Source organism: Scardinius erythrophthalmus (genome assembly GCF_964197995.2).
Source record: "Scardinius erythrophthalmus genome assembly, chromosome: 23".
In the NCBI taxonomy this organism is placed as follows: Eukaryota; Metazoa; Chordata; class Actinopteri; order Cypriniformes; family Leuciscidae; genus Scardinius; species Scardinius erythrophthalmus.
Window position 1 is genome coordinate 4,364,064 of NC_138243.1, and position 72,089 is coordinate 4,436,152.

Sequence of the window (72,089 nt, forward strand, 5' to 3'; positions counted from 1 at the left end):
TTCTTGCTGAAGTTCAAACGTGCTGCGTAACACAAGAATGAACCTCATTGGTCCTTGCAGAAGCTCAAACGTGCTGCGTAACACGAGAATGAACCTCATTGGTCCTTGCTGTAGTTCAAACGTGCTGCGTAACTCGAGAATGAACCTCAGTGGTCCTTGCTGAAGCTCAAACGTGCTGCGTAACTCGAGAATGAACCTCATTGGTTCTTGCTGAAGCTCCAACGTGCTGCGTAACTCAAGAATGAACCTCATTGGTTCATTCCTCATCGTTGAGGTTCCTCATCATTGGTTCATTCCATTGGTTCGAACCTCATCAAACGTGCCGCGTAACTCGAGAATGGACCTCATTGGTCCTTGCTGAAGCTCAAACGTGCTGCGTAACTCGAGAATGAACCTCATTGGTTCTTGCTGAAGCTCCAACGTGCTGCGTAACTCGAGAATGAACCTCATTGGTTCATTCCTCATCGTTGAGGTTCCTCATCATTGGTTCATTCCATTGGTTCGAACCTCATCAAACGTGCTGCGTAACTCGAGAATGGACCTCATTGGTCCTTGCTGAAGCTCAAACGTGCTGCGTAACTCGAGAATGAACCTCATTGGTTCTTGCTGAAGCTTTCTTGCTGAAGCTCCAACGTGCTGCGTAACTCGAGAATGAACCTCATTGGTTCTTGCTGAAGCTCCAACGTGCTGAGTAACTCGAGAATGAACCTCATTGGTTCTTGCTGAAGCTTTCTTGTTGAAGCTCAAACGTGCTGCGTAACTCGAGAATGGACCTCATTGGTTCTTGCTGAAGTTCAAACGTGCTGCGTAACACAAGAATGAACCTCATTGGTCCTCTCAGAAGCTCAAACGTGCTGCGTAACACGAGAATGAACCTCATTGGTCCTTGCAGAAGCTCAAACGTGCTGCGTAACACAAGAATGAACCTCATTGGTCCTTGCAGAAGCTCAAACGTGCTGCGTAACACGAGAATGAACCTCATTGGTTCTTGCTGAAGCTCAAACGTGCTGCGTAACACGAGAATGAACCTCATTGGTTCTTGCTGAAGCTCAAACGTGCTGCGTAACACGAGAATGAACCTCATTGGTTCTTGCTGAAGCTCAAACGTGCTGCGTAACACGAGAATGAACCTCATTGGTTCTTGCTGAAGCTCAAACGTGCTGCGTAACACGAGAATGAACCTCATTGGTTCTTGCTGAAGTTCAAACGTGCTGCGTAACACGAGAATGAACCTCATTGGTTCTTGCTGAAGCTCCAACGTGCTGCGTAACTCGAGAATGAACCTCATTGGTTCTTGCTGAAGCTCCAACGTGCTGCGTAACTCGAGAATGAACCTCATTGGTTCATTCCTCATCATTGAGGTTCTTCATCATTGGTTCATTCCATAGGTTCGAACCTCATCAAACGCGCCGCGTAACTCGAGAATGAACCTCATTGGTCCTTGCTGAAGCTCAAACGTGCTGCGTAACTCGAGAATGAACCTCATTGGTTCTTGCTGAAGCTCCGACGTGCTGCGTAACTCGAGAATGAACCTCATTGGTTCTTGCTGAAGCTCCAACGTGCTGCATAACTCGAGTATGAACTCGAATGCTGAAGTTCAAACGTGCTGCGTAACTCGAGAATGAACCTCATTGGTTCTTGCTGAAGCTCCAACGTGCTGCGTAACTCGAGAATGAACCTCATTGGTTCATTCCTCATCGTTGAGGTTCCTCATCATTGGTTCATTCCATTAGTTCGAACCTCATCAAACGTGCCGCGTAACTCGAGAATGGACCTCATTGGTTCATGCTGAAGCTCAAACGTGCTGCGTAACTTAAGAATGAACCTCATTGGTTCTTGCTGAAGCTCAAACTTGCTGCGTAACTCTAGAATGAACCTCATTGGTTCTTGCTGAAGTTCAAACGTGCTGCGTAACTCGAGAATGAACCTCATTGGTTCTTGCTGAAGCTCCAACGTGCTGCGTAACTCGAGAATGAACCTCATTGGTTCTTGCTGAAGCTTTCTTGCTGAAGCTCCAACGTGCTGCGTAACTCGAGAATGAACCTCATTGGTTCTTGCTGAAGCTCCAACGTGCTGAGTAACTCGAGAATGAACCTCATTGGTTCTTGCTGAAGCTTTCTTGTTGAAGCTCAAACGTGCTGCGTAACTCGAGAATGAACCTCATTGGTTCTTGTTGAAGCTCAAACGTGCTGCGTAACTCGAGAATGAACGTCATTGGTTCTTGCTGAAGCTCCAACGTGCTGCGTAACTCGAGATTGAACCTCATTGGTTCTTGCTGAAGCTTTCTTGCTGAAGCTCCAACGTGCTGCGTAACTCGAGAATGAACCTCATTGGTTCTTGCTGAAGCTCCAACGTGCTGAGTAACTCGAGAATGAACCTCATTGGTTCTTGCTGAAGCTTTCTTGTTGAAGCTCAAACGTGCTGCATAACTCGAGAATGAACCTCATTGGTTCTTGTTGAACCTCAAACGTGCTGCGTAACACGAGAATAAATCTCATTGGTCCTTGCTGAAGCTCAAACATGTTGCGTAACTCAAGAATGAACCTCATTGGTTCTTGCTGAAGCTCCAACGTGCTGCGTAACTCGAGAATGAACCTCTTTGGTTCTTGCTGAAGTTCAAACGTGCTGCGTAACTCGAGAATGAACCTCATTGGTTCTTGCTGAAGTTCAAACGTGCAGAGTAACACGAGAATGAACCTCATTGGTTCTTGCTGAAGCTCAAACGTGCAGAGTAACACGAGAATGAACCTCATTGGTTCTTGCTGAAGCTCAAACGTGCAGAGTAACACGAGAATGAACCTCATTGGTTCTTGCAGAAGCTCAAACGTGCTGCGTAACACAAGAATGAACCTCATTGGTTCTTGCTGACGTTCAAACGTGCTGCGTAACACGAGAATGAACCTCATTGGTTCTTGCTGAAGTTCAAACGTGCTGCGTAACACAAGAATGAACCTCATTGGTTCTTGCAGAAGCTCAAACGTGCAGAGTAACACGAGAATGGACCTCTGGTTCTTGCTGAAGCTCAAACGTGCTGCGTAACACGAGAATGAACCTCATTGGTTCTTGCTGAAGTTCAAACGTGCTACGTAACACGAGAATGAACCTCATTGGTTCTTGCTGAAGCTCAAACGTGCTGCGTAACACGAGAATGAACCTCATTGGTTCTTGCTGAAGCTCAAACGTGCTACGTAACACGAGAATGAACCTCATTGGTTCTTGCTGAAGCTCAAACGTGCTGCGTAACACGAGAATGAACCTCATTGGTTCTTGCTGAAGCTCAAACGTGCTACGTAACACGAGAATGAACCTCATTGGTTCTTGCTGAAGCTCAAACGTGCTGCGTAACACGAGAATGAACCTCATTGGTTCTTGCTGAAGTTCAAACGTGCTGCGTAACACGAGAATGAACCTCATTGGTTCTTGCTGAAGTTCAAACGTGCTGCGTAACACAAGAATGAACCTCATTGGTCCTCTCAGAAGCTCAAACGTGCTGCGTAACACGAGAATGAACCTCATTGGTCCTTGCAGAAGCTCAAACGTGCTGCGTAACACAAGAATGAACCTCATTGGTCCTTGCAGAAGCTCAAACGTGCTGCGTAACACGAGAATGAACCTCATTGGTTCTTGCTGAAGCTCAAACGTGCTGCGTAACACGAGAATGAACCTCATTGGTTCTTGCTGAAGCTCAAACGTGCTGCGTAACACGAGAATGAACCTCATTGGTTCTTGCTGAAGCTCAAACGTGCTGCGTAACACGAGAATGAACCTCATTGGTTCTTGCTGAAGCTCAAACGTGCTGCGTAACACGAGAATGAACCTCATTGGTTCTTGCTGAAGTTCAAACGTGCTGCGTAACACGAGAATGAACCTCATTGGTTCTTGCTGAAGCTCCAACGTGCTGCGTAACTCGAGAATGAACCTCATTGGTTCTTGCTGAAGCTCCAACGTGCTGCGTAACTCGAGAATGAACCTCATTGGTTCATTCCTTATCATTGAGGTTCTTCATCATTGGTTCATTCCATAGGTTCGAACCTCATCAAACGCGCCGCGTAACTCGAGAATGAACCTCATTGGTCCTTGCTGAAGCTCAAACGTGCTGCGTAACTCGAGAATGAACCTCATTGGTTCTTGCTGAAGCTCCAACGTGCTGCGTAACTCGAGAATGAACCTCATTGGTTCTTGCTGAAGCTCCAACGTGCTGCATAACTCGAGTATGAACTCGAATGCTGAAGTTCAAACGTGCTGCGTAACTCGAGAATGAACCTCATTGGTTCTTGCTGCAGCTCCAACGTGCTGCGTAACTCGAAAATGAACCTCATTGGTTCATTCCTCATCGTTGAGGTTCCTCATCATTGGTTCATTCCATTAGTTCGAACCTCAACAAACGTGCCGCGTAACTCGAGAATGGACCTCATTGGTTCATGCTGAAGCTCAAACGTGCTGCGTAACTTAAGAATGAACCTCATTGGTTCTTGCTGAAGCTCAAACTTGCTGCGTAACTCTAGAATGAACCTCATTGGTTCTTGCTGAAGTTCAAACGTGCTGCGTAACTCGAGAATGAACCTCATTGGTTCTTGCTGAAGCTCCAACGTGCTGCGTAACTCGAGAATGAACCTCATTGGTTCTTGCTGAAGCTTTCTTGCTGAAGCTCCAAAGTGCTGCGTAACTCGAGAATGAACCTCATTGGTTCTTGCTGAAGCTCCAACGTGCTGAGTAACTCGAGAATGAACCTCATTGGTTCTTGCTGAAGCTTTCTTGTTGAAGCTCAAACGTGCTGCGTAACTCGAGAATGAACCTCATTGGTTCTTGTTGAAGCTCAAACGTGCTGCGTAACTCGAGAATGAACGTCATTGGTTCTTGCTGAAGCTCCAACGTGCTGCGTAACTCGAGAATGAACCTCATTGGTTCTTGCTGAAGCTTTCTTGCTGAAGCTCCAACGTGCTGCGTAACTCGAGAATGAACCTCATTGGTTCTTGCTGAAGCTCCAACGTGCTGAGTAACTCGAGAATGAACCTCATTGGTTCTTGCTGAAGCTTTCTTGTTGAAGCTCAAACGTGCTGCGTAACTCGAGAATGAACCTCATTGGTTCTTGTTGAACCTCAAACGTGCTGCGTAACACGAGAATAAATCTCATTGGTCCTTGCTGAAGCTCAAACATGTTGCGTAACTCAAGAATGAACCTCATTGGTTCTTGCTGAAGCTCCAACGTGCTGCGTAACTCGAGAATGAACCTCTTTGGTTCTTGCTGAAGTTCAAACGTGCTGCGTAACTCGAGAATGAACCTCATTGGTTCTTGCTGAAGTTCAAACGTGCAGAGTAACACGAGAATGAACCTCATTGGTTCTTGCTGAAGCTCAAACGTGCAGAGTAACACGAGAATGAACCTCATTGGTTCTTGCTGAAGCTCAAACGTGCAGAGTAACACGAGAATGAACCTCATTGGTTCTTGCAGAAGCTCAAACGTGCTGCGTAACACAAGAATGAACCTCATTGGTTCTTGCTGACGTTCAAACGTGCTGCGTAACACGAGAATGAACCTCATTGGTTCTTGCTGAAGTTCAAACGTGCTGCGTAACACAAGAATGAACCTCATTGATCCTTGCAGAAGCTCAAACGTGCTGCGTAACACGAGAATGAACCTCATTGGTTCTTGCTGAAGTTCAAACGTGCTGCGTAACACAAGAATGAACCTCATTGGTTCTTGCAGAAGCTCAAACGTGCAGAGTAACACGAGAATGAACCTCATTGGTTCTTGCTGAAGCTCAAACGTGCAGAGTAACACGAGAATGAACCTCATTGGTTCTTGCAGAAGCTCAAACGTGCTGCGTAACACAAGAATGAACCTCATTGGTTCTTGCTGACGTTCAAACGTGCTGCGTAACACGAGAATGAACCTCATTGGTTCTTGCTGAAGTTCAAACGTGCTGCGTAACACAAGAATGAACCTCAATGATCCTTGCAGAAGCTCAAACGTGCTGCGTAACACGAGAATGAACCTCATTGGTTCTTGCTGAAGTTCAAACGTGCTGCGTAACACAAGAATGAACCTCATTGGTTGTTGCTGAAGCTCAAACGTGCTGCGTAACACAAGAATGAACCTCATTGGTTCTTGCTGAAGTTCAAACGTGCTGCGTAACACAAGAATGAACCTCATTGATCCTTGCAGAAGCTCAAACGTGCTGCGTAACACGAGAATGAACCTCATTGGTTCTTGCTGAAGTTCAAACGTGCTGCGTAACACAAGAATGAACCTCATTGGTTGTTGCTGAAGCTCAAACGTGCTGCGTAACACAAGAATGAACCTCATTGGTCCTTGCAGAAGCTCAAACGTGCTGCGTAACACGAGAATGAACCTCATTGGTCCTTGCTGAAGTTCAAACGTGCTGCGTAACACAAGAATGAACCTCATTGGTTCTTGCAGAAGCTCAAACGTGCAGAGTAACACGAGAATGAACCTCATTGTTTCTTGCTGAAGTTCAAACGTGCTGCGTAACACAAGAATGAACCTCATTGGTTCTTGCAGAAGCTCAAACGTGCAGAGTAACACGAGAATGAACCTCATTGGTTCTTGCTGAAGCTCAAACGTGCTGCGTAACACAAGAATGAACCTCATTGGTTCTTGCTGACGTTCAAACGTGCTGCGTAACACAAGAATGAACCTCATTGGTTCTTGCAGAAGCTCAAACGTGCAGAGTAACACGAGAATGAACCTCATTGTTTCTTGCTGAAGTTCAAACGTGCTGCGTAACACAAGAATGAACCTCATTGGTTCTTGCTGACGTTCAAACGTGCTGCGTAACACGAGAATGAACCTCATTGGTTCTTGCAGAAGCTCAAACGTGCAGAGTAACACGAGAATGAACCTCATTGTTTCTTGCTGAAGTTCAAACGTGCTGCGTAACACAAGAATGAACCTCATTGGTTCTTGCAGAAGCTCAAACGTGCAGAGTAACACGAGAATGAACCTCATTGGTTCTTGCAGAAGCTCAAACGTGCTGCGTAACACAAGAATGAACCTCATTGGTTCTTGCTGACGTTCAAACGTGCTGCGTAACACGAGAATGAACCTCATTGGTTCTTGCTGAAGTTCAAACGTGCTGCGTAACACAAGAATGAACCTCATTGATCCTTGCAGAAGCTCAAACGTGCTGCGTAACACGAGAATGAACCTCATTGGTTCTTGCTGAAGTTCAAACGTGCTGCGTAACACAAGAATGAACCTCATTGGTTGTTGCAGAAGCTCAAACGTGCTGCGTAACACGAGAATGAACCTCATTGGTTCTTGCTGAAGTTCAAACGTGCTGCGTAACACAAGAATGAACCTCATTGGTTGTTGTAGAAGCTCAAACGTGCTGCGTAACACAAGAATGAACCTCATTGGTCCTTGCAGAAGCTCAAACGTGCTGCGTAACACGAGAATGAACCTCATTGGTCCTTGCTGAAGTTCAAACGTGCCGCGTAACTCGAGAATGAACCTCATTGGTCCTTGCTGAAGCTCAAACGTGCTGCGTAACTCGAGAATGAACCTCATTGGTTCTTGCTGAAGCTCCAACGTGCTGCGTAACTCGAGAATGAACCTCATTGGTTCATTCCTCATCGTTGAGGTTCCTCATCATTGGTTCATTCCATTGGTTCGAACCTCATCAAACGTGCCGCGTAACTCGAGAATGGACCTCATTGGTTTTTGCTGAAGCTCCAACGTGCTGCATAACTCGAGAATGAACCTCATTGGTTCATTCCTCATCGTTGAGGTTCCTCATCATTGGTTCATTCCATTGGTTCGAACCTCATCAAACGTGCCGCGTAACTCGAGAATGGACCTCATTGGTTCTTGCTGAAGCTCAAACGTGCTGCGTAACTCGAGAATGAACCTCATTGGTTTTTGCTGAAGCTCCAACGTGCTGCATAACTCGAGAATGAACCTCATTGGTTCATTCCTGATCGTTGAGGTTCCTCATCATTGGTTCATTCCATTGGTTCGAACCTCATCAAACGTGCCGCGTAACTCGAGAATGAACCTCATTGGCCCTTGCTGAAGCTCAAACATGCTGCGTAACTCGAGAATGGACCTCATTGGTTCTTGTTGAACCTCAAACGTGCTGTGTAACACGAGAATAAATCTCATTGGTCCTTGCTGAAGCTCAAACGTGTTGCGTAACTCAAGAATGAACCTCATTGGTTCTTGCTGAAGCTCAAACGTGCTGCGTAACTCTAGAATGAACCTCATTGGTCCTTGCTGAAGCTCCAACGTGCGGCGTAACTCGAGAATGAACCTTATTGGTTCTTGCTGAAGTTCAAACGTGCTGCGTAACTCGAGAATGAACCTCATTGGTTCTTGCTGAAGTTCAAACGTGCAGCGTAACACGAGAATGAACCTCATTGGTTCTTGCTGAAGTTCAAACGTGCTGCGTAACACAAGAATGAACCTCATTGGTTCTTGCTGAAGTTCAAATGTGCTACGTAACACGAGAATGAACCTCATTGGTTCTTGCTGAAGCTCAAACGTGCTGCGTAACACGAGAATGAACCTCATTGATTCTTGCTGAAGTTCAAACGTGCTACGTAACACGAGAATGAACCTCATTGGTTCTTGCTGAAGCTCAAACGTGCTGCGTAACACGAGAATGAACCTCATTGGTTCTTGCTGAATATCAAACGTGCTGCGTAACACAAGAATGAACCTCATTGGTTCTTGCTGAAGTTCAAACGGGCTGCGTAACACGAGAATGAACCTCATTGGTTCTTGCTGAAGTTCAAACGTGCTGCGTAACACGAGAATGAACCTCATTGGTTCTTGCTGAATATCAAACGTGCTGCGTAACACAAGAATGAACCTCATTGGTTCTTGCTGAAGTTCAAACGTGCTGCGTAACATGAGAATGAACCTCATTGGTTCTTGCTGAAGTTCAAACGTGCTGCGTAACACGAGAATGAACCTCATTGGTTCTTGCTGAAGTTCAAACGTGCTGCGTAACACAAGAATGAACCTCATTGGTCCTTGCAGAAGGTCAAACGTGTTGCGTAACACGAGAATGAACCTCATTGGTTCTTGCTGAAGTTCAAACGTGCTGCGTAACACAAGAATGAACCTCATTGGTCCTTGCAGAAGCTCAAACGTGCTGCGTAACACGAGAATGAACCTCATTGGTTCTTGCTGAAGCTCAAACGTGCTGCGTAACACGAGAATGAACCTCATTGGTTCTTACTGAAGCTCAAACGTGCTGCGTAACTCCAGAATGAACCTCATTGGTTCTCACATATGGGGGAAGATCAAGCAAGTATACTGGAGCTAACTAATGTGCGTGTTGAATGTTTTTAAGTGAATAAAAGCCTAAATTAAATTTGTTCATCATATAAAGTGATTGTGTCTCTTCAGAAATTTGGACAACTGCTCAATTCATATGGATTAGTTTTATGATCTGTTTATTAACTTTTTGAAGTGTCAAAGTTGTAGTTGCATAGCTGTCAACAGAGAGCAAATCACTCCGCTCCAGTTTTTGAGGATGAAATAAGTAAATATAGCATTCTGACATTTAAAAGCCATTATTTTAACATTTAGTTTGCCTATGCTGCACATTAACAGACTGTTGTTATTTGTCATTTATGAACAATTACAGAACATGATCAAACTTATAACTTTTTATTTATATACATCTTTTTTAAACTCAGTATAATTGTACCATTTAACTTTGTCTATATTTAGCATGAAATACCTCCAGATAATGTTTCTCTATGTCTGTCATTATTCTGTTTGCTCTTTCTGTTGTTTCCCCCCACTTCAAAACTTATATTATGCACTCATTTTTATTATAAATACATAATAAAACTTTTATTAGCACTGCAAAAACTGGGAAAGCAACTAACATGCATACACACACTGGCCCTCATTTATCAAAAGTGCGTACACCAAATTTCCAGCGTACACCGGGCGTACACCCAAAACCACGGTGACTTTGAGATTTATCAATATGGACTTTGGCGTACGGCACGCTCAAATCCTACACCTGCTCAGGAGGTGGTGTACGCACGTTTTGAGTGCGGGAATGCGCAGAAAAACAATTCCTAACACCACAAAACGCACTGACAAACTAAAAGATATGATATATTATGACCCACTGTAAAAAAAAAAAAAAAAACATAGTAATTATAAACTTCAATGTTTATTTTTGTGCAACATGGACTTCAATGTTTAATTTGTGTGACTTTACCAAATCATTTGAATTGTAGGCATATGTATTCCTTAAGTTGCGAGCCTGTGCGCTTTACCTGACGTTTCAAGCCTTGTTTATACTTTCGCCTGGCTCCGCAGCGCGAGTCTCCGCAGACTGCGCGCGCACCTCCCCAAACGGACGAGGCGTTTATACTCGACGCGCTCGCCGTTTTACTATTCTTTGAAACAATGGTTAGGCCAGGGTTAGGCCCGGCAGGTATGCACGGATTGGGTTTAGTAATGAAAGGCTTTCAATGACCAAAAAAATAATTCAGACTGACAAAATAATAAAAATGCCATTCTTCTTCTTTTAAATAATAATAATAATACAAATAATAATAACGACATTCTTCTTCTAAATAACAATAAGCGTCATTAATAATAAAAATCTAGAAATCAATTTTGTTTCTTTCCACTTCCCTGGTTTCGCTTTCTCTTTCTCAAAGAAGTTTCTCTTTAATTTGCCGTCTTCCGTGTGTCCATGGCGTAAAATGAGGGCGTGGGGGGAGCGGAGACTTGAATATATAGGGGCGTGTTATTCTAATGACGATCGATTTCAGCCGCGGCATTTATCAAGGGCAGGTATTGCGTACACCAGAATTTCAAAGGTACGCACAGCTTCATAAATCAGGCGATGAGAGGAGTGTAAGCATAATCTTACGCCAATATATACGCCCGTTTCTACGCAAGATTGATAAATGAGGGCCACTGTGTGTATAGTATTTGTTCAGTAATTCAAAAGTTGGGGAATGGGTGTATTTAATTCTGAACAGGTACATTTTATCAAAATGAACGCACATACAAAATTGAAAGCAATGTTTGTCCACGTTTTATGTTAGTTTTTAACCCATCCCAACTGGGGTAGGTTATAGGTTGTAATGTCATTCCTAATTTACACAGTTTAAGGATACATTGTAGATTTTAAATTAACTTTAATTTGTTGCAAATTTCTTCTGAAGGAGGCTCTCAAATATCACACAAAGAACCTGCAAATTCACTTTATAAAAAAGTGTGTTGGATAAACACTCCATCCAGGAGGGCTGTTGTCTTGCAATATTCAATCCCCTTTGCAGAATTATATTGACCCCAAAACAACTATTTTGGCTTTTTAAAACTTTTTTCTGGTGGTGGTGATGGTGATGATGATGGTGATGCGAGTTTTTTCGTCTTTCTCTGTCCAGTAGAGTAAGATTTTCTATGAACCTCGTCCCATTTTCCCTCAAAAAAGCCAAGATTGCTGCCTTCCCTTTTGCATCACTTACTATGCACAAGACAAACTGTATCATTTGCCAACTTTATCCTGTTTTTCCCAATTTGTGAGTCTGTGAACTTATACAGTATTGTTTCAAGTTTAAATATGTTGACAGCCTCTGTGATGACTGACTGTCCATGTGATGCTTCCCTGCATCTGGCCCAGGGTGCTGGGATAAGCACATGTGGTTTGGAGGATGGATGGATGGATGGATGGAGTGCATCTTTGATATATTAGATTAAATGATAAATCATTCACATTTCAAATTGCCTTTAGACTTGCTGAATGAAAAAAAAAAGTAATGTACAGGTGTCACAATAATGTTACGACACGAGTCTCTGCTATATTTCTCTTGTTTTCCCTTTCTTTTTTATTTTTGAGCACAGTCAGTTGCCAATTGGATGGGTGCAGTTACTGATTACTTCTAACACCTGAGGACTCTTGCTATTGAAGAGCTGCTGGTGGCCTTGCCTTGGCCTGCCCCAGGAAACCTGTTTTTGAGGGTTTTGGTGCTTGTTTTTCTTTTCTTTTGTAAAGGATGGTGAGTTATTGTTTGTCTAGTTAAAATAGAATAGAGATAAAGCATAGGTAAGTAAGCTGTCCCAGAAGTTCCCTTTCAATATCAGTCTCTCAAAACAGTTTCTTCCTAAAAATACTGAAGCGTGTTTGGAATAACGTGGTTATGACCAATGCAAATTGGGTGGGATCGCTCTCTATATAAGGTTACATTTCTACAAGGTGATATAACATTTCCTCAGAATTTTTCTCCTTCACACAATGCAAGTCAGAATTTTGCAACGGCCAGAGCCGTGCCCATGCAGAAGCCGTCCTCGAGGGATCAAGCTTATCGCAGAAGACACTCAACTCTTCAAGAAACAAACCCAGCTTCTCATGTTCCCCTTATGGTAGTGAAGCTGCAAGCCAAGAGTGAAGATTACAGTGGGGGGTTCATATGCCGGCACAGGTCCCGTAGATCCCACCCCCTATTAGACCTGAAAAATTTAAGCACCTAATTCTTAGCACTGTTCTTATTTTATTATTAACTGTTCGCTTGTATTCAATAATGTTCTACATGATATTCTTTCACAGTCTATGGACTCCCTAAAGTACCGTTGGCCACCCCATGTAAGTCTAGTTCCACCACTGGATCCAGCCCCAGTTTGCGTACCTGAACGCCATTGCGATGTAACTTTATTCCAATTTCTACATTTTCCAATACTTCAGTTTTTCTAGGAGAACGGTGTTTCCCCATAGTGCCAGGGAACAGAGGTTACATCAGTTACAGGTTTTTATCGTGTGTTAAGAAAGTTTTAACTCCGTTGGAGTTGTAGTTTAGCTGACCAGTCATTTAAGCTTTGTATATGTTTATATATTCCTTGTTTGTCTTTGTTACTATTTGCTTCCAATAATTATTATTTTTTGCCCTGTCCATTGCAACATGTTTTTATTTTTCTGAACTGCCTTTTAGTCCCTAATCTGGGTCGTAACATTAGAAAATACACTTTGCGGTGTTGAACACTTCTGGAGAACTGCAACTCAGATATTATATAAATATTAGGATCTTGGGAATAATCCTCCAGCCATTTATTCATGTGATCCTTAAACATCTGAAACATAAAAAAAATGAAGTGATAGTTAAAAATAATGTGGGTTAATGACTGTGTGAATTGTAATACCACATTCCAGCTCATTAGACTGAATTGTTTGTCAGCGGAAATCTTCGTCCTCATGGAATTTCATTTGTAATTAACATGACAGAAGTTACTCATTAAAATTTCTCTCAGAAGAGCTTTTATAAAGAGGATTACAATGCAGGTCATGCTTTGTAACAGCTTCATATCCACGTAAAATATTTTATTTTGCTTCATATATTGCACTTAATGGCATATGAGAATGGGTCATCCTGTAAAAGATAGAAGGGAATTATAAATAGTTTTAAGCACACCAAAAGTACTTATTTCATGTATTTCTGTTGAACATGATGAGCATTTTGAGCTTAAGTGTGCAATCTGTGGATAATACTGTACATGCGGTAATTGAGTGTCTGTGATACATTCTGTTTATCAAGAAATGTCCATCCAATAAATGACCATCCATCCATCATCCTCCAAACAGCTTGTCGGGTCACTGGAGTCCTTCTTGTTGTGAGGTGACACATGACTGTTTCCCACTGAGCCTCCGGATAGAAACACTTGCCAAAGTCGAATCCAGTCTTTCAGTTCGTCATGACCAAGAAAACCCTGGTAACTTCCTCACAAATCACTCAGAAAGAAGGGAAATGTATACAGACACAAATCCACCCACTGAAATTACATTGACAATATAAAACAACAAGTTTATCTGCCTATGGGTCAATGACATGACGTGCATATTTTTGTATCCAAGTGCATTATTTCTTTTTAAAATAATTGTATAAATTCATGACATGTATCACTTTATTTTATAAAACATATTTAGTTTGAAATAATTTCCAGTAGCCTACATTCAAATAATTGTAACGATGACTGATTCGGTTGAGTAGTTGAATCCATATGTGGTGTTTTATTAAATTATGTTTTTATTAACAAAGTTCGGGAGGAGCACGTTCAGATAATTAACACGAGTGGAGAGCACTCAGCAATCAACGATAAGAGGTGTATATATATTCAGCAGTCTCACCTCAATTCATTGACAGTTTAGCAGCATCTCTCCACACTTCTAGTCCTAACCATTTACATACGGGGGGTTCTGGGTTCGGGCCGAACTCCGAGCTCGGACCCCTCCCCCCGGACAGCACGCCAAATACGTTATTAAACTTCACTCCCTCTAATTGTTTGTAAGTGTGAACTCGTGAAACACAGGAACAACTCGATTGCGCAGTCCCAGGGGCGATGAGGGGATATTAACAGCTTCGCTAGTCTCAGGACTCTCAGTGCTTGTGGTTAAACAGGGGAGCTGTAGGTTGAGTTGGAGGCAATGAGAATAACAATGTGGAGACCATTGTGTGAGCTCCTTGGAATTCCAAGAAATCTGTGGATCGTGAATAGTTAGCCATGGGTTTCCTAGAACCACCGGATGCTGGGGCGTTGCTGATACAAGGAGATGGAATCTGAGTGGAATAGGCCATATCCTATCTTGACCATAACAGGAACAGTTTGATGAGTAATTCCCACTCCAATAGGTTGATTATTAATGATGGCAGTTATATTAAGAGGTGGTATGCAAAGGATGACAGGGATATTGAGTTCATAGGCCAGTTCATGATGGATTAAATTTACAGCAGAGCCAGAGTCAACAAGCGCTGGAACACACTGAGAATAATTAGCATAGGTAAGTGTGAGGAGAAGAGTAAAACACTTAGTCAAAATTGTAGCAAAAGATGTACTCACCTTAGTCTGGGTGGGTTTGTTAGGGCTGGGCATGAACGACACTGACCTGGTTGGCCACAACAGAAGCATAGGCGGTTCACTCAACGTCGTTAGCGTTCCTCCACAGACACTTTGGTGAACACACACATGGGTTCAGCTGGTTCTTGAATATTCGTAGCAGGGGGAAAAGTTGAGCTTGCAAACTTACTTGTTGGGTTATTGTTGGGTCAGTGACATCATGAATGAACATTTAGTGGAATCTTCAGGCTGGTTATCAAAATAGATGGTGCACTGATGCAAAAACAAATCTACATTTTTCAGCTGTGCCATCAAATTTGTCAGGTAAAGAGAACCTTACCGTATCAGGCCTAGATGATGGGAGAGTCTGAATGTAGCCTGTGAGATGTCCGTTAGCAGCTCGTAGAGTGGAAAGTTGGTTTTGAAAATCCTTGATCATTTCGGTTTGGTAAGCAAATGCGGCCTGTAGTTGTGATAACTCCGCTGGATTCTGGTCAGGTGAAGTATTCTGTAACGACTCGGTTGAGTAGTTGAATCCATATGTGGTCTTTTATTAAACACAGTAGCAACAACAAAATAAGATTCAAGACAGGAAGCGTGGTCAGCAAACTTGCACAGGGTCGGTAACAATAGCGGCAGTCCAAACAGCAAACTGATCCGAGTCCGTAATCCAATAACCCTGGTCAAGAACAGGCAGAGAAACATTAACGTGGCAAACAAACAAGGTATCAGAAACGCTCGGTAAAGACAGGGTAAACTGGCCATACTTAGCAACATGATACACAAACAACAAGGTTTATAACAGGTAGGAACTGGAAGTGATGCAAGAAGAACCAGCAGTGTTCAGTACTCAGGAGATGGCTCCCTCTGGCGGTTGGAGGAATGGATGCAGATGTTACAATAATAAATATATTTTAATGTTTGGGTATCTTAAACCCCCAAAATGCCAGGTGGTGCAACCGTCCAAACACATGAACCGACTACGAAAACACCAAACACGACTTTGGTAACACCAGTTAACATGAACTAACAATAAACAATTTGAAAATTACAGCATTTATTAATCTTAGTTGATGTTAATCTCAACAATTACTATTTTCATATGAACACATTTATATAAATATATAGTTTTAAAGTTATTGAGATAAATGAAAAACTGTTGTCCAGCAATTTGTGTGTTCTCAAATGTCAGGGTGGCACAACTGCAAACATGCCTCTTATATTATAAATCAACAAGGTAATAACAGTAAAGATGATAATGCTGGAGCTCGACTGATCCTTGTGGCCGAGTGAAAAGGTTTGTTGATCTCTCTCAAATACTGTAAAAATAGCTACAATCCAGGTTTGTACACTTTCCATGTCAGGTGGTACAACCAATCTAAAACTTGGACATTGCTATTTTATCATAAACTTCTTTGTTATATTTAAAAATTCTGTGTATAAACTTGCTAGTATAGACAAGAGCTAATACAGGCATCCAAGTAGAAGCCTGTTCGATGTAAAATTGGTTGCAAAAGTCAGGTGGCGCAACCAGGAAGTCAGTGGTGCAACTGTAATGAATGTAAATAAAAAATAATTAAGCTAAGATTGTCTTTTATTATTTTATTTATTTTAATTGTTCTGAAATGTTACTTTCAAGTTAAATATGTTTAAAACTTTCAAGTATTTTCATGATAATAATTGTTTGTAATTTTAGATACCACTAGCGTGGTAAAAAAAAAATATTTTTATAGGTTACATTTTACATTTACATTTTATAGGTGTTTAGGTCTTTATCTACTATGTACTCACAAAAAAATATATAGTTAGGTACGATGTACTTGTTGATGATGTATTGTAAAACAATGCTATTGCTGCTACTGAGGAGGGATGCGGGTAAGGTCAGGACAGGATTGGTGGTGTGGGTCAGTAATTAAACAATTTAATAATCAAGTAAAAAGGAGATTATACCTGTATGATATTACACTGTACCCACATTGGACCAGCGGATTGGAAAACGGATGGATGACTCAGCTGTGTGTGCGACTCTCACAGTGCATTGTGGGTATTCTCTAGCCATTGAGTGTATATCAGTTGTACACTCGTTATTGTGGTGCATTGTGGGATTGAATGAGTGCTCTAGATAATGTCCACTATGGTTTTGAACACCACTACAAATGGCTGTCCCCTCAAATAGTGTCCTTTTTAAGGGTGTAGGGGCGATTTCAGACACAGTCCTGTTCTTGGAGTCTCTCCTAACGAGTTGAATCGGTTGTTTTTGATTAGTAAGAGTTGGGAAACTGCTCATTGACGTTGTAAAAAACACCCTTTTGGAAGCTGTATTTGTAAGAGTTTGTATGTTATTCCTGTGTGAGCAGCGATGCATCCTCTCTCTCATGGGTCAGCTCTGTCTTTCTGGCAGTCAATCAATCTTCTGTGCTTCGCTCAGTTTTGACTCCTGCCTGTGCAGAGGTTCACAGTTTGACTTGCTTGCTTGGTCTATCCGCCCTCTCTGGTTACCAATTTAGACTGTTTGTTGGACTTTCCCTTTGGTATTACTCCTCGATTCACTCTTTTTTGTCTGTTTTTGCCTATCCTGCAAATCCCTGTCAGAATCGAGACTGAGTTCTTGATGTGCCTTGCTAGAATTTTAGTTTTTCCTGCAAAAGCGTCAATCTTATGTGATATCATCTGTCTGCATGACATATTTAAGAACGGCTTCCCTCAATAGGGTGTTTTCATTCCTAGTTTATTTGAGGACTTTAAGCGGTCTCTGCCCAAATCGTCAGTTCCCCAAATGCTCTTAGACCCCCTAAAGCCTTCTACAAACTGTATGATTTCAGCAATTCTATAAGATTATTACAGATCACACTGTTTGACATGGATCTAATAAACTTGGGTACGACATGTATGTAGACTTTACGATGATGACATCTAATTGACTTGTAGGCTACAACGCAAGTTATTATAGAAGAATAAACCGTCATCAGCATCAGCACAGTTTCTCTGGGTCTCGTCTACAATCGACGTCCCCTATCTCTCACTTCCTAAACCTAACTAACTTGTTGCACAGCAATAATAAACAGAGAAGACTTCAGCAAATGTCCTTTAAATGCTTTAATCACGGCCGGGAGAGTTTCCCGAGCAGTTCTTAGAGAATCTCCCCCAAGAAGAAGCATGGCCGGAGGATCTCAGACAAATTTCAGGGAGAATCCCACCAGCAAACACGAACACAACAGTTTTTATAAAATAGGAGCATGGGCGAAAAGGACATGATACATTACATAATTTCCCTACAATTTGATTGGTTCTTCATATGCAAAGCCTTCTGTTTCTAGGTAGAAGTACACTCTGTTTTAATGATTATTTCATAATCACAAGTTTTAAAGTTTAGACATGAGTTAAATTTCTAGTTTCATTTCCCATATTTATTTTTACACTCACACAACCAATGTCATGAGTTTTCACCAAAGGGGAAACATACATTTAAAATTCAAAAGCATATGAATGTTGTTCCTGCAAGAAAAACAAATGTTAGTTATAATTAATTAAAAAAATCCATCACAGCCTCCATGGTATTTAAGTTTTGGCACCATGTCGCATTGATCAATACACCATTTCATGTTGCATTTTTATTGGCTAGTCAGTAGACGTAAGTCGTTGCAGCAAACACACTGATCATGATAAATCTCGGACACTGCCAGAAAATTATCGCAGGCTACCTGACAACGACCGTCTTTGAACCTTTCTCACTGGACGACGTAGGATCTTTCGTCTGGGATGGCCAAAAAGTATACAGTATACTGGGCATAAAAGGAGCCTCAAATGAAAGCTGTCTGAGTTCAGTTTGTCTATGGGTCCATTTATGATTCAAATGAGCTTCGTTCTGGCAGAAGTTGATTGAGGTTTGCCATTAATTGCTGCCATCTTCTGTCATTTGTCAAAAAATAGACTTTTTTTTACAATGGATGGTTGACTTGGTAATATTTGGAGAGAGTTGCATTAAACTATCCTCAACATATAAGTTCTTTTGATCGTGTGGAGGTGATTTGTAGCTTCTATCCTTCAACAGAAACCTGGGGTCCGAGTTCTTGAGGTGTTGTGGAGTGAACAATAAGTGGTCTGAGGCCGCTGGTTACCTTTCTGGTTAACTTTAACCAAACTGGGTTTGGATCATTTAAAGTGTACTATATGTGACACCACACTTAAAGTGGAAAACAAATGAGCCTTGAGTAAGGATCTAGCACCTTGACTGTTTAGTCATGAACACACATTTCCCAACCCTGGTCCTAATCAAACAGACCTGATTCAACTCATCAGTTCGTTACTAGAGTCTGAAAGACCTGAGCTGGGTGTGTCGGATGAGGAAACATTCAAGTTCCTCCTTTCTGGTTTCTCAAAGAATTGAACAAGGCATCATTTACTCTTTTTGACGTCGCTAAATCTTTGGAACTGATGACTAATAAGAAGTTCATGTTTGGTTGGAAACCAGTAAACTTTTCCCCCCCATCCACTGAGAAAAAAAAAATTCACATCCTTGTTGACCGTTCTTATACCCTTTACTGGTAAAGGATCACCATTCTTGAACAAAAAAGTTTTTATTGTAGACAAAGGTATATTGCACTTATAACAATTGTACATTGGTGGATAATTCTAAATGCTTTCTGTCCTTTCTTTAATTTCCTTTCAGCACAAACTCAGTAAACAATGTTAATAGGGTTTAGAAGTAGAGGCTTGTTGCAGTGTTACTCATTTAATGCTTTTCACGCTACTGATTAGAAGAGAAGGAAAGAGGAGAAAAAAGTTTTAAAGCACTCCTTTGGGAAAGTGACATTTCAATTTTGACTGCTCCCGTTTGACTCTGGTTTTACACTGGATGAAATCCAGTGCAATAATTAGTTTTGATGGTCCACTTTAGACATTCTACTAACTATAAGTAACTTTGTAACTACATGTCAACTAACTCTTAGTAGACTGTTAGTAAACTGTCAGGTTATAAGTTGACGTAGTTGCAAAGTTAGTCAGTACTAGAATGTCTAAAGTGGACCATTGAAATAAAGTGTCAACTAATAATTTAATTAAAATTCAGATATAAGTTAGTAAAATGGGTGCTTGTTTTTTTCATTGAGATAAAAAAAAATGGTATGCTGGACTTCCATGTGAAAAGACAAATACAGCAAAGCAAATTGAAGCATATTACCAAATCTGTGATTTACTCTAACATATCGCTGATCATCCAAGTGCCATCTGCATGTTGTAAAATACAACTGTGTAAAGAGTTTGAAAAAGTATTGATAAAAGCACCAAAAAAAGAGACAATACAAGTAATATTTTCAGATAAAAAAAATTGCGCCATGCTAATCCACAATCAAAAGAAGAAATTCTTATTTTGTTAGTTTGTTTTAAATACTTGAGCCTTTAAACTTTAGACTGCAAATTTAGGACAAAATTTTGGAGCAAATTAAATCTGAAAAAGAGCCTTTAAAAGAATTAGCTACTCAGTTTGTTGCTCATTCACACTGAACTTTGATCAAGGAAGGAGGGAGAGATGAGGTTTATGAGAGAGAGAGATTTGGTTACACTCTAACTCTGAGAGAGAGAGAGAGAGAGAGAGAGAGAGAGAGAGAGAGAGAGAGAGAGAGAGAGAGAGAGAGAGAGAGAGAGAGAGAGAGAGAGAGAGAGAGAGAGAGAGAGAGAGAGAGAGAGAGAGAGAGAGAGAGAGAGAGAGAGAGAGAGAGAGAGAGAGAGAGAGAGAGAGAGATGTCCTGGCACCTTGAGCAGCTTGAGCGCTGTGATTGGTTTATTGTGTGAAGCCCGGCCCCAGTCCCAGGCTCCTGTGAGTCCCTCCAGCACAGGCTGAGACCGGTTCTGTGTGTGAGTGAGACTGGACCTGTGAGGTTAACATGCTGCTGCTTATGCTCCTCATCCTTCATCTTCATCTTCAGGCGCCCGTCACTGCATCTTCATCCTCCTCTGAGGAAGACGGGAGCAGCGAGAGGGATGATGGGGAACACAGTAAAGGTGAGTATATCTACTTTTTAGCAAAGTTCTGCGGTCTTTATTGAAAAGTCAGTGAAGTAAATAAAAACTCTAGAAGAGCTAAAACAATGTCAATCAAAAAAGCTTGACCTTTTAATATTTAATTAGTTTAAAGTGTAGTCAAATAGTCATAGTCAAGTTGATTGCAGAAAAATGATGCATACGAAGCCACAGAAGTAGCAATTATTACTGAGAAAAACTATTCATGCTAAATTAGCAAAAACCGCAAATTATGGAAGTGAGATAATGAATGTTTTCTCCTGCTGACTTCATCATGACTGTTGACTTTGGGTGGTTACTGGCTTTCATCCATGTGTATGATCATCCATCTCTTTGATTTTAACACAACAGGTGCATTCTGGGATATGATATAAAATTTCACCTTCATGAGTAATTATCACCTCAACACCAGCATGAACACATAACCAATATTATCTTTAGCAGATTTGATGTAAATTGTACCTGGAGATATTTATTGCTTTGTTAACCTGCCGATTATCAAGGGAAGGGTGTGTATTTACTATGGCTTGTTGCCAGTTAATGTTTGATTATTGTTAGCTTATTGTGAAATAGCTCATGAAGCAAGATGTCATTGATAATGAGTGAATGGAAAAATGAAAAGTGATAATTCAGCAAACAGGAAAGTCCTTCTTCCATGATCACATTGATACAGTAAGTCAGAACACTGCAAATATTTAAATTCCTCCATAAAATCAAAGATGCAGTTAGCAGTAATGAATGAAGACAGAAAGACATAAATCCTGCATGAAACTCTTAAAGCTAACCTTTCTTGCTATGAGTTTAGTGAGTGCCAGTGTGTGAGACATTCATCACATATTCCTGGATGGTTTGTGGTTTCTTGTGGTTGGAGAGCGTTTGGTCTACGTGCCGCTCTGAGAGTACCAGCGTCTCCAACTCATCGCTTCCCATACAGACATTCTGACACAAACCTGACAGACTAGAACAATCCAAAATAAGTGGGATATTTTTGAGTTTGATCCGGTTCAAAAGTGTCTACCTGCTGGATAATCCCTGTCAGGGCAAGTGTGCGTATGTGAGTGAGAAAGAATGTCTGGTCACATGAATGAAATCTCCACCGTATTAAATCTGCGTCAGTGGTCCAGGAGGGAGTCGGGAATACAGAAACTGCTGTACATAGAAATGGGGAAAAACAAACAAATGAAGATGCCACATGAATAATTAAGAATCTAAATGACAAACTCAGATTTCCTGTGCTACAGTTGTGAAAGCACTGCTGAAACTTATAAAGCTCCATAGAAATAAAGTTTGTGCCTGAATTGCATCAAATCTACTAAAAGTCAGCATTAAATGGAAGCTGCAATAGTCTTTTCTCCTCTATTGTGCCGTATATATCCGAGTGAAACGCTTCTGGAACAAGATCAGATGTGGGCGGGGCTTGAATTTGTCTGTGGGGAATTGATTGGATGATTGGATGGTTGTGGTTTGCTATTGGTGGATCTCATGTGAGTGACAGGTTGTTGCTCCGCCCTCGTCATCAGAGAAGAGAAGAGAGGAAGTTATTCTGATTCGAGATTACCAGGAACATGAATTTAAATCAATAATTATGTGCACTGATAAATCATTTATATGATTTGTCAATTTTGATTTCATGGTGACTTTAATTTGCCAGTTTCAAAATGAATCACTAAATGGCAAACATGGGCAGTTAAGATATTGAATGCGATGCGAGAGTGATGTTGTTCTGGATATCAGCATCACGTCGGGTGGTTTGTCTCAGTGTTGGGCATTTAATGCACACATAGCCACGGATTTGCCTTTACGTAAAGCTCACAGGAGTTTGATCTAGTTCTGACCACAAAAATGACCACAAAACACACTTCACATAAAGTCATCATTATGACTTAAACTCTATGATGAGCTGATGAGCAATCTTTCACACTGACTCACACACTGGCCATGAGTGTTTCCACATCTGTGTGTTTGCAGAATGAGCATCTGATTCTCGAATCCTTTTCTTGCCGTGGCCTGAGCGTTGAATTTGTTTAATGCATATCAGGTTCGGCGGTCATCTTAGCGTCAGGCGTCTGTCCTGCAGCACATAATGCTCACATTGACTGCGCCGAATGAAGGAGGGTTTGTGTGAGTGCGCTGATGTGTGTGAATAAGGAAAAGATACTGTCTTTCTCAGTCCTGCTCAGAATGACCAAACCTGTTCTCACAGGCCTGGATTGCTATTATTGCTATAATTGTCCAAGGACTACTAATTTCTAGAAGTGCATTAGAATATTACAGTAATAGCTGATATTATTGCTGTTTCTCATAGTAAGTCATCAGGGGTAAAAGCAGCAAAGCTAGTTCTTCTGAGTCTTCTTCATGTATTTGCAGTGACCAGAGTTATTAGGAAAGAGCCTTATTAACGGTTATTAAAATAATTTTGATTGTATTTCAAGATGAACACTTACTGGACTGAAGCAACTCAGGTTTGCTTGATTATCCAGGAACCATTTTATAGAAAAATCATGAGCAACAAATATGATCATCAGGCTTTTGAGGAAGGTTTATTTGTTCATCTCTCAATCATCGCTGTATTGCATTGCATTATATGTTTTAAAACTACAGAGCTTTGATTATTAAACTAAGCATTGAAATATCATCTTACTAAGACATATTATTGGCAGATATAGAGTGACGAGTCTGATGACTGATATTTATATGCATTAAGTATCTGCTGTACTGTTATAAAGATATTATTGATGTACATTACTAGCATCAGAATGTCCTCATGTCTTTGGTCATGTAAATATCAGCATCTACAGCAAACTGCATATTTTTATCTGCATAGTTTTCCTCTGAAAGTTATTTTTTTTATTATGAGCTCCATATTCTCACTATATCATAAAAGTCTGATGTATAAAATATGAGTTTCAACAAAAAACACATATGCAATTTTTAAAAGAGGTTTTTATAAAATATTTAGTCCAAAGATTCATTAAAAAGGTCAATTTCAAAAACTTTGATTTGTCTGACTTTTTTTATATGTCAGGCTTTACAGGGTTAAACATATTAATGGATATTTTGATGACAGCTAATTAAAATGAATCCTACTATACAGTCAACACTATTAATTAAAAGCATTATAATTCTGCAACCCTGATCAAGGAAGTTAAAATTTAGCATGTATAGACTATAAGTTTCACATATTTGATATACACATGCTCTGTTTGGCTCTGTTTAAAGAGTCTACAAGAAGCATATTTAATATTTAGTATTTAAAATTTAATGAATGAATTTACGCATGTGTTTTTCACCTACACTCCGCTCTAGTGTTGTTGGTTATTATTTTTACTTGATAGTGCTAGTAGTGCTACTATGACTTATTTCCAGTGATGAAAAATGTGTGCAAAAATGACTAGCTATACCAGCAAATAAGACAAAAATGATTACACACACACACACACACACACACACACACACACACACACACACACACACACACACACACACACACACACACACATTTTTCCAGTCAAGTCTTTCTTTCCTGATATGATCTCTTTCCATTCTTCACAGGTTCTTCTCATCAGAACAAGTGGGGTTACCATGGTAAATATATACTATTACTGCCCACAATAACTTTGTTTCCTTTCCTTTTCCTTTAAATAGCTTTCATGAGTTTTCCTTATGGTTTTGCCATAATTAACTGAATTTCAAACTTACTAGCAGACAGTCTTACTAGTTACAGTACTTTAATGAGTCATGGAATCGTAATTTATATTATTTGGTTTAGATTTTTTAGCACCTATTTCATTGTATAAAAGACTAGATTTTTCGTACAAATAAATTTCATAACAAATGAAAAATGTATTAGTCAAATCAGGTCAACATGGAATCAAGGTAAGCAAGGTGTTCAGGCTAAGCTTGCAGTAGCTACTCAAGTTCTTAGCAATATATTATGCCAATACTTTATTGTTTGCTGCTTTTATTCATGCTTGCACTTTCAGTTATTTATCAGTTGTTCAGTTGGTTTAATGTTTGTAGACCTATTTGTTGAACATAGCAGGATTTAGTCTGGTAGCATTCTGCCACTTTATTCACTTGGGAATGAAATGTGCTTGTTTATTATAGAGCTCTTCATGGCCCTGTCACCCTCCTGTATCGCTCATAAAGCAAACCAAAGAGCAATATCCCATAGTCAGTGTTTTATACTAAACTAGATGTACCGCATTGCGGTACAAAATATGACCGCCGCTCAGGCCTGCACTGGCTTTCCACAAAAATAAATGACGTGGAGTAATTTGGCTGTATTGCGTGTTTATGTATATACCTAAAAAAAGTAATAGTATGTGCATGTCTGTCTGTGTGTGTGTGTGTGTGTGTGTGTGTGTGTGTGTGTGTGTGTGTGTGTGTGTGTGTGTGTGTGTATGTGTGTGTGTGTTTGTGTATGTGTGTGTCTGTGTGTGTGTGTGTGTGTGTGTGTGTGTCTGTGCGTGTATGTATGTGTGCGTACATGTGTGCACGTGTGTGTTTGTGTGTGTGTGTCTGTGCATGTGGATTTGTATGTGTGTGTATGGGTGTGTGTCTGTGCGTGTGGATGTCAGTGTGTGTGCATGCTTGCGTTTCTTTGTATTCCTGCATGTGTGTGTGTGACAGTATCATCCTAAACCAGCAACCCTTCGCTCAACAGCACCATCTACAGGCCGATGAGTGTACAGTCACTAAATGTGCACATAAATGAATTTATTTTATACCCCCCCATGGATGAAATTCTACAAAACTTAGCAGAGGATACCCCCAGAGGATGTCAAGTTAATCATACACATGAAATATGGTGCAGTTCTGAACATCTCCACTGAAGATAGGGGCGATTAAAGCAGAATAATATTGCATTTTCATTTTTTATGGGAGGGGCGCAAATCACAAATGAGTGATTATGGGCTAGGTTGATGTGGGCCCTTAAGCAACATACCATAAAAATTTCTTCATCCTCGTTGCCACGGTTCAGGTAGTTATTTAGGAAAAACTGCATTTTTTTGGGTTTGGGGGGGCCCAGCGCGGGGGGGGAGTGGCCCCCGGGGACCAAACGAAATTTTTCCGTAGAAGTCTAGTGGGGCTACATGCCCACCAAATTTCATGTTCCCCGGTGCTTCGGTGTCCCTGGTATCGTTGACGAAAAATTTACGGGGGCCCCAGCTCAGGGGGGGAAGTGGCCCCCGGGGACCAAACGAAATTTTTCCGTAAAAGTCTAGTAGACCAACATACCATAAAAATTTCTTCATCCTCGGTGCCACGGTTCAGGTAGTTATTTAGGAAAAACTGCATTTTTTTGGGTTTGGGGGGGCCCAGCGCGGGGGGGGAGTGGCCCCCGGGGACCAAACGAAATTTTTCCTTAGAAGTCTAGTGGGGCTACATGCCCACCAAATTTCATGTTCCCCGGTGCTTCAGTGTCCCTGGTATCGTTGACAAAAAATTTACGGGGGCCCCAGCGCGGGGGGGGGGGAAGTGGCCCCCGGGGACCAAACGAAATTTTTCCCTAAAAGTCTAGTAGACCAACATACCATAAAAATTTCTTCATCCTCGGTGCCACGGTTCAGGTAGTTATTTAGGAAAAACTGCATTTTTCTGGGTTTGGGGGGCCCAGCCCGGGGGGGGAGTGGCCCCCGGGGACCAAACGAAATTTTTCCTTAGAAGTCTAGTGGGGCTAAATGCCCACCAAATTTCATGTTCCCCGGTGCTTCGGTGTCCCTGGTATCGTTGACGAAAAATTTACGGGGGCCCCAGCGCGGGGGGGGAAGTGGCCCCCGGGGACCAAACGAAATTTTTCTGTAAAAGTCTAGTAGACCAACATACCATAAAAATTTCTTCATCCTCGGTGCCACGGTTCAGGTAGTTATTTAGGAAAAACTGCATTTTTTGGGTTTGGGGGGGCCCAGCGCGGGGGGGGAGTGGCCCCCGGGGACCAAACGAAATTTTTCCTTAGAAGTCTAGTGGGGCTACATGCCCACCAAATTTCATGTTCCCAGGTGCTTCGGTGTCCCTGGTATCGTTGACGAAAAATTTACAGGGGCCCCAGCGCGGGGGGGGAAGTGGCCCCCGGGGACCAAATGAAATTTTTCCGTAAAAGTCTAGTAGACCAACATACCATAAAAATTTCTTCATCCTCGGTGCCACGGTTCAGGTAGTTATTTAGGAAAAACTGCATTTTTTGGGGTTTGGGGGGGCCCAGCGCGGGGGGGGAGTGGCCCCCGGGGACCAAACGAAATTTTTCCTTAGAAGTCTAGTGGGGCTACATGCCCACCAAATTTCATGTTCCCCGGTGCTTCGGTGTCCCTGGTATCGTTGACGAAAAATTTACAGGGGCCCCAGCGCGGGGGGGGAAGTGGCCCCCGGGGACCAAATGAAATTTTTCCGTAAAAGTCTAGTAGACCAACATACCATAAAAATTTCTTCATCCTCGGTGCCACGGTTCAGGTAGTTATTTAGGAAAAACTGCATTTTTTGGGGTTTGGGGGGGAGTGGCCCCCGGGGACCAAACGAAATTTTTCCTTAGAAGTCTAGTGGGGCTACATGCCCACCAAATTTCATGTTCCCCGGTGCTTCGGTGTCCCTGGTATCGTTGACGAAAAATTCAGTAAGGTGACGGAAAAAAAAAAAAAAAAAACTTTGACAATCCCTATATCATAATGAACCACATGAATGAGAACCTTAAAGGATTAGTTTACTTCAGAATTAAAATTTCCTGATGATTTACTCTCCCCCACGCCATCCGAGATGTTCATGTCTTTCTTTCTTCAGTGGAAAAGAAATGAAGGTTTTTGAGGAAAACATTCCAGGATGTTTCTCCATATAGTGACTTCAATGGGGTCCAAGGGTTGAAGGTTGAAATGTGAGTTTCAGTGCAGCTTCAAAGTCTCGACACGATCCAGCCAAGGAATAAGAGTCTCATATAGACAAACCAGCGGACATTTTCTAAAAAAAACATTTATATACTTTTTAACCATAAATGCTCGTCTTTGCAAAGAAATTCAACTGTGTCCTGAAGAAGCTTTATCTATAGTGCTTTTTTGTATTTAGTCCAATACATTTGAAGAATACTGCTGTCATTAGGCTCTGAACTTTGAAATGAAGTGATATTGTTCAGGCTGTTATTAATGATTTTCATCGCCTCAGATCAGGACAGTTGGCCATCTGCGTTTGAGCACTGCAATGGAAAGTCTCAGTCTCCAGTCAACATAGACACTCGTAAGGTTCTCTACGACCCCAGACTCCCTGCCATTACACTGGAGGGTTACGATCTCACCGGCTCCCCCGCTCTCACACTCATCAACAATGGACACACATGTAAGTCAAGGCCCCGTCACTCCAAACGCAAGAGTTTCAGCACGGACAAATGTCACATATTCACACCAGAACAAAACGTCTCTGGAATTAAAAACAGGGACGTTTTAGTTCAGCTGTCAATATATCAATGAAATAAAAATGAGCACAATTCCAGTTTTGCCGATCGTAAGGCCATTGTTAGTTGGCACAGGTTTAATTTTTTCTTTAATATCTCCTGTGGAACAAACATTAAGATAATGAAACAGTGTGTTATAAGTATGTTTCTGCTCAACAAACAATAATTTTATATTAAAGGCAGGGTAGGTAGGATTTTTCTACAAAAAAACATTCCAATTTTGTTTAAACTGTCTTTATATACCAATACATAATTAAAATGTAAGTACTCTGAAAAATAGAGTATAAAAATCGAGTGTCTGTAGACCTCTCACGACTGTTGTAAACACAGCTCATTATTTCCATTCACTCCACCCCTCCCTTCTGAGCTCCTTCCAAAGCCACGCCCCCAAAACACATGGACGTGCGACGCCAAACGCTCAGGCTCAGCTGGAAGACGCATTTATTTACCTGAGACGAGCGGAGAGGAAGGAGCGCAGTGCAGGCAGGCAGGCAGCGACATCATGTCAGAATCACATGTAATAAAATAAGTAACTTTATCACTATGAATATAAACAAATAAGATGGCTTTTAGTACTCACTATCAAGCTAGCATATCGATACTGGTAAAGTTTAAAATATACTTTGTTTGATTCGGTAACGAGCTATATTTATAAGGCAAAGCTAACAGGTTGCATTGATACACGTTTTTCCATGTCAGCTACACTGTGATGAAGGTGAATTTCGTGTAAGATTCATAACATATACAGTGTTTTGCATGTAAGAGTTTCCATGATGAAAACATTGTTGACTCTGATGAGGACTAACGTTACACTCCGGTGACAAGTACCGCTTCGTCGGTTCGAGGACAGGTCCGGGGTCGAGGGCGAAGCAGAGGAGGTCGTTCAAGAGTGCGGCCAACCAGGGTCCGAGGAAGTAGTTTTTGCCTTGTTTGCCTTCGCTGACTGCATATGCAGGTGCTTTGAATTTTGAATGCTCTTTCTTTGCCATAATTTTACTCTTCGTAGGTTCCGTGCCTCTCTTGCACTCCTCAAATCAAACGGGTGCGCGCGCATATGGGCAGATCTAGCAACAGGGGTGGTAGCCATGGTTGCGAGAGTGACAGTCGCCCAAACCAATCAAGTGTTTCGTCCCGATTTTTATACTCTCTTTTTCAGAGCACTTGGTATATAAAGACAGTTTAAACAAATTTGAAAAAAAGTTTTTTACAAAAATCCTACCTACCCTACCTTTAAGTAACCTAAATTTTAAACACGATATTGCAAGTTACTTTGTGTATTTTTGCTTCACCAAAACTTGTTTAAAATGAAGTCAATGCAATTGTTAAAAACAAAAAAAAGATTTTTTTTTTGAAAAAAGACTTCATATAAAGTGTGACACTTTTGCCCTCGGTTGAAACCAGACTATTCTTCTGAATTGTTTCACTTCTTTGTATTGCTTTTGGTGTGAAAAGTCCACCATTTCGGTGGCATATGTTGACTGTCTGAATGTGAAATGCGTGTTGTTCTGTCCCTCTGCCAGTAAAGCTGAGTCTGCCGAGCAGCATGCGCATCATGAGCGGATTTGATCAGGTGTACGTCGCAGCCCAGCTTCACTTCCACTGGGGAACCACAGAGGTCCCGGGTTCAGAGCACACCGTAGATAACGTACATTTCCCTGCTGAGGTGAGCAGAGATGGAGGCCGTCTAATGGTCTCTGTAAAACTATAGCCGCTTTCACACACGCAGCCTTTTCTGGAAAACTACAACGACCTTTTATCGTTTAGAAATCATGTTGAGAAATCACTTCTGGCTTTTTCAGCGATGAGAAGGGATGCTCTCTCTGTGAGAACAAAGCTTACCAGTTGGAGTACTTATGAAGTCAGGACTGCTTTAGGCCAATCATAAAGTTCCCATATGGATATACGACATACACTATTTCTGTTCACAGCAATGCCTGTGACTCCAACAGGTGGTGAAACTGAAGTGTTTTGCTCGTCTGGGCATGTGAAGAAGTTTGTGCTGCTGTGTGAACGCTTTCACTAAAACGACAGAAAGCTGCTGTTTGTGTGAACAGCGGATAGTAGGCCTACGTTTAACAGAAAAGGCAACCCAGCAATTTTAAGGTGTGAATATTAATGTGTTAAAGTGTCTAATGTAAAGCAACAGGCAATAAGAGCAAATATCATGGCATTAATTGTTTTCCGTATGGATTCCCAAACTGATCTCATGAGAAACCATTTGAACGAGGTGACGATATCATGTGAATTCATATGATGTGATCCGTATGAAGATTTGTTTTTTTCTTCATAAATGTAAGCATGAAGCTCCAGCCCTATACATAACCGTTAATGGGCTGTATATGTAGATCATACAAAAACATGCAAATGGGATTAATATAATGTGTTTTATGTATTTGTTCAACATTTTTTACAACTTGTTTGCTGTTTTAGAATAAAATGTTTTACATTTCATTTTTGAATTAAAAGTTAGGAAAAGAAGTTGATGCATTACAGTTCACACATCTAGCAAACGCATTCTTTTGCTTGGAGTTTGACATTTGGAGATAATTTAAAGGTGTAAAAACACAAAACACTGACTTACAGATGTTAATTCTAAAAGAGTTTCCACATCCCTAGTCTCCCCAATATCTCAGCTTTCTTTTACAAATTATTCCATCATTAACTCAACTTCTCCCTAAAAATCAACACAGAAAAAGTCTGCGGATTCTTTCTTTCCTAATCATGAGTGATTACAAACATTGCAAATAATGTGTAACATATTGCATAATACTACGTTACGACAATTTCCCCATTTCCCCAGATCCATGTGGTTCATTATAACTCCAAATATGCAAATCTGACTGAGGCTGCCAGTAAAGCTGATGGGTTGGCAGTGTTGGGAGGATTCATAGGTGTAAGTCTTTTGACTAAAACATTTCTGGCTTTTCTAAGCAGCAGAATGTTGTTTGATTAATACCAATAACGTCTTTGCAATGCGTTTGTTAATATTTTCTTTTGACTTTTTCCTCGACAGATTGGCCTGCATGAAAATGACAACTATGAAAAGATCCTGTCTGCTTTAACAGACATCAGCATAGAGGGTAAGAAACTGGAACTAATGCCACATTTATACTGAAAGGGTGGCACAGAAATGCTTCTGAAGTGGCATTTAGGGGGACTGTTTAATGCTGCTCAGAAGTGGCACAAATCACACTTAAAGCAGCACTCAGTAGCTTCGGGATTTCTTCGCTGTATTCTCGCTTTTTGCTCGCAGGTTTCTCTCTAGAGCTCCCCCCACAGCTTCGGAATAGATATTTGACAACACTGTTGTAAAAACTCTTTGGTGATTCTCAGACACCAGAGGCTAGTAGATCAACGACATCAAAGCAGATGGGACATTCTTTAAATCGTCTTCTTCCTTCGGGTTCGAACAGCGTGAGGGAGCACAATAATGACAGCATTTTAGCAGATTTCTTTTGGCCGTAAAGCAATTGTTTACATCGCGAGACCTGATATCACGCGATACTTCCTGACGCGGCGGCCGGCGGCCCGCCGGCTCAAAGTTGCAAGTGCGGATTTTCCGCTCACGGGCACCAGGGGGGTGCGAAACGACCACCATTCAACCCAAAATAAGTAATATAACCAATCCAATGACTCCGAAGCTGTTCAGTTAAGGTAAAAAAAGTTACTTAGTTCACCTTTAAATTACAGCTGTATTCAGAGCAGGTATCAGGTTAGTTTTACCTACAGTCACCAAACTCGGTATATATATATTGTTCTCATCAAGCCGGACAACTTTCTAATTTACAGTCATTAGCTCTGACCAACAGGAAGTCAGATATTCTGTACATTTTATAATGTGGATTCTGGAATCATCTCTAATTTTTAACTACTGCTCCAAAGGGCTTCATACGATTCACACCAATCTTTCTCAATATGATGCCAATATATTGAAGATGCTAAATTGTGAACGGGTATTAAATATATTAAACAGTGTTGCCACGGCAAGGGATTACATTATGGACAAAATTGCGAAACTGGAAGAGTCTTATTTCTTCTAAATAATACATTTTTACTATTTAGAAGATTTTTTACTAATAAAACACATTTTATTATTTTTTATGTCCAATACATAATTACTGCTTTATGTGTATATTATGCATATATATATATATATATATATATATATATATATATATATATATATATATATATATATATATATGCAGATTTTGTGCTATCTGGATAAATAAGATAAAATGTAATACCTATTAAGGCCTATTTATAAACAGGGTTGAGAAAAGCCTTGTTGCTGAGAACAGAGTTTTCAGACATGATTACTTTTATTAGCTATTGCATTTGGATATATATTTAGACATTATCAAAGACTACTTTCTGTCACAGTTTAGATTTTAACTCCAACTGATCCTTTAATCTCATTCTGCCTCTGTGTGTGTGTGTGTGTGTGTGTGTGTGTGTGTGTGTGTGTGTGTGTTTGTGTGTGTCAGTCTGTTTTATACTGTGTGGCTGTTGGGGTTCATGGTCATAGTGGCACCAGCTGCTGCAGTAAATATGGCATATTCAGTTGATTTTGACATAGTTCTTTTACATATACCCACTTTAAATGCATATTGCCCGTCATCGCTGCTTGCAGCTATATTTTAATTTTAGTTTGGCTTTTATGTGGCATTGTGTCTTTACACTGAATTCTGAGCAGGCACTCAGCCTTAACTCGTCTGTGTGAAGATGCCTTAATATCTGTGAACAAAGAAAAGCATGGCTGATGTTTCTGAAGTGGAAATGCATTTTGGTCTAACCTGATCTAATGGTCTTTTTGTCAGAGTCAAACACTGAGATTCCTGGTTTTAATGTGCGCCATCTTCTGCCAAACAGCCTGGAAGGGTTTTATAGGTACAATGGGTCCCTGACGACCCCTCCGTGCTTTCAGACGGTCAGCTGGACTCTGTTCAATGACTCCATCCGAGTGTCAAGAAGACAGGTCAGGCTATTCTCACGGCCTCATCTTGAACCTTGTCAGAAACAGGACATTTATATGGCAACTCATCCGAATCACTGCGTTCTTCTTTCTTCTGCTAGCTAGCGGCATTGGAGAACTCGTTGAAAACTGAACACAAAAAGCTTCTGTCCAAAAATTTCAGAGCGTCACAACTTCTGCACGGGAGAAAAGTGCTGACATCTTTCCGCACGGCATCCACTACGCCGGGAAGTACGTACAATCTACATTAGGTCTCTTCATCAGGACCTGTGTTACATTAAAAATGTAGATTAGTCTAATATAAATTCGAAAAGTAAGACTGATTAGCTCTTGTTAATCGCCAGTGGGTCACTAGTTCTTAAGACACAGTCTTAACTTATGTTAATGCAACTGGCCCCTAGAAGTATTGGAAGTCTTGTTTATGAAAAAGGCTGAATATCTTTATGTTAGAAAAAAGCTTCATGATCAAATTAAGCATATGATGCGTTGTAATTATTGTGTACATACACGTTGTTCTGCAAAACTCTTGGTGACTGGGTTTTTGCTGTTATTGGGGTTGGAGTAGGGTAGCTTTAGGGTTAGGGTTCATTCAGTAGTGTAATTACATGAGATTACATGCAGGTGCTTTGACTTTATGTACGATTTATGTACACAAGTGATTAAAAACACCTAATATTAAGTGGCTCTATAGTGTTGTATCTTTTTAAACTCAACAAACATCGAAATGCCACTTGGTTTAATATTATTTCAAGAAAATATTCAGTAATGCCATTGATTTAACTACACTGACTATCAGACGAGAACAAATTTTGAATTGAAGTGAGCTGGAAAATTACACTAATTTTGTAACATCAACACAACTAAAACGAATCCAAATCGAACTAAATTGAGCCGAATAATGATACTATTATCTTCTGCAGAGCTGCTTTACAGCGGAAATTAAATTAATTTTACAACATTAACACTCTTATTTTCCTGTTTTATACTGTGAAGCTGCTTTGAAACAATCTGTGTTGTGTAAAGCGTTCTAGAAATAAACGTGACTAGACTTGTAGGTTTAGTATAATGGTCTAAATACTTAGTGAGGTCAGTGTAGACAACATGCATTGTGCTGGATTTGGCTGTTAAATAACACATATGATGCTTAATTCACATTTATCAGTGTATGTAGATAAAGTGTTGCTTTCCACAGAAGCCAGAGAAGAAGAAACACAAGACAACAATGTAGAGAAAACTAGTGGAGCCGAATGTAAGAATCTATCATTTACTGTAGTTGTGTAATGCAAACCTGATTGCAAGTCAACTGGAGACAATTTGATGTTTGTTGACAGGGCACATTCTGGCCATTACGTTTGGCGTTCTCCTCGCCGTCACACTGCTGGTCTTCTCCATGTACACATATCGACAGCGGAAAAAGTACTCAACGTATGTTCATGCCCATCTTCATATTCATCACCACTTCATTTAAGAGTTTTTGTTTGTAAGTTTTACTGCTCTCTGCTTTCTGGACTTCACACGCTTCTCTCTCTGTCTCTCTGCAGGTTTAAAAAAGACTCCAAGCAAAATGTCATTTATAAACCAGCCGCCAAAGACATAGATCAAACCTCTGTCACTGTCACATGAGCCACGTTTATTCTGAAACTCTTGTGTCTTGTTTGTTTGTTGAGGAATGAGTCTTGAAGTGAGATTTTGGAATGAATTTCCCAAATTAAATATGGTTTGCAAATTAGTAGAAGCGATTGTCTGTGATTAATCTTATAATTATGTTGTATAGTTGTATGTTCTGGTATGTTGTACTATGTCACTGTATGTGTCAGGATATTTTTAACACACACTCTTAAAATAATGGTTCCACAAGGGGTTTTCTCAGAGGGGTTTTCCAACTAATGGAAAGGAAATATGATAAAGGTTCTTTATGGAACTACAGATGCCAATAAAGAGCCTTCATTTTAAGAATGTAAATGTGTCTAATATTTAATTTTTTTTATCATTTGAATTTAGGAAATTAATCAGATCGTAATTAATATCAAGTAAATAATATTTCATTCATCCACCCACGAAATGTATTGTGGTATTTTAAGTTTGATAAACTCCCAGCCTACATTCACAGACAGTGACTCCTGCCTTCTTAGAGGACAACAAACTGTGATTCACTCATTATATGCTGACAATTTCCACAAAGTCTTCCGTGAAGCTGTGTGACGATTCCTGTGAGCACCAGTATTGCTTAAGATGATTAAACTTTGAAATCTGAGAGCTCTTACTGTTTCTCATTTAAAGTCCACGAGTTACATTATATATGTTAAATGTATAGAAAGTTATTTGTGTGTATTTCAACACACCTCTGTTGAAGACTGAAGAATTATGCAATCTAAAGCACTGGGGAGGTCACAGGGTCATTTATATATTGACAGAAGGGCAGAGGTCACATGACTCAGAGCCTAACGTGTCAAAGCAGGAAATCTCAGTAACACTTTACTAAGTTAAGTTATGCAATAGTTACCATGAAACAGCAGTGCTTTGCATTTACTATGTGAGGAATATATATATATATATATATATATATATATATATATATATATATATATATATATATATATGTATATGTATATATATATATATATATATATATATATATATATATATATATATATATATATATATATATATATATATATATTAAATATGAAGAACACTAAACTTAAGGTCAAAAAGCCAAACTACAAGTTTTTTTAATGCAAAAAAACAAAACAAAAAAAGTATAGAAAAACAAAAAGCTTACAGGAAAAAAAAAAACATACATTGACTACAACATAATCAGTTATCAATATTTAGTTGTTTCTCTTGTTTTTGCTGGCAAAAATTATGTTGGAATAATTTGTCATGTTTCATTGCGTTATCACATATAAAACTATTGACTTTTAAAATCTTTCATACATTTTTCATATTTGAATAAAGGGTATTTTTCCTAAGACTTTTTGGCCAATGCTGTACATTTTTAACATTTTAGGAATGAACTAACATTGTGTGCCGTGTACATTCATGATACCGGAGGCATTCACCAATGTTAATGAATTGAACCTGGATGTAAAGGTTACCCGGACACACTGGAGTCCAAACATCACCTTATGCCTTCAGTTTAGATCTACGATTCACATAAACATGCACCATCTCTGCCTGAGCAAATATTTCACTTCCCCCAAATAACTGAGACTCCATGCACTCATTAACAGGGCCTTTTTTAATCTTTTTGTGTTTTTATAATCAATCAATCAATCAATGAACCGCAATCTGATTCCCTGTTTGGCACATCATATTCTTAGAAACATTATAAAGCAGCATTAAAATGTTACATAATTACAAGAAGTCCTTTTGTAATTGAAGTTCAGGAAAGCACCGAGTTATTGAGTCTCAATATACAGAAGAGAGATGTCCATCTGCACGGGTCTTAACACTGGATGCCGAACGAAGAGCAGAAACAGCTTGCGGACACACACAGAGGATGAGTGCAGAATACATGAACACACAGAGGATGAGTGCAGTAATGAACACACAGAAGCACAGTGAATGTTTGTGGTTAAAGCATCAGAGAAACACACGGAGCGCTGTGTGTGTGCTGGAGAACAGCTGATGTGTCAGTTAATACTGGGATGATGTTAGTGTTGGGTTAGGGATTCAAGCGGTGTGTGTGTGTAAGTCACTGAGATGATGAGTGAGATCTTCAGAGAACACTGATGACAACACTGTCCACTTCTGAAGCGCTTGTTAATGAACAGAAAAGACCGGGAATATCCAGATATTGCTTCCCGTGTGAAGGTTGCATTCAATCGTCAGAAATAGATTGAAAATGAGGTTTAGCTGCTGTTATTGAGCATGGCGGTTACACTTTATTTTACCGTGTCCTTGTTACTGTAAGTACTGAGTAATAATACTTAACATGCACTTACTATAGGGTTAGTTGTGTGTAGTTATGCATAATTTACTGCCATTACTATAGTAAGTGCATGCAATGTGTGTAAAAAGGACACTGTAAAATAAAATGCTATCCAAATGACTTTAATTCAACATTGATGATAAATGATGGTTACACTATGTTAAGGTGTCCGTGTTGAAGGTATAAGGTAACTATATGGGTTAAGGTTAGGTAAAGGGTTAGTACCGTTATTACCCAGTTATTGTAATTACGGTAACACTTTATAATAAGGTTCATTTGTTAACTACCTTAGTTAACAAACTAAGAATGAACAATACTTCTATTATTGTTTTTATTAATCTTAGTTAATATTAGTTTCAACATTTACTAATACATTATTAAAATCAAAGGTTGTATTTGTTAACATTAGTTAACGCACTGTGAACTCACATGAACAAACAATGAACAGCTGGATTTTTATTAACATTAACAAAGATTAATAAATACTGTAACAAATGTATTGCTCATTGTTCGTTAATACATTAACTAATGAACCTTATTGTAAAGTGCTACTGTAATTACTATAAGTACATAGTAAGCACATGGGGAACAGGACTGTCAGATGAAGTGCTGATGGATTTGGTTTCTTTAAACACCACCGGAATGACTTTCGAAACTGATGATCGTCATCGATCTGTCCAAAAACTGCATAATTACACACCGAGACCTTTGTTCAGATTGAGAACGGCGTAAAAGTTAAATGTTCTCATTGTGCATTCATTTGTCACAACACGAAGAACGTGTTCCAGAATGTACAGTACAAATATTCAATGCCAATAAATGGAAATGATCTTGACTAATACTACCACTAATGATGATGATAATGATGATTACATGAGTGAGAGAGGAGCCGTTTCCACCACGTCCTCGTCCTAACAGTGGCTCTACAATAAGGCTTCATTCAAAATGTAAAGGACATCAATTAAGAAAACTCAAAAGCACAAACACTCAGAGAACAGCCAGAGAATGTTGCTTTTAAAACAAAATAATATTAAAGATCTGTCTGACTGATTTGCATGGAGATCAAGCTATGTACAGTGTTTGTGTGAGAGTCCGTGTCCCGTCTGAGATGCTGGTGTGTGTCTGGATCCGCTGATGTGCTCTTCACACACACTCCTGCCGTTCAGTCGAGCCCTTCTCTCGTCCTGATCTCACTGTGAAGATTCCCCTTCAGCTTTCCTGCCTGCACAAACACAAAAACACACAAACACACAAACACACACACACACACACACACACACACACACACACACACACACACACACACACACACACACACACACACACACACACACACACACACACACACACACACACACACACACTTTTTTATAACTAAATTAATAAAAATGTTACTACTACCACAGAATCACGAATATGAAAAGAAGCTCAAAAGAAAACATGCAAGCTTAATCACTTTAAAAGCGGTATATATATATACAGCGCGATGCGATACGATTGTGTAAGAAAAATATTCATATTTATAACTTTAGTAATAAGTAAAATAACTAGCTTCTGGCAGACGGCCGTACGCATCGATTTACAGCGAAAGAGTAACACTTGACCCGACGCATGACGAACGCGGAAGCGCAGAGGCTAGAGCAAAACACCAGTCACGAACAAGTCTAAAACAAGAATTTTTAAGGAGAAATGTGGGAGGAGCTTGAGTTCTGAACCACGAATTTTATCATGTATAGATGCACTTTTATGATGGATAGATGCACTTTTATGATGGATAGATGCACTTTTATCATGGATAGATGCACTTTTATCATGGATAGATGCACTTTTATGATGGATAGATGCACTTTTATCATGGATAGATGCACTTTTATGATGGATAGATGCACTTTTATCATGGATAGATGCACTTTTATGATGGATAGATGCACTTTTATCATGGATAGATGCACTTTTATCATGTATAGATGCACTTTTATCATGGACAGATGCTCTTTTATGATGGATAGATGCACTTTTATCATGTATAGATGCACTTTTATGATGGACAGATGCACTTTTATGATGGACAGATGCACTTTTATCATGGACAGATGCACTTTTATCATGGACAGATGCACTTTTATCATGGATAGATGCACTTTTATCATGGACAGATGCACTTATCATGGACAGATGCACTTTTATCATGGATAGATGCACTTTTATCATGGACAGATGCACTTTTATCATGGACAGATGCACTTTTATCATGGATAGATGCACTTTTATCATGGACAGATGCACTTTTATCATGGACAGATGCACTTTTATCATGGATAGATGCACTTTTATCATGGACAGATGCACTTTTATCATGGACAGATGCACTTTTATCATGGACAGATGCACTTTTATCATGGACAGATGCACTTTTATCATGGACAGATGCACTTTTATCATGGACAGATGCACTTTTATCATGTATAGATGCACTTTTATCATGGACAGATGCTCTTTTATGATGGATAGATGCACTTTTATCATGTATAGATGCACTTTTATGATGGACAGATGCACTTTTATGATGGACAGATGCACTTTTATCATGGACAGATGCACTTTTATCATGGATAGATGCACTTTTATCATGGACAGATGCACTTTTATCATGGACAGATGCACTTTTATCATGGATAGATGCACTTTTATCATGGACAGATGCACTTTTATCATGGACAGATGCACTTTTATCATGGATAGATGCACTTTTATCATGAATAGATGCACTTTTATCATGGATAGATGCACTTTGGGTGAACTATCCTTTTAATTGTCAATTCATATAATAATTATATGAATATATATGAAATCCAAAATTCTAATCCATATAATATAAATATATTTAGCAGCAAAAGATGGGCAATTCTGTCTCCAAATTAAAGCAGTTTATAGTGAAAGACTTTAGAACGAGAGAAACAGGGGGAGTGGATTTACTGCATCAGATATACGTTACTTTGAGTCTAGTTCTGGTTGGTGAACCCAGTTATCTCGAACCCAGTTATCCTGGAGCAGGTTAGCCATGTAGCGCAAGTTATCATTGTGATGAACACCGCTAAAAAACAATCCACCTTCTTGTTCCAGAAAAAACAGAGTTTCCTCAAACTAATCTCAGGTCCTCGAAGCCAGAATTGAGGAACACTGGTATAGAGGTCACACTTCAGAATGACACCATAAACCCTCAAGAACCAGTCAAATCTAGCAAGGCACACAAGGAGCATGATGTAGCGTGTATAAGGTCGTGTCTTACGTGTGCAGAGTGCGCTGAGGTTGTGTAGGGATCCTCCAGATGAGAAGAAGGCCCAGACGGCCATCAGGAGCATGATGCCGTACACCGGAGGAAGACTGCCTTCATACAGCGGGTTCAACAGAGACTGAGAGAGAGAGGACATCAGAGAACAAATCTGATCAGGACAGGAGGAGCTGGAGGAAATATTCTCAATGATTCAATCCATAACCTGACTTGTGAAACAGCCTGAATCATAACCACACCATGTTGGTTAGTTTGGCCAGAGGAGAACTGTTCCTGGTTTCTCCCAAGGTTTTTTCCTCCCACATTTCTGTCACTGATGGAGTTCGGGTTCTTGCCACTGTCGTCTCTGGCTGATATTCAGTATTATATTGATCTGACTGTTGGATGAGAACTGAACTGTTTTCTCCAGAGCTGCTTTATAGATTAAATCAACTCATTTCATAATTGATGATCTTTACAATGAACTGAATCAACACTGAACTGAAAAATGACTCTATTGTCTTTTTAGAGCTGTTTTACAGCTGAACTGAACTCTGCTTGAATCATTGATCATTATTTTCCTGTTTATCATAGTTAAGCTGCTTTGAAACAATCTGTATTGTATAATGCGCTAAATAAATAAAGGTGGCTTTACATTCATAATTTGAGATGCATGTTATTATAAGGTCATAAACAGGGTCAAAGTCTGCCAAGCTATAAAAAAAAACAATCTGAGCAATTACACTTTCTGGGGAAAGTTTATTTAGCGCGGCACCCAGCTGTGCGTATGAAGGCAGAGCACATGACCCCGCTCCTGTGACATCATGACGGTTTCAGGTAAGGTGAACCTCCAGAGAAACATTAGACATCTGAGCAAGAGCATTATCATGAATTAGCATGGTGTGCATATCAAATGTCTGGTGTGACTTTATAGCATCACAAGCTACAGTTACTCAGCTTTATAATCCGCACATCAAGCTATGAAGCCGAAGTCTCTTCTGCTCACCAAGGCTGCATTTATTTGATTAAAAATACATTAAAAATTGTGAAATATTATGACAATTTAAAATACCTGTTCTCAATGTGAATATATAGTAAAATGTAATTTATTCCTGTGATCAAAGCTGAATTTTCAGCATCATTACTCCAGTCTTCAGTGTCACATGATCCTTCAGAAATCACTCTGATATGATGATTTGATGATCAAGAAACATTTATGATTATTATCAGTGTTGAAAACAGTTGTGCTGATTTATATTTTTGTGGAAACCATGAAACATTTTATTTTTCAGGTTTCTTTGATGAATAGAGAGTTAAAAAATAACAGCATTTATTTGAAATAGAAAGCTTTTGTAACATTATAAATGTGACTTTTAGGTGGATTTATATAAATTAACCTGCATTATATAGAAAACTGTTGCTATAAGATCATGGAACTTGTGGCCTGGCATTGAAAGGCTTTGACCTCACATCAGAGACTGGGTCACATGTTCAGGACAGTGAAAGTGTGTGTGTGTGTGTGTGTGTGTGTGTGTGTGTGTGTGTGTGTGTGTGAAGCTCACCAGGCCAGCGACGAGCAGGTGTAGCGCGACGACAGCAGCGATGACCCACCAGCGGCTCTTCTCACAGCCCTCGAAGAACACAACACCCCAAAACGTGTGCAGCAGCGTCAGCGCCAGGGTCATCAGCGCTACACACACACACACACACACACACATGCCTTAAAGCAGGGCTTCACAACACCAGATCACAATAATAAATCGCTTTTATTTCCGTTTAGTTATTTTAGTACATCAACTTAATGTACATGAAAATGAGAAATGCTGCATTCATTGGCAACTAGCAGAAATAAAATAAGTGTTTTCAGTTAATGTTTGTCATTTCAAGTAATGTTTTTTGACGGTTTTCATTTTAGTTAATTATAATAACCTTGGGTGAAGCAACATGATGGTCAAATTTTAGACCGGTTTCAAATCTGAGGTTTTTCTCTTGTGTGAGTTTGAAGAGAGCCATCAACACATCAGAGCTGGTTTCATGGCTTCACTAAAATCTTGTGTCAATAAACACAACATTTTAATGATAATACTGACATAATCAAGAAAAATTATATGGATGTACTTTTGATAATGTAATATACACTGCCAAAAAAAGAAAAAAAAAAGAAGTCGCCGTTTGGATTTAAATATGCAAATGCTTTAGAGTCTATGATTGGCTCATTATTGCAGTGATTATTATGTTTCTACATGTTATATGTCTGGCATCAGTTCTTCTAACACTAACTGATGGAGTGTGTAGCTTTTCATTTCTTAAACAACCATGTAGGAAACACATCACGGCCAAATATAAATGTTGTGATGTTATTTCCATCAAGAGTTGCGTCAATGTTCTGTCCAGATCTGGTATTGTCGATGCAAGAGTCCAGCACTCTGTAAAGTGTCCTCCAGCACATCCCAAAGACTTTCCGTGAGTTTAAGATCTGGACTCAGAGGTGAAAATGATTCTTCTCGCTCCTCTCAACCATTCCTTCACAATCTGAGCCTGATGAATATTGCCATTGTCATCCTGGAATATGGCCATGATGTGACTTCCTGTTGTTATGGTTGTTTAACCTGACAACATGACCTTTACTCTGTCACATTAAAGGAAGCTGTGCTTCTATATTTCATGGCCAAATCTAGGTTACAATAGATTGATAAACAACTAAAAACCTTTATTATATGCTTAAGATTCATTTTTGATAAAAATGATTCTAGACGGACTTTGTTCAAACCCATTTAAAGGGTGTCAGAATAATTCTTTTCCACAGAGGACTAGAAATATCACAAAACAAAGGTTTCAGATATTTTCTGTGAGTGACCCCTGTGACATCAAGTGTACAATCACTTGCTCCCAGCATGATTATCATTACGGAATATACAGCTTTTATACATTGGTCTTGTGTCATTGGTCAAGTGTAAAAACACCACACCTCGTGGTTGAAGCTGTTGATTACTCTGGCTATCTGGACGGCCCATGAGGCTTTGCAGGAGCTCACCTGCTGTAATGAAGTAATACTGTGAGTCTCCGAAGATGCCGACCGTCCCGGGACCCAGAGAGTCGGATAGGATGTTGATCATGGAGAACGCGCCACTCATGATGCCAAAGCCCAGTCCAGCCACTGCCCACAAAACACACAGACCACCTGATCATAAACCTGCCACAGGCGCCTTCTTCAACAGGCCTCAGGAAACACAGCAGCAAGAGGAACACAGTTTACCGTAAGCCATCTGCCGCACGGAGATGTCCAAACCGTCCTCATCACTAATGGCTGCCAGACCCTCGTTGGCCTTCCTGATGGAACAATACACACACACATACATATAATATACATATTAATATAATATATATGCAGTAGTCAACATGTGAAGAGGATCAAAACCTTTCATCAAAGTTACACATGAATTTTGAACAATACCCATTCTTATCTCAGGACAACTTTTTTGATCCACTTCAAATGTTGACTACTCACACATATACTATATAAACCCAAACTTTCATGTTAGATGTGATTAATCACGACTAATCGATTTGACAGCAGTAGAACTACTAACGTGTAACTACATCACCTCAAAATAAAATGTTCCCCAGTTGTTTAACGTACTGTGATTAATCAAGTGGGAAAGTGTGTGGTGATGATCTCTGTTATAAACTTTAGCCTTAAACAGTTCTGGAACCTGAGCCGTTCTAAGAGAAACTACGTGAAACTATGTCATGTTTGGCACTGAGGACTTCTTATCATTTATGGCACGCCATAATGAGTCTTACCTAAGCAGTCTGTAATAGGCAAAGCGAAACACTTCCTGGAGCAAGACCGAGAAGAAAACCCCAAAGATCAGCAGTCCCCTGTGCAGGGTGGGGTCCTGCGCCCCGTTACTGGCCTTCACAGCGATGAACCACACCAGAGAGGACAGGAGCAGAGACAGCAGCCAGAAGAACGCCCTGGAACACACACACACACACACACATGACTGCTGCCTCCTCACAAACATGCAGATCTTCATTCATGGAAAACAGACTTATTTTAACATATTAATGTTCATAAACTGATGACTTGTTGAGCATTATATAATGTTTAATGACAAATATCTTATCAAAAGCTGATGTGTCCAGAAACTGAGTGTCTTCTCCATGTCACTGAATAATTCATGCATGATTAAAACACGCTTGTGTAAACTGCATTAAAGTATCTGACTGTGGATGACGTGAGTTTAGTGTGATCACGTGACTCACCCTGCGATCAGAATGATGATTCTTAGCGGATCTTTGACGATAGTGAAAACAAACAGGGCGAAAGCTGGACCAAACGCTATGAAAGCACAGCCAAAAAACACCGCCAGAGTCATTCTTGGACGAGCACCTTCCTCTTCACCGTCAACAGCCGAACACAAACACACCAAACACGAACAATGCCTAGAGACAGATTTACTTAATTCTCCATCAATCAGAGATCGTTACAATACAGACTGATCACAGAATTCTCCTACACAGACACATTAAGACATCAAAACTAATAAACCCGATAATAGAGGCGCGTTTTAGATCGTTCTTCAGTCAGCGCTTTGTTTGGTAACATTTTCAAACTTAATCTTCAGTTTCTCTTTCCCGAATAAAAAACACACGCGACACTTCCGAGGGCTTTTGTTTCGTTTAAACGATTGGCTTGCGCTTCCGGGGTTCACGTGCCTGCGCCGCGCGCTCCCGCCGCTGAGTGCCGCTATCGCTAGTAAACAGGCTAGTTTTTTATTTATTTATTTATTATAGCTTGAAGGAAGATACAAGACACCAAACAAAGCTAAAAAACAAAAGCTTAATACAATTCCATAAAGCCCAAATAGCAGCTAAACAACAAAAACCTTAAGAAACATTAAAAAATTAAAATAAATGAAAAACATTCAATTTTACACAATGTAATTATAAAAAATTACATTGTTTAAGGGCTTTTTTAACGCATGAGTTTTAAAGATTTGAAGAAGATTTGTTTTTGCGGGACGACTCTTATAGAATCTGCATTTATGAGTGAAGTATTTGGCTAACTATTGTTAACCAGAAATTCATTATCATAATTCAAAGACAAATATTTTATAGTTTTGCAATCAAAGTCATGTATTACATATTTCAAACTGAAAGACAGGGTAGGCTATTTGTTTTATAAACACTTTTTGTTATACTGGTTGAAAGTCTCTTCACATCCTGATAGCAATCACTAATAGAAGTGGTCTGAATACTAAAGCATGTACATATATCTTCTGTGGAAGTCTCAGGAACATAACACGTTTGTCCAATCATTCGGTCCGAATGCAATGATACGACGTCCTGCCTGTCAGTGTGTGTATTTCCACACCTCCGCGCAGACAGACATCACACGTCATCAGTGTGTGTTTCATATGCAGAGTTAGACAGACGTCAGTCACGAGATCAACCAAAACAACCACACTACTGTAATATGTTCATTATTATTGTAATGTTTTGTGCTTTGAGACATGAGGTAGTTTAACGCCGTCTCTCGTGACTCTTCGCAGACTCTGCTGTGTGTGTGTTCATGTGTTTTGAATGGGGAAGTGGCTTTGGAGACGTTATAAAGCGAGGGTGGGATCTCATGCTTTCAAAGCTAACTTGCTATTGCTAGCCGCTCAGAAATTGCCTACCCTACCTTTAACCAAACATAAAGGTTTGCACAAATTTGCATGAACAAAATAAGTAACGACTCTATATCAGAAGCTCAAGTAAAGCGAAAAAAAAGTTGAAAATAATAGTTATGTTAAAGGGGTCATATAATGGTACATGCACTTTTACAAGTTGATTGTACTGAAATGTGTGTTGGCAGTGCCTGTACACAACCATCATAAAATGATAATAATCTATCCAGTTTTTTTTTTTTTAAATCTTCTTATATGTTTCCCCCTCTCCTGAATCAAGCTGTTCGATTTTGTGACGTCACAAAATCGACGCCCCTCCCACAATGGTTGATTGACAGCAGCGTTTCAACACAGACCCGCCCTTGCGCCCTCGTGAGCGAGCTGTCAATCATAGCCCGCGCTGGAGCGCTGAGTAGAATGGCGTCTAAGCGATTGAGGTGTTCTTGGGTGTAATGGTAATAAGGAACACAGCATGTTGATGTTCCTAAATCCATACAGCTGAAGATACAGTGGCTGAGTTTGTTTTCGATGGGAATATTCCCCACGATCAACGTCAATGCTTTCATGTTTGCGCGAATCATTTCACACACCAGACTGCTTTACAAACGAGGGTCAGTATAAAGCTGGTTTTGCTAAGAAGCTGCTCCTGAAAAAAGGATCGGTACCAACTATTCGTGTTCCTGCTGCACCTCCAGAAGAACTGAGTGAGTGTAACGTTTTATTAATCTTTATATTAATCTTTATATTAATCTTTGCAAATCGCTTGCTGCATGCTTCATGATAAATGCGGCTATTTTTACACTCAGGGTACATTATGTCATGTGTATGACATTCTCAATATAATTCATAATCCCATGTTTATAATAAACAATGCGTTATGGTTATTGGGTTGGGGTGCAACAGAGGGGTGCTGAAAACAGAGCTGTTTTTGACCAGGTAAAATTAGTGTTTTCTTACAATACTAATGAAATTTTTTTATTAAAGTATATTACAAACTTTTAATTTAGACCCTAAAGAATCATATTAGCTTGTACAAAAATGACATTATATGACCCCTTCAACAAACTTCTATAATCCACGTAGAAGTTTGGTGCTGAGCGATTACTGAGTGCTTGTAAATGAAGAAAGAGTTTGGTGTGGGAATTTCAGTGCCATTTAGTGACAGTAGTTTAATATTAATGGCAAGTAGTATAAAAATAAAATGTACCAAGAAAGTACTGGCTGGTGGATATGTGAAATTTTTTGAAATTAGTGAAGAAATTGGAGTTTATGGCATTGAAATTATAAGCTTGCAGTGTCAGTAACACAAAACGTCATCAATATTCCAGGAAAGGGAGGAGGAAAGACAAGATTGTACCTTGGTGGAAAGAGGACTGTAATATGCGATTAAAGGGAAAAGGAAAACTTCTGAAGAAACTCATAACATACTCATAATTTGATAAAATATAATTTTTTAAATATTTGATTTAGTTTGGATTTTATGAGTTGTATCTCCCATGATAGCTGCCCTATTACTTTCTACAGTCAGAATGTCCAGCACTATCTGTAGACATGTTGGCTTTAGGTCAAACTGACTAAACGAGCACAGAATATTTGAACCAAGTCATGTGACCCACATACAACTATAATAATGATCACAGAATTAAATGAAAAGTTCTTTCTCATGCCTCCTACAAGAGAATAAAGAGTGTGTAACCTGCGGTGCATGATGCCTGGTTAAAGCTACACTGTGTAGGATTTTCTCCCATCTAGCGGTGAAATTGTTTATGACTACCAACTGAATGTTACTTTCTAGCCCCTCCCATTCCGAGGGCGTTTCAACTCCTACGGTGGACGTATTATTTCAAATCTGCCGGCAGTCGCGAGTAATCTCCCCCTCGCATTCGTCTCGGTGACACTGAGTGTAAAAACGCGAAAGGCGAAGCTTGAATTTCCAGGTATGTCCCTCTTTGGCTAATGCATTTTCAAGATGGAGGCGCAACATGGCTGCCGCCATTCGAGCGACTCGCTCGTATGTATTCTAAATGGCAGATTCTACACTTACGAGAATACTTGATTAGTTGGTGACCGTAGAAGTAATTGTACATTAATGAGCACATATCATTTTGAAAGAACAAAGTGTTTTTTGCAAAGAATCAACTTAAAAAATTACACAGTGTAGCTTTAAGGGTTAATGGAAGAATGCAATCTCATGAATAGAACTATAAAAGTTAATATTATATATGCAACAACGGTTTGATAAATTATATGATCAGTAAGTCATGGCAACGTATGTTTTTACACTACTTTAACACATCAACATAATTTAAACAACTTTTTTTCTAAGTTATACGAGAACTCGATTTTTAAAGTCACTTTAATATTTACGTTGAAATGACTTATACAACCAACCAAGATGATTGTACTTAGAAATGTAAGGCAGCAACTGAAGTTAAACTAGGTGAATTTTTTTTTTTTTTTTTGTAAATGGAGGATTTCTATCACAATGTCCTGTCTGTCTTAATCTGAATGTTGGGCATCTGTGCTTAATAGTGCTGGACGTTAGTCAGAGCAGAAAGTGCATGTTTTAGTCTCATGTCTCATTTAGTCCCTTTTCTGAAAACTTGTTCAAGCATTTGTTGCATGTATCCAGATCAAGTCTGGAGTTCAGAAAGATTCTCTGAGTCCTGTTATCAATAATGCAACAGTAGAGCAAGATGCTAACAAAGGTCACGGGTTTGACTGACAGGGATTGCAAAATGTAGGCTATACCTTAAATGCAGCCTTGGATAAATGTGTCAGTCAAATGTAATAGTTATCAAAAACATTATTCATCATGGCCACACCTACTGTAGCTAACATGTTCACAGCATTCAGAAAGTATTTAGACCTCTTTATTTTTCACATTTTATGTTGCAGCCTTATGTTAAAATGCCTTCATTTTTCTTCACATCAATACACACACCATACAGATTTGTGCTAACGTTGCAAATGTATTCAAAATAGAAACTGAAATGGAGGTCTGAGTTCCAGCAACTGCTGACTTTCCATGGTTATTTACTATTGAGGGTTTTAAGGGGTTCTCTTACACCTAAAAGACTAAAAAACATGAGAGCAAAGGCACAGCAGTGTTTATTAAGTGTACATCTGTTTTCCTCACTAAAGCTGTGCATAAACACTCACTATGGCAAGGCACAAATACACATTCACTAATCGCTCCATAAACTGTTAATTCAGTGTTTAATCAGTCACCTGTCGGACTTCTTGAGGATGACTTTTCAATCAAAACATTGGCATGTAAACATATCGTCAAAAGGCAAAGGTCTATTTTCATTACTTTAATCATTTTAATCAAACAGCTCAAACAATTGCATAGGATACATAAATGGGTGAGGCTACTTTAAATTGAAGAAATTATTTAAAAAGGCGTGTTAGAATAATTTGTTACATTTGACATTTTCATTGAATGACCCCGACGTTGTTTCTTAAACTATATCCCTTTTATATACCAAATAATTCCATTGATTTTTGTAGGATTTACTATATAGTGGTTTGCATTAGAGGAGTTTTAAACAATGAGACTCTAAATCATGTATTAAAAAAAAAAAAAATCCCACAATTAATCAAATCCATTGCATTCTTTCACATAAAGTGACATCATTCCCGTCATGCAACCCCATCATTAGTATTATGATGATCATCACCTCGAGTAGCGTGTGTTATTCAATGTGCTTTACAGGACGCTTCACAGATTTGGTCAGATCTGTCAAATCGACAAAAGAGTTTGCAAACATTAGAGTCAAAAACATAAGCATGCCATACAGGCCCAATTTTATATCATTATGACAAATGCTTTATTGTCGCCTAATGCTTTTTCACAACATTTTTAATTAATTTAGGCCTGGACAAGCAAGGGTACATCAGCACAATTAAATTTTTGGACCCTCCCCCCCACGAGATCCACGTCAGAAACATATTCTGCATTTGGGAAAAGCAAATTTCACAAAAAGGCCACAAGTTTGCAGCACTGCATACTGAGCATTCCTTATGCAACTTTACAGGTGATTTGAGACACATTTGTTACACTCACAGGTTGAGCGTTTTGGTACAAATCAATGAAAAAGCTTAAAAAGTCGTAACCTCAAAAGTGCAAAAACTTTCTTTTAAATAGTTGGTATGGTCCAAAGTCCAAAGTGGAGAATTACAGCATTTTTCAGGTCAAAACGTTGACTTTGGAGGAAACAACATTTGTAGTAAACATGATGTTTAGAATAAATCAAACCAAATTAGACAGTCGCAATGAATTTATTACAAATATTAAAAATCCAAGATAATGATTTGTTTAAAGTACTGCTGGCTTTGCTACTAGTACAAGACATTGTTTGTAAAGAAAAAAGCAAGTGTGTGCTACGACATTGACTGATGACAGCCCAGATCTGCACCAGGAGAGCCGGAGCGCCAGGCCGTCGCTGTAAGACTTCATCTTTATAGATTGTTGAGCTCCAGAAGGGTCTGGTCCAGCACTTGGTGCATGTTCAGGTTCTCCTCTTTGGCCTGGGCTAGTTTCTCTGGAGACGTGAGAACAGAAAGACACTTGGTGAGACAGCCTTGATACACAACCTAGTGAAAATACAAAAGTATCACATAAAATCAAATCTTGACAATTATGATAAAGGAACTATAAAAATGAGAGGAACTGCACCTAAACCTGTAATATATAACTGTGCCTTTATCATATTCATGATAAACCCCCCATGGATTACAGTATCTTTCGGTTCCCATATTCCATTTATCAGAGCCTTTTATGAGTTTGTAAAGTTTTTGTTCTTCTGTGGTTGCATCAAAGTTTTTGTGGAAAAACCCCCAGGAATATTGCAAAAGCACAAGAAGATCGTCACTGCTGGTTATAACATAAAACAGAAATGGAAGTTTTTTCTCTTACGACTTCAGGCCAAGTCACATGACCTCGATGCACACCTCAGAAATTATTCTGCAAATGTATTTTCTTTGGACTTTATGAACACTCAGCAAATAAGAGGTTTCACCTCAAGCGAGTGTTATTCACATCTTAATGTTTCCATTCAGTATTTTTATGCAATATACCAAAATGTAAAAACCTAGTGAGGCCCAAACACAGAGAAGTCAAAAAGATGAAAGGAAGAAAGAGAGAGGATAGAGATTTCAACAGCAGTAAAATACAGTTTTATATGAAGCCACAGATTTACCTTTTTTTTTTTCTCCTTTAGAGCTTTGATACACTCAGGTTTGTGGTTTAAACTTCCCCGGATAAACATACTTTGTAAAGAGTTTAGGCAATTAGTTTTGGCCACTATAAATTAATTTTTCTATTTAGCCACACACAAGATATAACGGTGAAAAGCACATTCAGATGCAGTGAATCCTTTAAACTCCACAAACAGAAGTCACTCCTGACCTCAACGATGGCAGAAGTGTAATAACGATAACATTGTTCTGGAGGCTGCAAACCCATGGGTGTTGAGTTGATATTAGAGACCGGAGACGTAATAACATCTGTCCGGTTTAGTCAACCACAGCTGATTTATGCTCTTGAAAGAGTCATCTGAGATGATACCAGAAGGGTTAACTTCAGTTAACGTGTAGTTAATTAATATTACTCAGAACTTAAATGTTAAACTGTAACAAGGACACCTTGGTTATTCAACTAACTTGCTTGAGTTAGTTAGCCCTACTTTCTTGAACACCTCAAGCTGTGTAATAGCACATTCAAGAGAACAATGACATCAGGCATTGTATCACTCAGTCTTCTAGGTTTGAAACTGAAGCTGAAGTCACAGAAAGGCTTCATTTACTGTGCTTTATGTTCTGAAATGAGTCCGACTGCAATCTATAACACAATGTAAGTACATCTCGAATTCTTTGCGTAGCTGAAATGAATATGAATGGTCTTTTGTTATGGCAGAAGAACGGCTGGAAGAGGATCCTGCTGATCAAGTCTGAGTTTTGAAGGTAACTCCACCAGAGTAATCCGTGCAGACCCGAGCATGGACGTTCATGATGTTGAAGAGGTTCGCCACACTTTTTTTTGCATGTTTCTGACCTTAGTGTTCATTGTGATAAATATGAAAAAGCGTGCCGAAGAACATGTCATTAAGCTTTGAGTGGATCCGAGTTCACTTTTGACCGATTTCATGCAAGGGAAAGCCCTTCAATAGGTTTGCATCCAATCCCTGCACTGCCGGATACAGGAGCGCGCACACACACACACACACACACACACACACACACACACAACACAGATGAGGGCTCGAACACACTCGACAGTTTCTGCACAAAACACTTGCCAAGCGGATCACGGTTCATATCCAACCATACAAGCCTTTTCTGGCCATAGTTCAGCTGTCACTGTTCGACACATAAACATGTTTGTGTCAGATTAAATAGATTTCTTCCAATAATGGCATTGATGTTTAAAATGGCTTTAAAAAAAAAATTAAAGAATAGACAGAGACGAAGACTAAGCCTATGACCATTCTCAAAGTGTTATCCTGTTGTGTGTCGAGTAAAAATACAGTGAAAGATACAGGCTTTAGAAGATCTTTAGAGGGTTAGTTCACCCAGAAATGAAAACTCTGTCAGTAATTACTCACCCTCATGTCGCTCCAAACCCGTAAGACTTTCGTTCATCTTCACAACACAAATGAAGATCTTAATGAAATCTGAGAGGTTTCTGTCCCTCCATTGACAGATATGCAACTACCACTTTTTCAAAAAGTTCATAAAGAAATCGTAAAACGAATCCATATGAATTGAGCGGTTTAGTCCAAAATTTCTGAAGAGACACGATTGCTTTGCTTTTTTAATTTGTGTGTGATGTCTTACGGGTTTGGAACGACGGGACGGCGAGTAATTAATGATAGAATTTATATTTTTGGGTGAACTATCCCTTTAAGGGATTCATTCTATGAGTTTTTCTAATTGCAGACAAAGTCCAGACATTTTAAAATGCTTTTTTACTGATGTGATGTTTTTATTATACAAATACAGTTTATCAAAAACCTATTTGATTCGTTTACATTAGTTGTGTTAGTAATGTCTCTCTTAGCATTAGGAAGACACTTGAGAGTTTGTCTAATGGCCATATTTTTAAAGTCTGCATGAACCCGAAATTGCGCCGGAGATTTCTTACAATAGGAATGTATATGGTCCTAAAGATATTAAGGAATATATATTACTGTCAGTGTTCTGAGTGCCGTCCACAGTGTCTGTTCTTAAGCACTTACTCACGAGTCAGGAACACTCTACACATTCTGCTGACTGCAATAAATGTGCAACTACATCCCAACTAACTCTCATTACAGTATCAGTAGACTAACTCTTTAAAACATTTTTGTGTTTATTTTTTTATTCTTATTTTTTATTCTTATTTTTTTTTTTTTTTTACATCATCAGTACAGAACTTGCTAAAGGTTTTTGACACTTGCTAAATAATAATAATAATAAAAAAAAAAAGGTTGAACGGTCCTGAAGGCAATAGTCACACTTTTATTGTTCGCGGTCAGAAATGAGCGCATTGGAAATGAATGCGAGACAAATTTCATCTATTGGAAATGTTTGGTGCTGCACACAAACAATTTTTTTTTTAATATCGACCTCAAATTTGGAACACAGCTTGCTTAGATTTATTGCTTTGATTTTCTCACAGTTTAAGAGTAACACGTTTAGCAAAATATATGTATTTCATATAAAAAAAATGTAATGGTATTTTTGTGCATTTTTTTCACAACTATAAATGTAACATTTTATAACTTTTTCAAGTTAACTTTTTTAATCTTTTTTAATCCAAGTGTCGTCTTATAGGGGCTGTTTACACCTGGCCACTTCATGCGTTTTCTCAGATCGGATAGCTATCAGATCGTGAAAGACCAGGTGTAAATGCCCTCCGAAAAGCATTCGAGACGGATTTGAATCCGATCGCTCAAACCACTTCAGGAGGAGGTCTGAGACGCATTCCAGACGAAACTGGACAAGTGTAAATGCATCTGGTTGTTGAAACCACATATGTAAATTGTACTCCTCCCAAAAATGCTAAAATATAAACGTGTGAGAGTGTGTTATAGGCTATATGTTATTGCCAGATATGACGACACTACTGGAACACACATCACCGCAGATGAGCAGCTGAGCATCTATTCATTAAGCCAAAGTGCAAACTATCGTAAATCAAAGTGAAAGTAAGTCGCAGACGCTTAACACACAATCATCATCATTAAAAGGAAAGAAACGAAATGATCTTACCAGGGCTGTTGCCGCTCTCTCTTATTGCGGTCTTTGATTTAGAAAATTTTAGCTGATGATCAATAAAATGCAGCTCATATCTGTTGCTTTTGTGACGGGCACTCCATTAAATCTGCATATAGCACGGGAATTGAAGATCGGATTTAAATCCGTTTCGCAAAAACACATTTATGTGACCAGGTGTAAATGGAATCGTTTTGATAAATCAGATAGCTATCCGATCTGAGAAAACTCATTAAGTGGCCAGGTGTAAACAGGCTCATAAAGACACCAAACTGAAGTCTGTGATCGTCTGTGATCCAAAGCATTATGACCGTTTAAGTTGGACATTTCTATTTCAGGTCCATTCTCAGAAAGTGAATAAATGTATAAAAGTATAACTATAATCTAGTACTATCAAATCCCCTAAAAATACAAAATATTAAATAAAAAACAGTATCGAACTAAAATATAGTACAATCATTTCATTGAAATACATTTTCTTTTGTCATTTTTGACTGACAGCAACACGAAGAGCACCAGAGGCTTAATATCTGCTAACACTTTATCTCGATGCTCCTCAACAGACATTATACTGACTACAAGTAACTTTGCAACTTAATGTCAGCTTATTCTACTAACACCTAACCTGACAGTCTACTATTTAGTTGACATGTACTTGCAAAGTAACTTATAGTTTGCTGAAAATAAAGTGTAACCCATGATTCACCGAAATTCTTCACCACTACCTGAATTATTTACTCTCGCAAATAAAATGGATGATAAATCTGTGATCATGCAAACAAATGAATCTCAAGACACAGAAGGAAACTGAAAGAAGACATTTAGGACATTTATTACAGCAGCAGGATAAAGTAAAGCAGCACATACGACACAGACGTGCAGTGGAGAAGAGTCAACGCTGACAGACACTAAACATCAGGCTCATCAACCACCGCTGAACGGGGGCAACACACAATGCTGACCTTTCCATTACAGATCATGACAAAATCAGGAGAGAAAGCCTTGAGCTGCAGCCCGACCTCCATCAGACCCATGTCTGTTTCAAAGTCACATGGAGAAGAAAACAGAACACAACTAGCCAAGTGGACAGTGAAGAGGAGAAGGATGAGGATGAGACGGAGAAGAGCGCGTTTAGAGGGTAGTCATGTCGTTCAGAGCCAGATCCAGCTCCTCGCTGAGCGCTTTGCCCTTCAGTTTCTGAGCGTACACCTCATCTGTGCATCATCCCAGAGGAACGACCGCAGAGAACACACACACACACACACAGACAAAACCAAACAATGAGCAGAAAAAGACAAAATAATGCCGTCAGATGGAGAACCACAGAGGCCAGTTTCAACTACAACAATGTGAGATCTTGGTTAGAAAACCTTGGCACGGCAATCCTCACTCAGAGTCATCTTGATCAGTCACTCGGAAATGAAACTTCATCCGCAAAACCCACGATACATGCTCTCGCGTGTCGTCTACTCATTCACTGAACATCTAAGGTGTCAGTCACCTCACCAAAAAACAGATGACATGCAGTTTCAGTGCATCAAAACGACACCAGACCCATCTGCCAAACCAACACACTCCACGCCTTCACCATTTCAGGCAATGTTAGTATAAACCAGCTCATTCTGCTCATGCCGAACAGTTTATCCATTTTCCTATTACTAATTATGGTTGACAAAACATGGAAGGGAAGTTATAATTGGAATGGCATGTTATGAAGAGTGAGTCATCAAAACTGCTAATACACACAAAGTCCAAACATTGCTGTTATTCTGTCTTTAGTTTAGTATTTACAGGCAATAACTCGTGACGGTGTACCTTCTAAATCATCAATGGTCTTCTCAAGCTTCGCCACAGACCTCTCAGCAAACTCGGCACGCGTCTCAGCCTAGGGAAAGGAAAACCAACGTTCTCATGAACTCTTGAGCGGAAGACAGTAGAACATTTTACTATGGTAATTTTTCCAATAGTCGATTTGGACTAAATGATAACTTCAGCAATATTACATGAACAACAGTGCTATGGGGGTTCTGCAAACTTCAGTATCCTGTTACACAGGTCACATGGCTTCCAGTTCAGATGTTTTGTAAATATAGAGCTGTTTTACTCCAGATGCCTTCAAAGGAGCTGCCAGTAGCTGGTTTTCCATCCAAAGTGAGTCAAAGAGAGCAAAATTGTCACTTCCTGATAAACTGGCACTAAATATCACTAAGAAAAGTAGGAGAAAGTACTGTATAAAATAATTTTAATATATAATAAATGACTTGCGTCTCATGAAACACAATAAACATGTTTTGGAGGAAGATAACATATAACAGTGTCGAATTCAGAGTGGCTCGCGTCGTGTTTATCACAGGATAGAAACGCACAAGCCCAGAGCAAGTTCACCAGCACTACACAGTTGAGACTGGTGTTGTGCCGAATGTTGACTGCACTGCTTCTGATTGGTTCAAACACTGGGGAGACTGCAACCTGATTGGTCAGAAACCTAATCCCAACCATAGTAGGGAGAAAGCAGGGAAGATTATGACTTAATAATGAGCTGTCCATGTCTGGATTTCAGAGCGGCTGAAGTCCAAAAACTGCTGAAAAGCATTGTGTCTGAACAGTGCTTTATTTGAAATATGCACACGTAGTGACGGAGCAGTGTAATTTCAGTATAGTGAAAGGAATACACACCTCTTTGAGTTTGTCAGTGAGTACTCTGATTTCCTCTTCATATTTGTCTTCCTTTGTGGAGTACTGGGGAATAATTAAAAAAAAAAGATCATTAATGCTGCAGTCATTCAATATTTCAAAAAATATTTATAGGCCACATATATTGTTGCATCTGAAATCAGAAGAAGAGCAATGCATAGCTTAGCAAGAGAGATGGCAGTGAAGTCTATGGAGACGGTGAGTGTGAGAAAGATATTTTACTTGACCAACAGGACTGATTAAAAAGAGCTCACTTCATTGGCTTATCTCACTCTCTATACAATGCTGTTTTAACAAGGGGAATCTCATTTTAAGTTTGGTTTAAAATTCAGACATATGTGTGACACAATACTATGTTGTGCGAAGAACAACACTACAAGCACAAACACAGAGTGAACAGCAGGGCATTTGGACCGGCTTTAACGCTGACAAATGCTATGAGTCTCTGCCTACCTTCTCAGCCTGGGCCTCCAGGGACTTCAAATTGTTGGTGACATTTTTCAGTTCTTCCTCAAGGTCACCAGATTTGCTATACAACAGCAAGAGATGCAGGAAAAGAAAGGGAAAAGGAGAGGAGAGAGACAGCACTTTGAGAAGACAGGAAAGGCAGCAATTTTAGCTAAAGAGACCCCAACCTCAATGGAACAATCACAGTCCTGAATGTTGCTCACAAACCACTATTTATAGAAAAAGAAGTCCATGCAATGTAGAATATAATGACTACTTTATATGGAAGCTTGTTTCCGCCACAAAATAAAAAAAAATAAAAGATAATTGCGACTTTTTATCTCACAATTGCGAGTTTACATCTCGCAATTCTGACTTTATTTCTCAGAATTGCGAGATATAAAGTCAGAATTGCGTGAAATAAAGTCACAATTGCGTGTTATAAAGTCAGAATTCTGACTTTTTTTCCCGCAATTGCGACTTTATATAACGCAATTCTGACTTTATATCTCGCAATTCTGACTTTATATCTCAGAATTCTGACTTTATATCTCAGAATTCTGACTTTATATCACACAATTGGAAGATATAAAGTCAGAATTGCATGATATAAAGTCGCAATTGCGTGTTATAAAGTCAGAATTGTGAGATATAAACTATTCTGAGGTAAAAAAAAAAAAAAAAAGTCCGTCTTTTTTTTCCCCCTTAGAATTGGACTTTATATCTCACACTTCTGAGAAAAGATGTCAGAATTGTGAGATATAAACTCGCAATTATGTGTTATAAAATCAGAATTGCATGATATAAAGTCAGAATTCTGAGATATAAAGTTAGAATTGCGTGATATAAAGTCGCAATTGCGAGAAAAAAAGTCAGAATTCTGACTTTATAAGACACAATTCTGACTTTATATCTCAGAATTCTGACTTTATTTCACGCAATTCTGACTTTATATCACGCAATTCTGAGAAATAAAGTCAGAATTGCGAGATGTAAACTCGCAATTGTGAGATAAAAAGTCGCAATTATCTTTTCTTTTTTTTATTTTGTGGCGGAAACAAGCTTCCATAACTTTTATATGTTTATTCAAATACTGAAAAAGCAATCATTTTCCAAGCTATTTGTTACGTAACAGCAGAAATTAAAGTGTGGCATTCCCTAAGGTTCTAGTTGAGGCCCCTTTACTTTCTGCAAAAGATGCGTTTCGTTGGCACAGGGATAAAGCCGAGAAGAGCAGCAGAGGAGGTCACAGACCTCAGAAAGAGAGGACAAGTATAAAGAAGCCGGCGTTAGCACGCTACGTCAGTCTCTCGGCAGTACCTCTTCCTCTCCGGCCATCATGGATTTCATATTCTGGTCCATGAGTCTAAGTTCCTCCTCCAGCTGCCTGACTCGACTGGGTTAGTCCACAACAGGCCAGTGGGGGGTGGGGGGTGGGGGTAATGGGGGAGACACGGGATGAGGAACAACGGCGCATGCATTTGGAAAACGGGGAGAAAGGACAATCAGAAACCTTGCTGTTGTTCAATGACCCTGAGCGCTCTTCTGTTACTAACTACAGAGCATTTGCAGCCCCTGAAGACTGTGGGAATCCTGGAGAATTTTACCTTCCAGTTCTGACAGAGATCAGGTCTGTCAAGTCCACTCAAAATGACAACTGAGAGATAATATCATTTAGCTGGACCACAGACATGCATATCAAACTCAGTTATTCATGCAAACACATTTATAATGCACTTTTGTTACCATCATAATGTGGGCACATATACACATACATGTTCCACACATTTTTGAATAAACCAATACATTTTTGTTCACACTGTATTCTAGCAAGGAGTTTAAGGAGCAGTTATCCAAACACAGATTAAGCCTGTTCATGTTATCATGTCAGTGCTAGTAAAAAACAAAGTGTATCAGAAATATCAATGACTACAGACACCACTGTGTTGACTAACAAGGTTACTGATGTTTTTATTTAATGATGTTTTATACTAATGCAATAGTCCAATCTCAACGAAAGAGTTGTATGTACTTACGCCTCAGCCACTTCAGCTCGTTCCTCAGAGCGCTCGAGCTCACCCTCAAGAATCACCAGTTTACGCGCCACCTGCACTCACACACACCAATACACACCATTTTACAGCTATTCATTTATTACAGTCAAATAGCAAATATCAAAGATCTGTAAAGTCAAGTGAAGAAGAAGGAAGTCAATCCCCAATAAACAATAATTCAAGTTTAGGTATTATGATCCATCTTCAGCACTAAAACAACAACAAAATGACTATATGAGCTCGGGACACCACAGCATAGATGGCCATTCAGAATTCAGCAGCCAGTAAATCCCCTTGCGACCAGCAGTCGTTTAACCCGTGCCATGCACACCTCCTCATATTTGCGGTCCGCCTCCTCAGCGATGTGTTTGGCCTCCTTCAGCTGCATCTCCTGGATCTCCATCTTCTCCTCATCTTTCGTTGCTCTGTTCTCTATCACCTTCATTCCTCTGTGAGAGAAAAGCACACATTCAGGCAATGCCATGAACAGACTAAACAGGGCTGAGGTATTTCCTCATGGTTCTCACAGTGCATAAGATATCTAGTACTGACTGTCCACTTTACCAAGAGACCTAAGAGAGTAGCTAGTATTGTGGAAAAACATGCATCCATGTTTTATTGTCTGACCTAGACTGAATCTAATTTCCAGCATTCATTTTCAGTTAAATTTTCTTTGATCATGCGGAATGCGCACTTTCATTGTTTTGTTAAGCCACACTTTTATTTACCCTTGATTTGTTTTGTGGGTATTATGATTTAAGATGATTTTGTCTTTTGTTTTGCTTTGTTGTAAAATTGTCTTGAAACTAATAAATAAAGTATTAAAAAAAAAATGCATCCATTTTCCAAACCGCTTGTCCTATGTAGGGTCATCGGGAATGCTGGAGTCGATCCCAGTGTCCCGGGATGAAGGCACACTGGATGGATCTCCAATGACCAAAAAACTACTTGAAACCATTCTACAAATCTGGCTTGAATCTTGCTGTCTATTTCTGTTCATGTTAAACAATGGATGCGAGTCAAATACATAAAACACTGCGGCTGTGAACAAAGCCCAGATGTGTGGTTAAGGTGTGGAGTCAAGTCCCCTTCATTTATATAGCGCTTTTAACAGTGATAACAGGGAATGAGTGTGAGCAGGACGCACCTCTCGCTCTCGTCCGCAGCTTTCTCGGCCTCCTCCAGCTTCTGCAGCGCAGTGGCGAGTCTCTCCTGGGCTCGATCTAACTCCTCCTCCACCAGCTGGATACGCCTGTTCAGGGACGCCACCTCCGCCTCCGCCTGCCAGCACAGCAACACCACTCAATGCAACACATGCTGGACAAATGCGGTTCGCCAACAACTGTTTGGATAAGGTGATGGCGACATGTGACGTGAAAATCTTTCGATTAAAGGGATACTTCACCTCTGGGAAGATGAATGTGTATTTAAAAAAGGTCATTTAAGTAGAAGAAATGTGGAGAAATTTTTGAATTTGGAGCTTTCTAGACTGAGAAAAGCCAGAAAATGTATCTTTGGCTTATGTGGATGAAAGACAACAACTCCCAGAATGCACTTGCTTCGCTGCCTTAGTAGGCCACGCCTACCGGTTAGAGAGCACAGTTGAAAACAACAAGGCTAGCCTAAGTAAGTGATGAGTTTGCCAGGGATTTAGAGACCCAAAATGTCCGGGATTCGGCTTTTGCGTTCTACAGTCGCCTTTCATCATGTTTACTGTGGCGAGCAGGACGAGGCTGACGGCCGCGGGAGAATGGCGCGAGGCCGGTGGCTTCATTACTGAGACGCGCCGGGTCTCGCATCTCTCACGGAGGAGCGGGAATTTTCTTAGCAAGGGTAAAACGCACATCAACCGATCACTTGTTTAGCGTTCATGTAAACACTACAGTCAGATTCACCGATCGGAATTAATTCAGTTAGATTGAAACGAGAGGTGTGCATGTAAACAATGAATGGCGACCGCAGAACGCAAAAGCCGAATCCCGGACATTTTTAACAGTCTCGCCCGCCGGACAAGTCCGGGAAAAGGAAGATGGTTACCCCTACTTACTCAGCTTTCTCCTACTATTCAGCTTTCTCCACAGAACAAGAGCATGCTAGCTTAGCTTCCAAAGAAAGACGGCTGATACTGTGTACATTCTGTGAGTGAGATCCCACCCTCTATGGGCGGGCTGAAAACATGCGGAACAACGCCATCTACTGGCTGTAGTCTTTAGCCTCTGGACAGAAAATCCTCCGATGACGCAAAATGACGATTTTTACGTCATCGGAGGATTTTTTCCAGACAAAAAATACATAAATCTCTCCTCTCAGGGGGATATGACGCACAGGAATAGATTTTAAGATACATGCATCTACATTAATTGATACTTCGAACATTATCTGTAGTGTTTATGGTCTTTTCAGGCAGAATAATTTTTTTTTTAGAAACCGTTAAGATTCTTTATGTACATAATTATGCATTAAATATTCAAATTAAATTGAAATAGAAGTTTTTTGGCTTTTAGTATGAATATGTTAATAAGAGATATTGGATAAGCCCCGCCCTCTCTTCCTGTTTCAGTGGAAATTACATCAACACATTGAATAATGCTGTGCGTATCAAGCCACTTCAGTTGGCCTTTAAGCATGAACCTATATCTGGGATTATTAACAGAAATGATGATGATTTTTGGGTGAACTATACATTTTCTTTAAACTCCATTGTATGACAAAAAGTGTTCATCAAAAAGACAAAACACAATACTAAAACACAGTGACAATGTTTTCTGCACCACTATTCACTACAACACTTTTACTAATCTATAACGCGAAACACACAGGGTTGTAGTGTGGTCTGATTCCAAACCCTAGACAGGAATAAAAGATGGACGACGCGTCTTCCAAAAAAAACGAAGCCAGAGTCTGTGCAGTAGTGGAGCCTCGGTGTCAAGGTCCCGCCCACACTCACACTCCTGCACACTCATTCGCTAACACAGCTGTCAATCATCACGTCACACCGCGTTTTATAGCATCAAATAACTAATACCAAAGTTAATGGAAAAACAAACACTTGAACATACGTCTGTGTGATAAGAACTACCTAAAAGGACAGAAACCATCTACAGAAAATAATTATTTGAAGTGTAATTGGATTTTTTGGGTTTGTCTCGTGTCCCATTCGATTACATGGAGAGGCCGGAGTTTATGTGCTATACTGCAGACAGCCACCAGGGGGCGATCGAATGCTTTAGCTTCACTTTTCAGCACGTGCACGACACACTTGTTCCACGTCGAGTATTTTCTCCTTAAAACGGCAGCGACAGTCTCAAAAACACGGTTTGAAATCGCTGGTGTTTCTGACGTCACAAACTACCACGTAACCAATCAGATCAACTAGTGATCGTCAACCAGTGGATCTCTGAGCTGAGTGAGATTTATGATTTAACTTTTTTTTTTTTTTCAAAATATTTATTTCTCAAAATCACTACATTGATTGAACCGTTAAGGAACCAGAATTGTTACATATATACACAATACATTTAAATGAAAGATGCTTTTATCCAAAGTGACATTTATAGCATTCAAGCTATTCATTTTACCATTTCATGCATTCCCTACGAATTGTTATGATTCCCATCCCAATTTTTTTGTGGCTACAAAGTAACAGTAACATTCTCTCTGAATGCATGGATTGCTGGATTTGAAAGTTAAACTTTAAAAATGCTCACTAGGTAAAGAGGGTTGAGATCACTGTGTCAACTGTTTGTCCAAGTCTTTAATAGCTAACTACATGCGAACACTGCAATTACTATGTCAAATGTGGGAACATTGGACCACATCACTACATAAAGCATGCACTGGACATGACTAAATGCTTGGTCAGTTTCTCATTTTAAAGAATGCAGAAAAACAGCACGCCTGTAGGGCAGGTCTGATGTCATCCATCTAATAAACCCTTACAACAATAGTTGTACTAGCAAAACAACAGTGCTCAGTACAAAGGTGGCCTAATTCTTTGTGGGTTAAGGCCATGGCCACCCGCTATAGCTGTTTTCATTGCAAAATCCAGGTGAAAATACAAAAATAAAACATCTAAGCAACATATCTGACACTTTTGCTCTGGCCTACTGGAAAAGCAAATGTTCTACAACAGTAAATCATGTTACTGATCCTGTAGCTCAGTCAGATCAGTCACACACGGAAAACTATTGCTATTAAGCTCTGGTTCCCAACATCAACATTTCATGTAACTAGCCGTAATTTGTGCACATGTAACGTTCTCTTCACTTTCTAGGCAATTAAATCTCAGACTACTTTCAGATTACTCATTATTACTTTACCCAAATACACTTTGATAAACAGAGAATAATGATTTATATTTTAGAGCTGTTCAGAGCCAAAGCACAACCAAAACTAAGTTTTGAAAACTGACTTTTTATGCATTTTCTTCTTCATGTTCATTTTTTACAGAGGCCCTGGAGGAAAAAAAGACGGACAACAACACTGTATGCAATGCGGCTGCTGTTACATTTACAATGTTATCTCATATTTCGCTCTTAATAGTCTATTTCTAAACACATTCTATTTCTTTAACCAGAACTATTGTTACAATCACGACTGAAAACAAAAACAGTATTCAATCTTTGTCACTCAGCTAAAATTAAATGATACTAAAAGCACCAGTAGGTGGCGGCAAATCATTGTCTCAAGTTAGTCATTGAATCAGTCACTCAAGTGAATGGTTCGAAGCGGCTGATTCAAGTGAGTGAGTCGCCGAGTCATTCATTAGAACGATTCATTCAAAAACGTTGATTCATTCAGTAACGAAACTGAAATCGTGTAGTTCTGAGAAACGCAATGGTTCTAATGTTAGGATGTATTCTTGTTGGCAAAACAGAGCAAAAACAGACTGAATTGAGTCTAATTTGATCATCTAATAGCCTATTAACTTATTGTTTGTTAAATTGTTGTATAAAATTAATATCACATTTGCAAACGCGCTGATATCTGGAAAACAGCACTCTTGCTCGTGTGATACTGCAAAAACAAGAACTTGCATGGAGACTTTTTGCACCATATCTTGGTTTTTGGAGGCATTTTTATTCATTTTGGTGGCAATTTTGCCCCAAGCCCCCGTTAAACTCAGACCCTGGCAGACTTTAGTCAGGTTAGACGCCATACTGAATTTAACACGGATGAAAATGAGAATGAGGAATAGACGTACAGTCTTTACAATGGCACACACTATATAAAGGTGCTAGAACATGTCATTTTCACAACTGTTTTACTGAGATTTTGTCGACTGAATCTTTTTTTCTGTCTGTAAAGTCATCAGCTGAACAACAGCACAACACATTGAATGCACTGTATTTTTGTCCCTTATTTTCGCTCCTGTCAGAAATGAAATCTGGCGCTACCCTGATTAAGGTCTATTTGCCGTCTATCCTGATGTAAACAACCACCACTTCTCTTACCGGATGACAAGAACACAAGAGGATTATCCTGTTCTGGGTCAGATGAACTCAAGTGTCCACCTTCAGGAGGACGAAAACTGCATAATCCCTTGTTTTAACTGACCACTTGTTTGACATATCCATAGGTCCATGTCATAGAAAGAGCTTAAGTTTGATGTGAGAGATGATTTGAGTCTGTGCGTCACACCTGGCCTCCATATGAACTCTAATCCTGCATTAGCATTAGCTCAAGTGTCATCTGTTCAACCTCAAGCACAAACTTCTTTTGCTGATATTGTTTCATTCACTGTTTGTTCTACCTACATGGATACTGATGTCTGGATAATGTGTTTATAAAGTGAAATTTTGATTTGGTTTAAGAAAATTGGAGCATACAATGACACTACACTGAAGAACATCGGTTTTACGTTTGCCATCCGCATCTAATACGAGCGTTTAATAAAGATATTGCGGTCGTCCAGACCTTACAACAGGGGTTTGTAGGACCACAGACCCCCGAATATGACCATCTTCATGTGAGGGACCCTCATCCTAACACGGAAAAGGCATGTCTTTTACAAACACCCAATTTATACACAGAAAATATTAAATAAGTGTTTATCTAAAATTCTATTAAGCACTCAACTATAGTAATGCAGTTTTTACTTAATCTAATTCAGTTTATTTATATTAATCAAAATTGTTAATTATTTATTTTAATCTAGATTCATCGATTTAATAGATTATTAATTTACTAATATTTTTATTCCAATCACATTTTTTATTTTTATCTAACTTTTTCCATATTTATTTTACTCGTGTTATTTGTAATATTTTTGTACAGGCTTTTTTTTTTACAGACTTTTCCCCCTTGTGGCCCCGGACCCCAGCATGAAATCCCCTGGCCTGTGAAGGCCCCTTCCCACACACAGCAGACTGTTATTGCTCTTGCACTGACACACACACTGCAGTGAACAGGCTTTAGGTGAGCAGCAGGCCGGTGTGTGTGAAGAGATGGTCAGTGTGTGTCTCACTCACTCTCTCCCTGCCCTGCCGCTCCAGGTCCAGCTCTCTCTGCAGGGTTTCTGCCCGGTCCTCGGCATCATCCGCCTGGAGCTGGAGGCCCTGGATCTTCCTCTTCACGGCCTCTATCGAGGTGACCGAGGCCATGCCCGCGGACACCGCTCTCAACGCCGACACACACCGCGACACGGGCAGGACAGCAGCGAGACCGCTCTATAATCACGCGTTCATGCTCAACACGGCTTGGTTTAGTTCTTCCTCCTGTGTTTTTATCCAGAAGCGGTCAAGTTTAGCTCAGAGCGAAATGAATCGCCGCCGAGAGGTGTTTGACTCAGAGCCTCAGCGGGAGAAGCAGCGTAAGCGGATTGACGCCGGTGAACAGATGCGCGCGCAGCTCTCAGGTGATCAGACCCTCCCTGACACAACGACACAACCAGCTAAAGAAACAAGTGTTTCACTTAACGCATTGATGAAATGGAGACAGGAGATTCATTCCCCATTTTCAGAATCTGTGGTCAGATATGAATCATTATGTAATTCCTAATAAAGTCAAAGAAAATCACTTTAAAATATTTTTGAAGGCCAAATTATTTTGATCCATTCCAAAGTTTTTATGTATATTTTTTAGGTATTTTACAAATTTGTCACTATAACTGATATAATGGTCTTGTTTATGGATTTTGATACCGGTTTATTGGAAATAAAAAAATAAAATTCAAATTTTATTTGGTAAATATCATATAGGCTACATAAAGCAAAATGTACGACTAGTTTCGACTGACTTAAAGGTTTTTTACGACTCTCTGACTTCAATACAGAACAATTGTAAAGCCGTTAAGACATCTCAGCTGTTGAAAAGAATAGGCTACTTGATGTATTAGATCATGATGTATGATTGATATTTTGATACAAGATGCAGAAAGATCTAAATTGTTTATAGATTCAAATGTTTTGTATGACTCGGTATTCCCTCTATTGTTATTGCAATAAAAAAGCCCCTCGCTGTCAGATCCAGGGATTCTCCTCAGCACTCATTACAGGCTTAGTTCACACAAAAATGAAAATTACCCCATGATTTACTCACCCTCAAGCCATCCTGGGTGTATATGAATTTCTTCTTTCAGCTGAACACAATCTGAGTTATATTAAAACATATCCTGGCTCTTCCCAGCTTTATAATGGAAGTGAATGAAGTTTTTGAAGCCCAAAAAAAATCATAAAAGTAATCCATGCGACTCCAGGGGGTTAAGGCTTTCTGAAGCAAAGCCATGTGATTTTGTAAGAAAAATATCCATGTTTATAACTTTATAAACTATAATCACTGGTACGCGAGTCTAGTTCCAGCGGAGAGTGACCTCGTTGTGTACAAACATCTGATGAACATCTTTAAAGATCAGTTTTACATTCTGCCTCTTAAAGATGCTTTCTGAATGTCTATTTAACATCCGACAGGAAATGTCCTTCTTTTTAGAGACTTATTGCAGCATAGAGACAGTCGGCCCAGATCCGGCCCATGTGTGATCCATGTGCAGGCCTACCGGATGTGGGCCGGATCTGGGCCGACACTATCCTGCTGTCTGGGAGATGAGTAATAAACGTCTCAGAGATGTACGTGTGCTATCAGGGGACCTGCTCGCATTCATCACAGTTTATTCATTCAGAAAATGTTCGTAATAATGTTTGTAAATAGCCACCTTATTAAACACTAACGTCTTAATCAACTAAACTAAAATTAAGCACAACTCATTTTTTGAAGTGAGCAGGCTATTTTATGTTTTTAATAATATTAATACAAATAACAGTATTATTGAGACTGTATGAATACTTCATTACAAGTAGCCTACCCAAACTTTTTGTGAGCTGAACCCCTGACGTTAAAAAATATTTTTTTTACTTGAAGTAGCCTACAATATTTAAGGTTAATATTTCAAGAATTTAACGACACTTTCGCATATTCACGATTGTCTGACGGTGGTTAATGGTCATATGACATGCAAATTAAAAAAATATATATTTTTATAAATTTTTTTTTATAGTTTTTATTTTAAAAATATTGAAATCATTACTAGCCTATTATTATTAGTAGTAGGACTACTAGTAGTAAAATCCATATAGGGATTTTTATAAAGTTTTCGTTAAAGAGTTATAAGCCATGAACCAAGACAATCACAACACTACAAACTTTGATTTGAAGCTAAAAAGTATTTGAAAATGAAAGAGGTACAAGACTGAACTGAGCGGCTTTAGCGACTGAATAAACTACAATCCCATGAAGCATTGCGGACAGCATCGAATTAAACATAAGAGAAATATAAAACTACCCATTTAAAACGTTGATTATATATATATATATATATATATATATATATATATATGAACATTTTAAGTTTAATGCAAAATATATCTATTCAAATATTTCAGTATTTTCAGAGCGTAAGGAGATCGGCTTGTCGTTCGCAGTGCATCATGGGAGTGGGCGGAGCTAACGAGATCTTTTGCCCAGGTTTGCTTGTTTCGACACTCTGATTGGTGGTATTTCTGTACAGCGTCATAAGTAATGTAGTTTTTCACCAGGAATTCCACTAGTAAACACAATTATTTTTAAAATAAGCAAACACCACCGATGAACAACCTCGTAGCTCACAGTATAGAGCTGTCTTCTTTACAGGTTTCTACTTCAGTTTCATTGTGACTTTAACCACTCAAATTGTACGCCTTCATTGTCAAAGAGAGTTTGGATCAATCCTATTTACTGATTGTTTGCAACTCTGCATTCCTGGCTCTGTTGTCTGTTTAGATACAAGAGATACAGTGACTCAGTGTAAAACTTAGGACATTTTGTTCAAATAAAGTAAAATTATTTCATAGCGAGGCTCATGAATACTCAGATGTAAATTAACTCATAGACTACTGTATTTATCTTGGTCACCTTCAGTCTAAATCTTATGTACTCAAACTGTGCATTTGACAACCGTAAAGCAGACGTCTCAGTCAGCCTGTCCTCAGCCCGATCCCTTCAGTGAACTCTGAACAGGAGCACTGGAAGTCCTGACGTCACTTCACTGTAAACAAATCACTGCATTCCTCTGATTTCTTTCCTTTTTTGGCCACGAATTAATGGTGCGAATACAGTACAACACACACAGAGTTGAGAGTTCCCGACACACACTCAAACACCACATGTTTTAAAGGAAGAACTCAAGGCAAAGATATATTTTATATTCTTCTACTGTGGTTGCCAAAGTCTTGTCACTCATGAACACGTGACTTGTTTTTCAGATGTAACTAGTTAATAATTGTCATGTATTATGCTGCTAGAGCAGGATGGGCTCCCTATTAAAGGGAACTGCAAAAATACTAATATTTAACAATATAGTTTATACCTGAACAAAAACGTATTAGATGTGGTACAGAATAGCAACTATTGCACAGCCATAGAATGTAGGCTAGCCTACTGTACACTGTCTAACTTGAAAGTAACTTTTATTTTGGTCATCATTATGAAGAGTACTGAATATTGAGATTTAATATGAATTCACCTTCACTCTTTATTTTAAGTGTGTTTAGCTTTGGAAACATGACAGCTGTTAGTTAACCCTTTACTGCTGCTGTGAGTCCCACTCTGTCGTATCCATCCGCAGAACCCGGTGTTTGGTGAGGTCTCAGCACTCACGGCATCTGATGCGAGGAGCTGACAGTGTTTATGAAGTGTTTGAGAATATGATCCTGCTCGACACCTTCTCCAGAGCAGCTGCTGACAGGATGATTGAATTTGACAGCTCGAGCTCTGAGCTGCGCATGCGCTGTACTGACGGCCGCCACACGAGGGCGCGCGTGCGCGAGCTGAACGCATTACGAGCTCTGGATATTATGATTTTTGAACACCGGACTATTTTTATGACAATTACGATTTTCATACTGTGTGCGTATCATTGTGATACATATGTATTATTATCCACAAACATATATATATATATATATATATATATATATATATATATATATATATATATATATATATATATATATATATATATATATATATTAACCTGGACCACAAAACCAGTCATAACAAGGGTCAATTTTGTTAAATTGAAATTTATATATAATCAGAAAGTTTGATGACTTTCCATAAGCTTTTCATTGATGCATGGTTTGTTAGGATAGGACAAAATTTGGCCGAGATATAACTAGGCCTATGTGAAAATCTGGAATCTGAGGTATGGGTGCAAAAACATCTAAATATTGAGAAAATCGCCTTTAAAGTTGCCCAAATGAAGTCAATGTTGCTGCATTCACTCACAAAAATACATTTTTGATATATTTATGGTAGGAAATTTACAAAATATCTTCATGGATCATGATCTTTACTTAATATCCTAATGATTTTTGGCATAAAATAAAAAAGGATCATTTAGACCCATAAAAAAATATTGTTGTCAAAAAAAATATTGTTGCCACAAATATACCCGTGCGACTTATGACTGGTTTTGTGTTCCAGGGTCACACATGTGATCCGTAATGGTTCTATAGGCTTCATAATAGAATTTTTTCTTTTAATTATGGGGTGAAATATTCCTGAATTTGCATTTGTGGGATTCATGCGAAATATTTAGCCTTCTAATGAGGTGTCAGTGGTGTGTGTTCTTTAGAAAGGCAGTGTGTAATTGCACCCGGGTTGATGAGAGACATATGTGATGTGTGATGATGATCGTGTGTGTGTGTGTGTGTGTGTCACTCACGTCTGCGGCCTTCTTCTCGGCCTGCTCGAGTTTCTCCTGAGCGTCCTTCAGTGACTCTGAGTATTTGTCCAACTCGTCCTCCACACCCTTCAGCTTCTTCTGCAGGGCCAGGAGCTCCTCTTCCAGCTACACACACACACACACACGTTGGGTTTTCATGTTTTATGGGGAACATACTCATCAGACAAAACTTTCTGCATTTTTAAATAAACTCATTTTGAATGATTTATACGCTTGTTTCCTCATGAGGAAAATAAATTCCTCAATTTAGAAAAACATGAACACATACAAACACACACACTTACACACTCTCACACACAGACACTCACACTCACGAATACACGCTCACACACACACTCATACTTAATAAACCTGTGTAGAAACCTTTGCATTTTTAGTCCCTTTATTAATTCACTGTCCATATAGGGGCCATTTTTACACCTGAAAAAAATGTGGTGGTCAAAAGCGTTTCGCCTATTATTCAGTTTTCTTTTATAAACTTGTTTCTCCACATTTTGGAAGATCATTCCCCATCAAGTAAAGTGTCCTCCAGCTGAACTGACTGATAAACGATGATCTCCAAATCCCGTCTCATAAACGGGTCATTGGTCTGGTTGGGAATATGAAGCTGTGGAGAGTCAACTTCCAAACCACAACCCATTAACTGTATCCTCACACACACACTCAGTGTCATAAACCAGCCTCTCTTTATTGCTCAGTTCGGGCCGGCGACACACACACAGCCCATACCGCTGCAGAAATAGACACAGCTTTATAGGAGAGAGCCATTGGTCAGCTCATAAACCGAGACAATGCGCTCATGATGGATGGCGTCCCAGCGGCCCGTCTGACGGAGCGGGACAGGCTCGGGAACACGGGTATGAGGAGCGCCAAACGCTGCGGCTCCAGATGGGACAGAGCCTTGATCCCATTATGTTGAAGAATTTCATGAAGGTGGAGCGGGCCAGAAAAAGCTCAAGGACAGCATGTGTGACCAGCAGAGGCCTTGGGACAGGAATAGAGGGAGTTGTGCCATCGGGACACAGGCTTTCGGGACATCACAGTCTTTGTTCAAACAAAAACTGCATTAGATCAATGATCGGAGCACATGACCAATCCAATCTAATGAGATATCTTGAGATCACTGATTCAAAATCAAATGGACATATAATGCATGTGCTCCAATGGAAAAGCCAGCTGCACTTCCATTATGGAGAATGACAGTATCCTTGATGGAAAAGCCTTCTTTAAATGGCTTTTACTAAAATAGGGCCCGTGTGAGCTGTTCTCTGTCGAGTTCAGT

General features: G+C 39.5%; 3 protein-coding genes across 11 annotated transcripts in view; 1 reads left to right on the forward strand and 2 right to left on the reverse strand.

Moving 5' to 3' along the window:
* Window positions 1-20,709: 20,709 nt before the first annotated feature.
* On the forward strand, window positions 20,710-34,878 carry ca9 (carbonic anhydrase IX; the record flags this gene model as incomplete). Its single annotated transcript, XM_081355312.1, has 11 exons — window positions 20,710-20,827; window positions 24,398-24,430; window positions 27,995-28,165; window positions 29,801-29,943; window positions 31,081-31,173; window positions 31,294-31,360; window positions 33,101-33,258; window positions 33,357-33,486; window positions 34,448-34,504; window positions 34,587-34,680; window positions 34,797-34,878. The coding sequence occupies 11 exons, from the start codon at window positions 20,710-20,712 to the stop codon at window positions 34,876-34,878; spliced, it is 1,146 nt and encodes a 381-aa protein (XP_081211438.1).
* A 1,080-nt stretch (window positions 34,879-35,958) lies between these two features.
* Window positions 35,959-45,224, reverse strand: LOC308683760 (gamma-secretase subunit Aph-1b). Of its 2 annotated transcripts, XR_014029286.1 has the most exons (8): window positions 44,730-45,199; window positions 44,265-44,438; window positions 43,717-43,790; window positions 43,495-43,617; window positions 42,023-42,150; window positions 40,479-40,602; window positions 37,742-38,411; window positions 36,484-37,447 (listed from the first exon to the last, which is right to left on the reverse strand). XR_014029286.1 is itself a non-coding variant. In XM_081354470.1 (7 exons), exons 1-7 carry the CDS (start codon window positions 44,840-44,842, stop codon window positions 38,380-38,382), a joined length of 768 nt encoding a protein of 255 aa, XP_081210596.1. In that variant the 5' UTR covers window positions 44,843-45,224; the 3' UTR covers window positions 35,959-38,379. The 2 variants fall into 2 exon arrangements, 1 of the variants encoding a protein (XP_081210596.1); XM_081354470.1 differs by having other exon boundaries at window positions 35,959-38,411; window positions 44,730-45,224.
* A 3,768-nt stretch (window positions 45,225-48,992) lies between these two features.
* The window catches only part of tpm2 (tropomyosin 2 (beta)), a 23,803-nt gene continuing 706 nt past the window's right edge, over window positions 48,993-72,089 (reverse strand). The window contains exons 2-9 of one of the 8 annotated variants that reach the window (XM_081354694.1): window positions 70,787-70,912; window positions 60,737-60,870; window positions 59,921-60,038; window positions 59,572-59,642; window positions 58,856-58,931; window positions 57,071-57,133; window positions 56,210-56,279; window positions 48,993-50,682 (exon numbers count right to left, since the gene is read on the reverse strand). In XM_081354694.1, coding sequence (XP_081210820.1) covers window positions 50,600-50,682; window positions 56,210-56,279; window positions 57,071-57,133; window positions 58,856-58,931; window positions 59,572-59,642; window positions 59,921-60,038; window positions 60,737-60,870; window positions 70,787-70,912 — 741 coding nt within the window. In that variant the 3' untranslated portion in view covers window positions 48,993-50,599. Of the gene's footprint in view, window positions 50,683-55,197; window positions 55,609-56,209; window positions 56,280-57,070; window positions 57,134-57,541; window positions 57,618-58,855; window positions 58,932-59,571; window positions 59,643-59,920; window positions 60,039-60,736; window positions 60,871-66,059; window positions 66,510-70,786; window positions 70,913-72,089 lie in introns of those variants that run through there. The other 7 variants (XM_081354698.1, XM_081354692.1, XM_081354696.1 and 4 more) reach the window with 7 other exon arrangements.

Coding starts and splice junctions, on each gene's coding strand:
- LOC308683760 (XM_081354470.1), bottom strand. CDS start 44,842: ATGACTCTGGCGGTGTTTTTTGGCTGTGCTTTCATAGCGTTTGGTCCA. Junction 43,791..44,264: donor GCCTATTACAGACTGCTTAG/GTAAGACTCATT, acceptor TTGTTCCATCAG/GAAGGCCAACGAGGGTCTGG. Junction 42,151..43,494: donor GTATTACTTCATTACAGCAG/GTGAGCTCCTGC, acceptor GTGTGTGTGTAG/CGCTGATGACCCTGGCGCTG.